Source organism: Vitis vinifera, chromosome 7 (genome assembly GCF_030704535.1).
Source record: "Vitis vinifera cultivar Pinot Noir 40024 chromosome 7, ASM3070453v1".
NCBI lineage: Eukaryota > Viridiplantae > Streptophyta > Magnoliopsida > Vitales > Vitaceae > Vitis > Vitis vinifera.
In genome coordinates, this window is record NC_081811.1 from 25,145,052 (window position 1) to 25,211,101 (window position 66,050).

The following is a 66,050-nucleotide window of genomic DNA, read 5'->3' on the forward strand; positions in this document are numbered from 1 at the left end:
AAGCAACAGAGAAAATGCGTCCCGTGTAATTTAAGTTAGTCTAAGAATAATTATTATTCATTAGTGATACAAGGTATATGGATTAGACTGTGGTTGATTACTGCGGCGACTAATTAATGGTGCGCGAATCACTGAATTGAGATGAAAATGGTAAAAAAAAAAAAAAACAAAAAAAAACGATGGGATTTGTAGTTGTGTTGTGGTGGGGGGTGCCCATTGATTTGATAGTGGTACTGGAGAATTCGTGTTTGTACCTAATTAATTGGACTTTTAGGAGTGGGTCACCAAATGTAAGCAAAGGATAAAGTTTTGTGGGAGACATGGCTAGTGGCTGAGTGCTACACTCATGTTCCCTAACACCGCCGGAGTCGTATCTGGGGAAATGGGAGCTGTTTTACTATTACTATATATGCTTTTATTGACTCGGAAGCTAGTGGGTCAGAGTGAAGCTAAATCTATTTATGAACACCCGAATCATTACGTAATCTTTGTTTGTAAGATTTGTAGAATGCTTCATGATCTATATCAAGATCTCCATCACCCCACATGAAATGAAACCCCTCTGAACAGCCCCTAACTGTACTGGCCACTGGCCACCACGTTTGATCCCCTTAGATCTCTCTGTTTCTTCATGTGAAAAATATGTTATTTTTGGGATCAAATGCTTTTATGAGATTCTAAGTTTAGTTTTTTGTAAGTTGTGTTTTACTTTTTATGTGTGGATATTATCCATTTTGGGCCTGAAAAAAAAACCGTTATTAAACATTTTGGACCCGAAACCAAAATTATAGAACTTGTGAATGTAATAATATTTGGAAAATACCAAAATGGTAAGGAGTGATGAAAATCAAAGCCCGTTGGGTTAAACCCAACTGAGAATTGGCATCACTCTCTCACACCTACATGATTTATGGTTCTCTGATCCAATCTAAAGGCCCCATTGGGAGGCCCTGGGTGCAAATGGGCTTCACTTAGTGGTTAACCCTTGGCCCAAACTCTCATGAGGCTAGGAAAATTATCACACCAGGCTTGGGCCAAGATTTTACTGTATGGGTCTTCCAGTAAAAGCCTTCCTCGATTTCGAAACATACCTCCCTGAATGCTTTTCGAAAAATACCTTCTACCTTAAAACAGTCCGATAATTATCCAACATTTGTCTTTCCTTTTTAATGATCGTAGATATTTTTGCAATGTTGGTCCTTGTTAACCACTGCCGGGTTGGACTCCATCACCACCAGCTGGAAGGTACAAATATCCATTTTAAGGGCTTGGGCTGGCCCAGCTTTACTGGCACCCAACTATTTAGATGCGTGGGTCCACCTGTACTTAATTTTTTTTTCTTTATAATAAAAAACTGTAATATAACATAAAATAAATTAATTTTTAAAATTTTCAAAACATTGAAAAAAATTTAACTAAAAATAATTTGTTTCAAAATAAATTATCGTTTAAAAAAATTTTTTGAAGTGTGTTCATATGTTTCTTATTCAACAATTAAAAATAGGAAGAATATTTTTAAAAAAAATTATATTTTATATAAGTATACAATATGTAGAATAAGTTGAAAATTTTATTTTTCATATTTGAATTTTTAAATAAAATTTTATTCTTAAAAATAATTTAGAATTGATTTAAGAACCCGCTTAAAAGTTTCTTTTATCATATTTGAGTTCTCGAATAAAATTTCATAATTTTTATTTTTTAAAAGAAATTAAAGTATCTATATAATCTCCCAAAAATTATAGATATTAAAAAAGTATAATCTAAATGACCATAAGAATAAATTATATGATTAGGTTACAACCAAAGGTTTTATATGGGATAGTGCCTACATTTTCCCTTTTTGTCCTTGATGTAACACTTTGTATTTTTTAATGAATTATTCAACACTATGTCAAGATTACGTAGTCGATATAGCTTATCTTTTTGTCAAAATAACTATCGATTCATACGCATTATTTTTAATTTAGAAAATTAGGTTTTTATATCAAAACCTACACGGGTGTTTGGAGTATGATTTTTAAAATTAAACTTGTTAATGAGTCCAACAAATAAAAGATACTTAAAAAAACGAAGGAGACACTAGCGTCCAAGCATCCTCCAATGAGCATTGGAACATTAATCATACATTTGAAAGACATTTGAATATACGTCTAATGCATACGTTGCTTCGGATTTAAATCAAATCTAAAACAACTAGAAAAATAAGTATAATTAGTAAAACCCTTTGAAACATATGACGTGTCAAATTTGATCCAATGATGAAACAAAATTGTCAACTTTAACCTAACACATCAACATCCATGCCATAGCCATTACTTTTAAAATTCCTTCTAGAATGACACACTTAGTTTATAATACCCAATCTCATTTCCTAAATGCATCCATTTTCATTTTTTTTTTCTTTTTCATTTTTTTTCCTTCCATAAAAAGCTTTTCAAACAGTCAAATTTCTAAATGAAAAAATAAAATTATATTTTTTGATAAAAAATAAATAATAATATTTTAAAATTTTTAAGAATGAATTATAATATTTTAAAATTTCAAATTTTAATTTAAATTTAAAATGAATATTAAATTATAAAAAAAAATACTAAGAGAATGAATAATAATTTCTTAAATGTATAAGGTGATGATAAATTTCATAAATGGTGATATTTATAATAAAAACATAAATCATGTATTTTTTTTAAGGAATAATAATATTTTATAAAATATGGATATTAATAATTAATAAAGCCATAAATTATATTTTTTTTAAATAAATAATAATATTTTGAAATTGATAGTTGTTAATAGAATAATAATATTTCATAGAAACTAAAAATATGAATATTAATATTTTAATAAATCTATAAATTAAAATAAATAATAATACTTTAAAATATAGTAGTTAATAATATTTTATTAAATAAATTATATACATGAGTATAATTTAATTTTTTAAAATATAAAATGAATCATTTTTTTTTTATAAAGTACACATTTACTCTCTAATAACTAAAAGGGTATCTTCAATTACTCTCGTATAGCAAATTATAGTATTAACTTATTCAATTTTGAAAACCGCATTATTTTAAAAATCATTTGATTTTAAAGGATCCACATGTCAAAATTTATTTGATTTAGAGTTTGTTTGCCTGGAAAAAAAAAACAAAAAACAAAAAAAAAAACATTTGTTTAAGAAGGAGAAATTAACAAAGTGATTTTAGATTAGCCTTAGTTAAGAAAAGTTTATATTTTAATTTCAAACTATTTTTAAAAATTATTAAGCTTATTAATGAATCTAACTCATTAAATTTTATTTCATTTAGATTCCATTTACCTAATATTTGGAAAAATATTGTCGAAGCTATCACTTTGGACTAATTTTGGTTAAAAAAAATTATGGTATTAATTTATTTAAATTTTTTTATTCTAACATATTTTTAAAAAATTATTGAACTTATTATTGAAATCAATACATTGAGTATCGTTTTATTTGGAGTTCAGTTGCCTAACAAACATATTTGAGAAAAGTAGTAAATGAATCAAGGGAGCTATAATTCATTTCTCAATGATCGAGATAATGCATGTGTAAACATGAGATAATGTACATTTAAACAAAAGGGTAGATATGCAAGGATAAATAGTAATATACACTTATTAGTATTTATTGGTATTTAAATTGAAATAAGTTTCGTTTAACTTTGTTGATTCACTAAGCAAACAAACTCTAAATGGAGCAAAACTTAATAAATTATATTTATTAATAGATTTAATAATTTTAAAAAATAGTTTAGACTTTGAAAGTCAATTAAATTAATAATAGAATTTATCATACTAAAATTAATTTGGAATGATTAGTCTCTTCTCTTCACACAAGTATAATTTTATGAATTTCCTCGTTTAATAGATGGACTTTTTTTTTTATGTATTGTTCGAACTTATATTATTTCATGTTCATGGACTTTTTTACACCACTTTGAATCATTGAACAAAGACTTGTAACTTTCTTTATGGTTTTCCAATTGTTCCAAATTTTACTGGTTAGATAAACTCTAAATTAAACCATTATAATTCTTTGAATTTGTTAATTGTTGAACAGCAAAACTAGTTGTACCAATTTATGTTATTAGCTGGTTGTTAAGCTGATTAGTTTGGTTGTTAGTTATATTGTTATCTTTTGTATATTATATATACCATTCATAATTAATAGAAAGATTCAAAGATATCTCTTCAGCTCAAATATACAAAGCTATTATTCTGTTATGTTCGTATCATAGCGCATAACGGTTCTTGCTTCCATGGATGCTTCTTCTTCTGCTCCGTTCAATACTGGCGCTAATTTTCAGATCCCGACAACGCTTCTTCCATTGCATATTCGACTCAGCCGCACCAATTATTCATTTTGGAAATCACAAATTCTTCCTGCAGTCCGAGCGTATGGTCTTGAAGGATTTTAAACTGGTGATCGTGTCCGTCCACCTGCCATGGTAGCTGATGTAAAGGATCCTCAAGTGTTTGTTGAAAATCTTGATTTCCTCTACTAGACTCGTATGGATCAATTTCTTGTTAGTTGGTTAATTGGATCCATTTATGTGGCAATGCTTGGACCTGTTATACGGTGCACTTCCACAGCAGAGATTTGGAGCACAGTTGATGAAGTATTTAGAATTCAATCTAAGGCAAGAATTCTTCAGTTGCGTCAACAATTACAACTTAAGCAAGGTGCTACACCTGTTAATGAATATGTCTTAAAAAAACGTACATTATCAGATTGTTTAATTGCTGCTAATCAACAATATTTGATTATGAGGTTATTCTTTACATTATCTGGTCTTGGTCCAGAATATGAGTGTGGACCAGCATTTTTCACATGCGCCCCCACTCGATCGGCGAGACTCGCTTTTTATTTGTGAAAATTTAATTTTTGGAAAAAAGTTGGAGCCGCCACTTATTTTATTTTTATTTTAAAGGGAAAATAAAACAAGAAAGAAAAACCCTAAAATGTGACTCCATAATTTTTGGAAAAAACATGTCTTTGAAAAACCCGAGTCTAAGTCCGGGGATCAGGTTACTTATTGGGAAGGTACCTTTAAAAGGTAGCACCCCTTTAAGCCCTATAAAGGTCTCTACTAACAAAGTTAAGGGAAGTGTGGCCGTTACTTAGTTAATTATGGATACCTAAGTAGGCTAGGTGATTTTAAATATTGCATGTCTAACAAGAAAACAAACCATAAGAGAGAGTCGAAGTGCGTACTTGAACGACTTCTCAAAGCGTTATCATAAAACATGAAAGTTAGTGTAGGAATCTATCACACAACATATGTCTTATCCGGGCAAATCTAATATATATTTAAACACCCAAGAATCACATCATGCATGGATGTAGTCACCAATAGTGTACGTGTCTATAGAATTCTCGAAAAAAAAAAATGAGAAGGAGTATACCTGGATAGCAAGCTAAAGCGCCTTTATGGGAAACAAGGTTAGCCCAATAACAAATATAAAACAAATTCAAGCATATCTCCAAGAGGAATCAAGATCAATTAAATACCAAACAATCATCTTTAAAATCAATATTAGTGAAGATATCAAGAATGTAGGACCCCCCACCAAAGTCCATATTACTTTTGCACGAATTGATTCAATGAATTCCATTGTTTGGAATCATGAAGTTTGTTCATGCTTGTTGAAAATTGAGAAAAATCAAGAAAATCGGTTGAAAATCAAATAAAATAGTGAAAATGCATGCTAGAAAGAAAATGGCAGTAAGAGTGTGTTAGAATATGGATTTTATACCTAGAAATGACCTAAGATGAATTTTTCAAAGCCAGGAATGTTTAGTTGAACAATGGTTCAAAAATTCAATTTAAAACAATAAGTTCTCAATCAAAGAAGCAAACAGAGGAGAAGGTGTGTATAGCAAGGTTGCTGTCAGCCCCTTAGCCACTTGATTCAGACCCGGAGAAATAGGCCTCATGGGTAGGCCTTGCACCCATGAGAGCCTAGGCGGAAAGCAAGGAAGCCTGGAGGTTTGGTGGTTCAAACCCCAGGAGCTAAGTGTGGGGATCGTGGACAAGTCAAGTGCGCACTCCGGATAGGCGTTACCAAAGGATCCGAACATATCTACCCGGGGAAGTTGAATCGTCCTCCTTTCCCATCCGGCAACAGGGTTCCGGATGTGAGATATCCGGGTGGATGGAATGTCAGCGGACAGGATTCCGGATGTGAGATATCCGAGTGGATGGAATGTCGACAGACAGGATTCCGGATGTGAGATATCCGGGTGGATGAATGTCAGCGGACAGAATTCCGGATGTGAGATATCCGGGTGGATGGAATGTCGGCGGACAAGATTCCGAATGTGAGATATCCAGGTTGATGGAATGTCGGCGGACAGGATTCCGGATGTGAGATATCCGGGTGGATGGAATGTTGGTGGATAGGATTCCAGATGTGATATATCCGGGTGGAATGAGGGAGAGTTTCCGTCCGGGTGGAATGAGGGAGAATTTCCGTCCAGGTGGAGTGAGCGATGCCACAAACTAAGAACCCTCAAGAACTACGGTAACCTTTGCATCTGTTTAAACCCAAGAAAACTCGTTTTACACAGCCTTTATCAAGTTCCCAACTTTCTCGGAATGCTCATGGTCTCCATATCCGAGAATACCAAGGTAAAGAAAGGGAAAAAACGTAGATACAGAAGTACGTAAAAAGACGAAGAAAGAAAAGAAAAGAAAACAGGGGAAAAGAAAACAGTCGGTGGGTATTTTAAAGCCAGATTGGGACATAAATGGGGGCAAGACCCATAACATCAAATTCAAAGGTAAACTTATATTCAGATTGCTTTCAGATGGAACCAAAGACATTAAAAGGAATATTAGAATAGCATAAACATGTAAGCAAATCAATCTCAACTAATCAAATTGTGGCCCTTGCGTCCACACCAAACGACAAGAATGAATCTTCAAAAAACTAAGAAGTCAGGAAAGATTGAAACTAAATGGTGATATAGCAAAAATCTGGAAACATACCTGCACGTTCTCTTCTCCAATTGCTTGGTTCCAGGTTGCTGCACTTTTTCCCGACTAAGAAATCTGCTCCCCAAACCCTTTTCCGTCCACCAATCTTTTCCCTCTTTATACGTATTCCAAGTCCCTCTCTTCTATGCCTCCTTTCAAACGATCCTCCAATAATGCGTCCGCCCTTGTTCTTTTCATTTTCTCCTTATATTCGTATCAGCCTCTCAAACTCAATCTGCTCAAGAGAATCCACTTTCCTTTCTTCTATTTCCCTTCCTTTTTCAAAAATCAGAATGCTCCTCTCTTCTCATGCAGGATCTTCTCTTTCCATATGTATGCAACCACATTAATTCCTTTTTTCACACAAAATATTTCTCTTACCTTTTTGAGTGCACATACCTTAGTGAGAGTTGAATAGTTCTCTTATCAAACAATAAAAAAAACGAAAATAGAGAGAATAAAAACAAAAAGAGTTAGCAATCTTGCAACCTATCAAAGATTAAAATAAAATAAAAATAAATAAAGTAAAACAAAATAATTGAATAAAATAGTCAATCCTATGCGGGCCATGCAAGTCATACAAAAAGTGAGTCTAAAAGTGCCTATTGGGCCAAGTGTGTCTAAATGGGCTTAGAGCGGTGCCTAATGGGCCAAGTGTACCTAAAAGCTATCCTAAAAATGAACGAAAAAAGCCTAAGTCTAAATTAGGGCTGTCAAGGGTCACAATAAGGGGTCAGATAATCCCTCGACCAAAATCTCCGAGGTGACTCAAAAAAAGGTAAGTAGTATGAGTAGCAATGGGCCACCAAGGAACTATTGTGGAGCATTGAAAACGAATTTAAAGACATGTGCTAAAGGGACAAAATTGAGGGTCTACAATGAGTCTGTTGTGGTGAATATAACCTCTAAAGATCATATAACACTTCAATGTGTCATGTTCATGTTGCAAAATCATGAACAAAGAATTGAAAGTTGTGAATCTACTACACAAGTGGATGTTAATGGCGCTAGTGCTCACTATGCTGCCAAAGAGAACTCCTTCAACTTTGGTTATAACAGAGGTAATGGCAATTACCATGGACGACCTTGTGGTTCACAAGGTGGAGGAGGATGATGAAATCAGTCCAAGAACAAACCGATCTATCAGGTCTACAGGAAACCTGGACACGTAGCATTAAAATGTTATCATCAGTTTGACCTTAGTTATCAAGGTCAATAAGCTGCTACCAATGCTAATTCAGCTAATACTTCATTTAAAACATATACCAATCCTCAAGCTTACATGGCTGCACCAAGTTCTAGTGATCCAAACAACAATTCTTAGTTTTAGACAGTGGAGCTACGCATCATATTACAGCTGACAGCTCTAATTTGGCCAGCAAGAATGATTACAAGGGCAAAGAGAAATTGGTTATTGGTAATGGTTCTAAACTTCATATTAGTCATATTGGCAATTCCAAAAACATTTTACGTCTTAATAACATTTTACATGTTCCTCATATTACCAAAAACCTTGTTAGTATTTCCAAGTTTACCACCGACAACTCTGTTTCTGTTGAATTTACACATTTTTGCCATTATGATAAGGATCTGATCACGAGGGCCATTTTACTGAAGGGAGTACATGATCCTGGACTTTATCATCTTGAGTTGTCTCCTACTCGTACTACACAAGCGTTCCTTGCTCATTCTAGTCAACCTAAATCTTGTTCTTCATGTTTTTACAATAAAACTGCTTCTTGTCACTCTTTTGTGACTTGTATTGTTTCCTTTCCAAATAAATCACATGACAGTTGTAATACTTCTGTTGTTCAAGATTCTCCTGTAAAATCTCTATGGCATAATAGATTGGGGCATCCATCTGTTTCTATTCTCAATAAAATCTTACATTCTATGTCAATCTCACCATCTTCTCATCATATGTTTTGTGATGCTTGTAAACTAGGCAAACTTCATCAAGAATCTTTTCCTTCTGTTGCTGTCAAAACTAATAAACCTCTTCAATTGATACACTCAGATGTGTGGGGTCCTTCTTCTAATATTTCCATTGAAAGTTATCGATTTTACTTACTATTTATAGATGATTTTAGTCAATTTTTTTTATATATCCTATGAAACACAAGTCTAAGGTACCTTCTATATTTCTTGAATTCCAAGTTTTTGTTGAAAAACAACTTTCTTCTAAAATTTTAGCCTTGCAAACAGATTGGGAAGGGGAATTTCGGCCCTTATTACCTATTCTTGAAAATTTTGGTATTCTTTTTCGACACCCTTGTCTCTACACCTATCAACAACAAGGAAGAGTTGAGTGAAAGCATCGTCATATCATTGATCTTAGCCTCACACTTCTTGCCCAAGCTGTTATGCCCTTGACATTTTGGTGGGATGCCTATGTGTCTTCTGTTTCCATCATCATCCGATTACCTACAAAAGTTCCAACAAATTTCCAGTCTCCTTTTGAAACTCTTTTTGGTTCTAAACCTGATTACTCATTTTTCAAAGTTTTTTGTTGTTCTTGTTATCCTTACTTACGTCCTTACAATTCTCACAAGTTTTCTTTCAGGTCCACCAAGTGTCTTTTTCTTGGTTATAGCCCTGCTCATAAAGGGTGTAGATGTCTTAGTCCTTCTGGTCGGACTTATATTGCTAAGTCAGTCACATTCAATGAAAATGACTTTCTTTACTCTGCGTTGTTTACTCAACCCAATACTTCACATGAGTCTTTTATCCACAAGTTTAGTTGTCCATCATATGTGTTGCATTATTGTCCTCCAGTTTCTCCACCTTCTACTCATCTACCTACTTCATCTTCTCAACGTCATATTTCTTCTTTTGCCAATATGTCTAATACTTTTACTGTAGTTGTTACCGATACTCCAATGGCTCTTACCCTATCTGTCTCTAATGCTTTATCTGACAATGCATGCTCTAGTTTTTCTAATTCTACAACAGGTTTTGCTTCACTACCCTCCTATCCTGCTACTGGCACTACAGTTCCTATTATTGACAACATGGTTTCCACACCTTGCATGCATGTTGTTTAGCCTATTACTGCTACTATGTCTCAGCCTCTCCTCCACACTTCTACCAATATTCATTCTATGTAGACAATGTCTAAAAGTGGCATCTACAAACCTAAGGTTTACTCAACTGCTGTTGTTTTGCCAAATCACTTCCAAGAGCCCTCTAGTGTTCGACAAGCTTTACAATTACCTCACTGGAAAACGGAAATGGAGGCTAAATATTCTGCATTTGTTCACAATGGTACTTGGTGGTTGGTTCCTAAAACTGAAGAAATGCATATTGTCCAGAACAAATGAATCTTTAAATCCAAGTTGAAGGCTGATGGTTCTTTGGATAAATTCGAAGCCAGATTGATTGTTAAGGGATTTCAACAACATGTTGGTGTAGATTTCTCATACACATTTAGTCCAGTTGTCAAAGCCTCTCCTATTCGAATAATTTTTACTCTTGTTGTCGCTTAAAATTGGGACATACAACAAATCGATATGAATAATGTCTTTCTAAATGGCATTCTTCATGAAGATGTCTATACGTGTCAAATTGAAGGGTTTGTTAGTTCTACTCATCTTACTTATGTCAGCAAGCTGATTAAGTCACTCTATGGGCTTAAACAAGCTCCTCAAGCTTGGTTTGTTCAGCTCGTAGTGCTCTAGTCTCATGGGAATTTCAGTCTTCCATTTTTTATAATTCCTTATTTCACTCTCGGAAGAATGGTCATTTGGTTTTGGTATTAGTATATGTTGATGATATCCTAATAACTAGCGACTGTTTTGCACTCATTCATTTTGTGATTCAGGCTCTCATTTCTCGGTTTGCTTTGAAAACTCTTAGTTCTATTAGTTACTTTCTTGGATTTGAAGCATTTATAGATAGCTCCGGTTTATATCTCAATCAGGCCAAATATATTTTTGATTTACTTATCAAGACAAACATGGTTCGTGCTAAACCATCCTCTACACCAATGGTTCTTGGTCAGAAACTTGCTCTTGAATACAGTGCTCATTTTCCTGATGTCACCTTGTATCGCAGCACCATCGGTGTTCTCCAATACTTAACTTTAACTCGGCCTGACATATCTTTCTCGGTTAATAAGTTGAGTCAATTTCTTTAAGGCTTCTACACAACATCATTAGAGTGCTTGTAAACGTCTCTTGCACTATGTTAGTGGTACCTGCACTCTTGATTTATTTTTTCGACCTACTGCTTGATTTACACTTGAAGACTTCTCGAATGCGGATTGGGCGTGTTATGTTGATGGCAGAAGATCTACGACCAGTTATTGTGTTTTTCTTGGTGGCAATTTAGTAACTTGGAGTTCTCGCAAACAACGGGTCGTTGTAAGGTCTAGTACTAAATCCGAGTATCAGGTGCTAGCTAGTGTTACTATGGAATTAATTTGGATAAAATCTTTACTGGATGAACTTCAACTTCCATTGCAACATCGTCCCATAGCTTGGTGTGATAACCCGGGTGTGCATGCTCTTGCCCACAATCCTATTTATCATTCACGCACTAAACATGTTGAGGTGGATGTCCATTTCATCTGAGAAAATATTCTCCACCATGCTCTTGAAGTTCACTATATACCCTATCAAGAACAACCAGCAGACTTGTTTACTAAGTCTTTGTTTCTTTCTCAGTTTCAGTTTCTGTGTTCCAAGCTTTCACTTTTCTATCCGCCGTTCATCTTGCGGGGGATGTTGAATAGCAAAACTAGTTGTACTAGTTTCTGTTATTAGCCGATTGTTAAGTTGATTAGTTTGGTTGTTAGTTATATTGTTATTCTTTGTATATTATATATACTATTCATAATGAATAGAAAGATATCTCTTTAACTCAAATATACAAAGTTGTTATTCTGTTAAGTTTAATGAATCAAATATATTTTTTTAAATGTCTAAATTAAAAAATTAAATGATAAATATAAAATTTCTTGAACCAAAAATGATCCAAAATGACAATATTAATTCAGATCACAAGTGAAATATCTTGATTGAGTTGACCATGCCAAATCACAAGCAAATAGAAAATAAAAAATGTCAATAGTCGTTGGTGTTCCCATTGAAATATTTGGAATAATATTTTTTTTCTCAATATAACTATAATTTTTTAAATTTTCTTACTAGACAATTATACTTAAAACTAAATAAAACTTAATGAGTTAGATTCATTAACGAGATTTTTAATTTTTTAAAATAATTTGAAACCAAAAAATTGAGTAAATTAATAGCATAAATTTATGTACCAAAATGAGTCACTAAGCCGATTCATCCTCTATTGTAATCATAGTTTTTAAAATTTTTATAGAGTCAAATAAACTTCAAATTAAATGGAACTTAAAGTTTATTTCATTAGATGATTAAAAATTATAAAATTCATAACACTATTTGGTTATTGTTCTCTATTTTTAGTTTTTAAAAACAAAGTGTAATAAATAATAATTTTTAGAGAACAAAAAAAAATTATTTTATCAGTTTTTAAAAAATAGAAGGAAAACATATATAAATTATAAAAAAAACCATAAAAAACAAATAAAATCAAACATGATATCTTTTTTTTTTTTTTTTTTTATTGTTCTATGATCTAATACCAATACCAAAATCCTTCAATTATTTTTTAAAATTCATTTAAATTACACTTTTTTTTAACTTCTCTAATATTTTTCATTAAGCAAAATAAACTTTAAAGCAAACTATATATGACACATAAAATTTATTAATTTTTAAAAATAATTTGAAACTGAAATAATGATTTAATTATTACTAAGAAGTCATGGGGCTTAATAATATTAACGAATCTAGTAATTTTAATTTAAAACTCAAAAAATGACCCAATTAATACCAAAAATTTATAAATAAAAATTGATCTAAAATAACTCTATTGTTCCCCTTTAAGTAAAATTATTATTTTTCGATTTCTTTTTTCATTATGCAAATAAACTCCAAATGAAACAATACTTAATGCATTGAATTCATTAACTAGTAGAGTAATTTTTTCAAAATATCTTCAAACTCAAATACTAAATCAATTAATAAAAGATATTTATGAATAAAAATTGGTTTGCAATGACTATTTTTTTTTACATAGTTATATTTTTATAGTTTTTCTCACTAAAAAATGAACATCAAATCAAGTGATACTTTGTATCAAATTTATTAACGAGTTTAACAATTTTTAATAATAATTTGAAACTCAAAAAATGATATATCAAAATTGATATATGAGTCATGACTTTACTATTTCTCGTATTCATACAACTATATACTTTTTAAATTTTCTCACTAGATAAATAAATTATAAATCAAGTAAGACAAAATTAATAATTTAAATTCTTAAATGAGTTTTTAAAATTTTAAGAATAATTTAGAATTCAAAACAACAATCAAATTAATTGCAGATTAAATCAAAATATTTTAGAATATCATGTTTATAATTGAATACTAAATGTGTACATATAATAAAAAATTTGACTCATTTACATGTTAATTAAGTTAAACTTTATTAGTTCTTGTTATTTATTTCAAATATGTTAATATCTTTATGTTTCTAATATTTTTTTTAAAATAGTATATATATTTTTTTTATAAAAATACAATTTATGATTTTATTATAATATTACCATTCATGTTTTAATAAAAAAACTATTTATTTTTTAATTTAATTTTAATTATAAAACTATTTTTAATTTCAGTAAAACTTGAATTAAATCTAATTAATGATATATGAATTGAATTTACAATGTTTTCAAAAAATGAAAAAAATTATTTTTAAAAACAATGAGTTTTTTATTTTTATTTTAAAAAAAATCTGCCACTCTTTTTTTATAAAACATTAAAAAAAATAATTTAATGTTTACTTAAAAATATTTTTAAAAATAATATTTACATATATTATAATATTATTATTTATTTTTTATCAAATAATATAATTTTTAATATTCATTTAAGAATTTGACTATTTGAGAAACTTTTCATGAAAGGGAAAATTTTTAAAATAATAATAATAATAATAAAAGAAATGAGAACATGTACATTAAACAAAGTAAATAATTTCAAAAAGTGAAAATATGAAAAATATTCAACTTATAAATAAAGATGGTCAGAAAATATTATTATGAGATTAATGAAAAAAAAAAGAGAAAAAAAAAAGATCTTCGGATTCTTTTTTTCTTAAGATTAAAATTTATGAAGCGGCATCGACAACAAGATCACTGGCAAGGGGTCAGGTGTTGCCGTGTTGGTTACAGTGTTCAACAAAATTAAGACAAGATTTTTCACTGTGTGATTTACAGTTGATCCCTTTTTTTTAAAACATCTTTAACTCCATTCCTCCTCCTTTTCCTCGTAAAGTCAATGAGGTAAAAAACAAAAACCCCCGTACTATAATAATATCAAATTAAATAGAAAAAGAATTCATTCCACGTACCTCTCACACGTGAGGCCTGAGGCAGAAGCGTGCTGGAGCCCGGGCCCCACACCTTTCAAAAAGGCATTGACTCTCGCAATGTCTAGCCTCTATGCGTGTCAGGCAAGCCACGTGCCTCACCTTCTGCCAACAAGTTTCCAATGACTCCTACGTGGCCTTTCCTCATTGGCCCACAACAACCGTGCTGCGTCCATTCCGGGCTTAGCCGTGGTTAAGATTTCACCCAACCAGGGTTAAACTAAAGTTTACCGGCAAAAGCGGAGGTTCACCAGCATTGGGTCCCTTTGTCGTGGCACAGCCCCGCAAAATCTGTGGCCATAAAAGCCAGGATCCCAAAAATAATGAATATTTAAGTAAATATTAAATGAAGTAATCTGTTATGGAAGCCGTTGATCCGAGATCGGAGGGTGGGTATGGGATTAGGTGTGGGTCACGTGCGGGAGGTGTGGTTGGAGGAGGCAAGCGTGCGAAGTATGAGTGGCAGTTAATGATGGTGGCGAGAGCAAGTCGATTAAAAAATGTGTACAAATTAATAATAAAGAATTAAGTAGAGAGAAGGGTAATGATGGAAAGAAAAGGGTGGAACAGGAGAGAGAGGGGTTAGATGTCGCCTTCAAGAGCCGGCAAAACAAATTGAAATGCCGCTTTCTTGTCTCCCCGCATCAAAGTTATTGGGGCTGTTTTCCTCTGTCCCCCCTTCTTAATAATAATCCACTCTCCAATCAATGCTCCTTACCTGATCTACACCCACTTCCCCTCCACTCCTTTCCCTTTTTACCCTTCCGTCTTCCATCTATTCTCTTTCGCCTCCCTCCCCTTTTTTTCATTTTCTTTCTTCTATTTAGACTTTATTACATCAAATTAATTTTTTTTTATAATATTCTTTTCGGATGTAATGTGACACAACTAGGATTGGATGGGCTGATGTTGGACCATAAGGGTAGTTAGGCCACATAGGTGGTGATGATGGAACATGGATGGGAGGTTGAATTTTTGATATTTCTGCCCAAAGAAATATCTGCTCTCCCTCCATTCACAATTATGGTTTCCGTAAATTCCACCTTGCCTCTATTTCAATGTGTTCCCACCACCCCTTTCACATTTGCCTTTATCACCCTACCCAAATGATCTATTCCCCAACCCTTACTCCACGTTTTTTAACTTCTAATTATTAGCTCCAGCGTTAAATGCGTGCCCCCCATTTTGAAAACAGCCCCTTTCTCTTTCTCATCCATACTCAGATATCCTCAATGACTCAATTTGCAAATGGTCTTTTGATCCTCGCCCGACCCAACTGACCCGTATCCTACAACTTCTATTTCTTTAAATGAACTCAAATTGAGAGTAAATATCACCAATTCACCAGTAACCAACACAACAACCCGCTCCGACTTGGGTCCGGGAACACAGATCGTCCGTTTCCAGCCAACCGTGGTCTGACAGGTGTCAATATGTCATTCAAAAAAAGCGCTGACAAGAAAACAAACCCAGAGTTACAGAGAACTGAAACGAGGCAAATGACGTACCATAACCCAAAAAGTAATAAAGCGAGGGCACCATCGTCAATTCATTGAAGCAAGGGTAGTTTCGTCGTTTCAGATCAAAATCAAGCGCATTTTGGCTACAAGCCCGAAAGCATGAACCAGAGAAACCTCTTTCCAATAACTTTTTCCCAAAATAAAATTCCATCATACCACCTGTAACAGCGACATCAGACGGCCCAGATTGTCCTTTCCCCATTCAGCCACAGCCATCGATTCCATTCCACTTCCCAGTATAAATCTCAGCGGTCCCGACTCCCAACTTCGAAGATTTTTAAAATGTGAAAATAAATAAAGAAATAAAGAAATAAAAGATTTCCAATTTTTTTTGTGCTTTCGCTTTTATTTTCCGCTTCGAGTTTTTCGGGGAAAAGCTTTTGTTGCTTTGTGCTTAATGGAGGGACCTTAAGCTCGCTCTCTCTGCTTTTCTCGCTCTGCGTTTCGTGCAATTCTTGTGAAGTTCAAAGCGCAAATCGATCTTCGGTTCTTTCTCTGGTTCATTCGCTAAGCCTTTTCAGGTAAGCTTTGTTTTTTAGCTTGTTTTGTTTGAAACGCGAGTTTGATTTTGACTTTCCGTTTGGTTCCTGAGAAAGCTGAAGAAAGAAAAGAGAAAGAAATTTGATTTTTTAGCATCCTGTGTGTGGTTCAGCTGCGAAATTATACTTTCTGAGCTGGCAGATGATTGAAAAGTGTAATTGCCGAAATTTATTTTCTGTTATTCTATTGTATTTTTTCCTGCATCCTAGCTTCGTGAATGCCTCAGTTTTTCTTTTTCTTTTTTTTTTTTCCCCTCCCTTTTTGTGATTTTTTTCTTGCACTATTTTGAGTTGAGATCTTCATTTCTGTGATCTAGATCGCTTTAGCTACGGAAAATTTTTTTTCGGCGTTATTTTTTCCTGTAACTATATTTGGTTGGTGTTACAGACTTACAGGAGCATTTTCTTCTTAGACAATAGAACCTTGATTTTATTTATTTATTTATTTTTTCAAGTTTTGGAGATAAACTGAGGACAGGAAAAGGACCAGATTTTCAAGTCTCAACTCAAGGAAATAATTGCCCAAGACTTCGTAGGCTTGAGCATTTCAGTCTTTACGGAACGGAAACGAAAAAAATGTTTTACTCTTGTTCTCTCTTTATTTTTCAGCTGGCAATTTGATCACAATTTTGGAACACTTAATAAAGGGCATGCTCTAAGCCGTGGGAAAACCCCGGGCCCTTAAATTAGGCATGCTTGGTTAGTATATTTAAGCGCATGCGTCTAAAGCTTCAATTGTGCCTAGCAAACAGTGCTGAAGGGTTCTGCAACTTGATTTCGAAGTTGACCTGATATTTCTGTTTAATCTTTTTTTTTTGTTTTTTTTTGTTTTTTTTTCTCCTTTTTTGTTTTTTTAAATTTCCTTATTGAAAGCTTTTGGAGTCTACTCTGTGATCTTAGTTGAAAACTTCATATTTGGGGTCAATTTGAACTAGCTTACTTGAAACTTTCATATTTGGGTGTCTATTTGAATCTTTACCGTTTGTTTTATGTTCGAGTTTCCCAAAGTTTCCTGAAGTTAAAAAGTGGCTCTTTGTTTGTTGATGTGTTTGTTTTTCTCTGCTATCTTAGGTTTGATTGGACTGTTCCCATGCAGTATCTGTCATGTGTTTGGTTTACCAAGTTGATTGATTATCTTGTTTAGCTAATGTTAGCAGAAGTTTTGACGTGTTAGAAGTGAATGCTGTCTGTAACAAATTAAGAAGTTTCATTTTTTCCCCTTTCTTTTTTCTTTGTTAGCAACTGCGGGTTTTATAAAGCAGATTGACAATGAAAGATAATTGATTGATCATTTTTTCTTCTAGCACAATTGAAGAGGGAATTCTGAAAATTTTGAAGTCTGATGTCTCCACCACTATTGGGTGTGGAGGAGGAAGGGCAGAGCAATGCCTCTTTAGTGGCTTCTTCAGGCTCTATGGATTGTCTCTCACAGAGTGGCTCAGGATTAAAGGAACGTAATTATCTGGGATTATCAGATTGTTCTTCAGTGGACAGCTCCACAATTACTAGCTTGTCCAAGGAGAATAAGAACAATCTGAATCTGAGAGCCACCGAGTTGAGGCTTGGTCTTCCTGGATCACAATCTCCTGAAAGAGAGCCAGACCTTTCTTTGCTGAAATCAGGAAAACTTGATGAGAAGCTGCTGTTTCCCTTGCTTCCTTCAAAGGATGGAATTTGTGCATCATCTCAAAAAACTGTTGTTTCAGGCAACAAAAGAGGGTTCTCTGACACCATGAATGGGTTCCCTGAGATGAAAAGTTCTGGTTACACTGAAGGAAATTGGATATTTCATGCATCTGGGTCCGAATCTGAATCTCCACAATCTGTAGGACAAGGAAAGTTTCCTGCAAATTCCACAATAAATGTAATGCTATCATCCAGGTCTTCTGGGGCACAGCCAGCAGCTGTAAACAAAGAGGCGCCACCAAAGGCATCGCAGGAGCGTCCTCGTGCTACCAATGGAAGTAATCATAACCAGATCACGACTAATAACAGTAGCAGTGCACCTGCTGCCAAGTAAGAGGAAACTACTAGAAAGAGGGTTTTCAAGCTTTTAGAAAAAAGAATGAGAGAAAGAATAAAGATGTTTTAATTTTCTAACATCATCATGACTATGCTACCAATTTCCATCCGTGACAGGGCACAGGTTGTTGGTTGGCCCCCAATAAGATCATTTAGGAAGAATACACTGGCGACCACTTCAAAGAATAATGATGAACTTGATGGGAAACCGGGTCCTGGTGCTCTTTTTATCAAAGTCAGCATGGATGGTGCTCCTTACCTCAGGAAGGTAGACCTGAGAACATACTCAACATATCAGGAGCTCTCTTCTGCACTTGAGAAGATGTTCAGCTGTTTTACAATAGGTGAGCCATATTTAGACTTTAAATTTCATGACCTCATGGTTAATGCTTTCAATGCATGGATGTAACTTACTCTAATGTGTTCAACTTGGATAAAAACTACATGGTTGTCAGGAATGGTGACTGCAGTTTTCTTATGATTTCAGGCCAATGTGGATCCCATGGAACTCCAGGAAGAGAAATGCTAAGTGAGAGCAAATTGAGGGATCTTCTACATGGATCAGAGTATGTGCTTACTTATGAGGATAAGGATGGTGATTGGATGCTTGTGGGAGATGTTCCATGGGAGTAAGATTCAATTTACACCTACTTTGTTTGCCTTAATGTTTCCTTCTTGGTAATTTAAAAAGACGTAGATCTAAAACTCTTGTGGAAATAGCTGTTGTTTGTTATTAAGTTACATATATATATATATGCTGTGGTACTTTTTGTAATGATAGAATGAATTTTTTTTTATCAAAGACAAACTTTGGTACACAAGTACTCTTCAGCTTAATAGCAATGTCAATTTTTTTTGGAATTAATAAAAGATAAAAACATAAAATTAATCCTTGATGTTTCTGCCCCATAAATTTATCATTCTCTTCCACAAGATTTAATATTTAAAAAGCCTCATTATCAATGTAATTGATCTTTATTTGATTGCATAGTATTTTGAAGAAATTTTATAATTAACTTAGGAAATTTTAGTATTAAATTAAAAAATTTATCATATAAAATGCTGAGTAAGAAAAAACAAAATACAAATGATAACAAGGAACTACTGTGTTATGGAATGCTTGTTTAAGTAGAAAATTTCATTTCATAGCTTTTTATACATGTTCAAACAACAACAAAATAAAATTTAAAATGTAACTCCATTTAAAATAATGCAATTTTGTAAGAGGTTCATATAATTTTTCCCACCTTCTTTTCCCCTGAGAGAGGGGACTCAGAGGGGCAGGGGGCATGTGGCCCCTTGCACCATTGTAGCTCCACCATTGCATATTTATTGTATCCTGTATAGCTGATGGGAATCTGAACTTCCTCTTCTCATCAATAGCAGTGTTTCTATCACATGCATGTTTCTATCACATGCATGTTGAATAGGTGGAATTTAAGTATGTAGTGATGTGAGTGTAAACTCTAGATGACAGCATGCCTCCCTCAATTCACCTGAAAGACCAGCGTATGGTAGTGTGATTTCATTATTTTATTTTGTTTTTCTGGTTATGTTAGGCTGGAATTGGTTCATTGCTTTATTGTTTCCTCTATATGCCTTGCAAAAAAATATTCTGATTTAATGCATTAGTCATATAATCTCAATTAAATCCATGAACAATATGCAATCCATTGAAAATGACTAGAAAAAATATTTACCTTAACAAAGGGATTATTTAAAACTTGAAGTAAGTCTCTTTCTTCATTCAGCCTATTTAGGGTCCTGTTATCTTTTAAAACATAAGCCATGTCTCCTCAGTGTCACTGCCCCTTTTGTTTGTGTTGCTTCTTGTTCCTTTTCTTTTCAACTTGAATTAATCATTGCTTATCAGCAGTTATTTGACTCTTGAGTTAAGTTGAGCCGACTCAAACTATTCATAAAAAATATGTTGAATGAAAGCTTACATTACTTTTGGCAGACATTGATACAACTAGAAGTGTCAGTGAATGAAATTCCATGCTCATTAATATCTGAAAGTGATTTGTGCAATTATTGGATCATTGTCTAAAGTCGCGGTATTGGTGGTAGAGATGGGATGTCACGAGATGGATTGGTCTCTACTACATTTGTATTGATATTGGCTATATGCTTAGTATGCTAGTTAAAGCTTCAAAATATTCTAAAAAATCGATGAAAATTTTTAGAAGAAAGAATACAATTAGATGCACTCATCAAACGAGGAAGAAAAATATTTGCCTTGTTTGACATTACTTAAAGGGAAAAGTGGTATTTGATTCATTAATATGAAAATATATGGAAAAAAAAACCTCAAAAATTTTAAATTAGTATTATCTTCATCTATTCAAAAATAATTTCAAATACATGCACTTTTTAACAAGTCATCCAATTATTCCCAAAAATGCCCATTTGCTTGCCATGTCATCCAAAGACATGATTTTGCAGTAAATTCCATATCAAATGATGCAAAGCTAATAAAGCCATGGAGCTTGTATGGGCTTGATGCCATGATGCAGCCTTGACTTGGCTGTACCTACTGATTCATTGTTGCGATTGGAAAATCTTGTATCAGGTCTTGAAATCATTTCAATATAGCCGTGTTGGATACAACTCAGCTGAGTTATATCAGTTGGTTGCTACTTTGAACCTTTTATTAGACACATACTTGTGAACTGGTAAATATACCTATAAAAAATACTTGTAAACTGGTAAAACTTAAAGAAAGGAAAATAAAAAACAGAAAAGAAAGAAGCTAGTTTATGATTTTCAGGTTGGTTGATGCTGAATTTATATGATATTAGCCAACTTGTAAAATTTGAAATATTTTTTATGAGATTATATGAAAAAAAAAAAAAAAAAACAAAACTAAAATGTTTCTAAACTGGTAAAACTTGTGATATTTCATCATTGCTGGGCTCGAATTTGTTTTGTTAGCATGTGTTGGGCAGTCATTCTAACTTACTTGGTTCAACTGCAGGTTGTTTATCAATTCATGCAAGAGACTTAAGATTATGAAGAGTTCTGATGCCATTGGCTTAGGTATGTGTAGTTTTGATTAATGATTCACCTTATTTAATCATTGGATTGTTGATATCACATGGTTTAGTTGTAAAGCATATTTGTTCCATTAGTGAGGAATGTACATAATAGAAGAAATTGTTCCACCTGTCTTACATGGTTCGTTAGGCTGCACTCACAACATATTAACATTCTGGATGGATGGGATCCTGACCATTCAACTGATTGTCTTATTATTGAAGCTAGTAAAGAGAAAATAGAGATTGAAAAAATTGAGTGGCTGATTGGAGTAACTATGCTGTTTTGTATCAAGTAAAAATGGTGAAATAACTTTAATACTTGGGATGGAAAATCTTAGGTATTGTGATGTTTGTAAACATTCTCCATTTGATTTGACCATAATTTCTGACTTGAGGATGGGTCCTTCCTGCACAATAATGCTTAACTGCTTGGATGATCAAATACTAACTTGACTACTCATATTTAACAGTGGAGAAGAAAAAAATTGGAAGATTCCTATGAATCTTGAGATCAGAGTGATAAAAATGTGGATTTTCAGTAATTTTTAACACTGGCAGCTTCATATGACGGTCATTCACCACAAGAGGTTGAATACACACTGTTATGAAGGTCTTGTTAGACTTTGTTGCAAGACCATACATGAGTTGATTTGGGGTATACCTTTTCAAAGCTCAGCAGTTGCACTTGCATCTGGTACTAGGAGTGGTTGGATGTTTGGTATCTGATTATTGTTTTGTTGATGATGAATCTTGACCTGAAACTTCTCAACATGGCAAATTCTGCTGAATGTTCACAATGCCAGTGAAAAATAGCTAGGATCCCTTCTCAACGGCTTTCTGCTTTATATTGCACAAACGGCTTTACTCTTTTATGCATATTATGTTCTATTTATCTGCAGTTTCATTTTTTTACCTTGCTGATTGAACCTGGCAATCAGCACTTTAAGAGTTGAGATGGATTCCTGAATCATGATTTTGTTTGTCTTTTCAACTTGGACCATGATTTTATTAGTGTTTTTAACTTTTATTTGGGTATCCTGTTCACAGCTCCCAGGGTGATGGAGAAATCCAAAAATCGAAACTAGGTGGTGCTGGGGGCCTTCCTGAGTAGTAGGAAAGCGGAGAAAGTTGCAATAGAGGAAGGAGCAAAGTGACAGGATGGCTCAGCTGAACAGCTGATCATGGTTAGCTGCTTTTCTTTGTCTTACCTATGTTTGGATTTGCAAGGAGAAGTCCACAGTGGTATGTGTGTGTCTTAAGTTTACAACATAGAACCTGATTAAAGTTTTATTAAGAAAATTAGTGTTTGGTGAGTCAATATTTCTTTATAGGAACCTTTAGTTGTTAACATGCTTTGTATTTGATGAATGTGTGTTTGATCAAAAACCAGTTGGAAATGATGTTTCAACCACTACTTTATGGACTGCTATGTGATGTGATGGATTATGTTATTATTTCTTACTTGAAATGTATCTGCAAGTGTTCATACTTCATCTCACATTTGTGTAAACATCTTCTAAATTGTGGTTCAACTCTATGTGCAGTGACAAGACAAAAGTGGAAGCTTTTCAAATTGAAATTGTAATGATTAAATGCCTGCCTGAAATGGTTGTGGAAACTCCTATAGGGTGGCAGCTGGTGCCTTCTCCTAAAGTTTGGAGAGCCTCTCTCCAAACACTTTTGTTAACCCAGGGGAAGGGTTTCCAGTGTATTGGTTTGTTGAGCTAAGTCGCCGATAATGAAAAACTAGGCTTTGAATCATCTTATCTTGCACCATTTTATCAGGCAGTTATGTTGTGAAGTATGGGCATGACCTGAATATCAAATGGTCGTAAATCATCTTAACAGACTATTGCTATGAATCTGGCATAGCAATCCTCCAATGGGGAACCTCCCGATTGTATCGAGGGTCATGGTGTGAAAAACTAGGACAAAGAATAATAACATGGAGAAACAAATAAGATAACTAAAATAGAGAACACATAAAGCATACAGTGATTGACGTTCGGCCTACTCTTACACATGGAAGAAAATATCGGTAATCACGGATATATCGGTACTTCGATTTTACGGATATATCGAATATATCGGAGATATATCGGCGGATATTTTGGAAAAAAATATCGATAGGCTTAAAATTGTTAAAAACTCATGGAAATGTAAAGAAAACTTCATAATAATATAATTAGAAGTATAATAGACATTTTAAAGATGTTTTGTAAAAAAAATTGATATACATATGATATAATTTGCGATATTAAATGTAATTATATCATGTCGATCTATAAGAAATGTTAATTTTGTAATTGTTCTCATTATAAAGTCACATAAAATACTTCATTTCATTAAATAACAATAATTTGTACACATTACATTACAATGTCCCTTTAATACCAAAATGAGGATCGATGTGGTTCAATGGGATTGATAGATGAAGGAACGCCGTCTTGCTGTTGGAGACAATATTGGTACCAACTCAATGAGCCTCGATAATATTGGTTAAAAATTCTAACATGCCATGCATATATCTCTTGAGTCCTGCCCACTGCCTCTACATGGATAGGATACTCAAAGTTCACCCATGTGTTAATGCCCAATCCTCCTTCCATCTGATATGGAACTTGGTAAGACATTTGTCTAGAAGGTGAATAACGCGACATACCATACTCTTCATCTGTTGAACTTGAAGGTTGACCATAACTCATCACATGAGGAGGGTAGACATTAGTCTCATTCGAAGAGTCACTAAATTGAGTTCCTATACTCATAGATTCAAAACTCCCTGAAAGTAACTCCTCATTATATGGTTCCATCATTCGTTCTCTTCCTCTATAAGGCTTCCCAATAGCTCCTATGCTTGGACCAACTCTTCTAGAGCCATGGTCTTCATCCTGTGTGCAGTGTGTGAAAGTATTTTCACAGGTGAATTGGCTGACTGGATATTGACTATGTTGACGTTCATTAATATCTCCTCCCGCATTATCACCTCCATCATCAGTTCCACCTCTTGAACCATCGTAACCAGAAGCAGAAGTACTTGCAGCACTAGGTCTACTACTATGGCCAGCACTTGTGGAGTCAATCTCTTGGTGGGAATCATCAGTATCTTTGCTAAAACTTTCAGAGTGAACTTCTTCAGACAACACACGTTCAACATTAACTCCAAATTCTCGAGCATGAGCAGCAATTCGTGGATCGGGATTTCCAACTTCGTCATCCAAATGTATAGGCCTCACCCATTGGAACAACTGATTATCTTCTTCTTCACCCACCTCGGCTGAAATGTCAAGAAGATCAAGATAATATTTTTCAGCAACTCGATCATTTTCTGCCTCCATATCGCGTAACTTTAGCCTCATATTATAGTAACAAAAAACTAATTGCTCCAATCAAGAGTAAGCCAAACGATTTCGTTGCTTTGTGTGGATGAGAGCAAACGTGCTCCAATTTCTCTCACAGGCAGTAGATGACGCAGTTTGTGAGAGAACTTTGATGGCTAGCTTTCTCAATGTAGGTGTTTGATTCCCATACATAGACCACCATTCAGCTGCAACCAATTTGATAATCATATAAATACTTATGTGGTGAATTTACAATAATGATAATCAATTTTTTCCTACAAAGACTCACCGGGCACCATGGTTGACCTTGCTGCAATTGCCGCTCGATCACCGAATCCTCTTTTTGCATCTCGAAAAAGCACAAGCTATGTATTCAACATTTAATTTGTTAATATCATATTTGTTAGTAAACGTTCAAATAAATTGATGAATGAAATTATTGTTTTATAGACAAATAACAGTTTTTTATTTACCTCATTTCCAAATTGACCAAGTGATTCAGTAGTTGGATCTAATTTTGCAAAAACATCATGGACCGCTTGAAGTAGTTCTGGATCACTACCAACTCCACGCCTATATTGAAATCTTGGATTCAAGAAGTATGCTACAATAAAATTAAGTAGAGTTAGTATTTTTTAAAACAAAATTAAATACAGAGTAAAAACTTATAAAGATATATAGTACTTAAGTACCTGCTGCATGAAGTGGATGTTTTAGTGTTTTCTCCCAACGATCTTGTATTATTTTGAACATCCAATCTCCAGCTCCTTGACGTGTAAGGTTCGTTTTCATCACGTGCATAAGCTCATACACAAATGGCATTGTGGGAACAACTTCAGAATCCATAAGTCGAAGCACCACGTATAATGGCTCATATAATGAAACTATATTTGTCATTCTGTCCCAATACGCATGGTCAAACAATAATTGCTCCAACTCTCGTCCATGTTTTGTTCGACTCAGCTTGTGTTGTGCCCAATCATCACTCATAAACAATTTTTTCAAATCGACCCTTTTTTTAAGAAGACTGTCAAGAGCAATATAATTGGTAGCAAACCTTGTAGCTCCTGGTCGAACAATGTCTCCACCACAATACAGTCTCATTTGTGCTAGTAACCAACCATGATTGTAAATGAAGTTAGTTATCTTGCGAGCATTGTTTATCACCTCGATAACACTGGGTCTTTTACCAATGTCTTCAAAGATTAAGTCGATGCAGTGCGCCGCACACGGAGTCCAGTATAAGTTATACTTCTTCATCAATTGTTTCCCTGCTTTCATGAACGCCGACCCATTATCTGTGACAATTTGGACCACATTTTCTTTACCGACTTCTTTGATAACAGTCTTCAATAGGTCGTATATATACTTGTGGTCTTTGATATAGTTCGATGCATCAACTGACTTAAGGAAGACCGTGCTCCCTTTAGAATAAACCATGAAATTAATAATACTTAATTTCGTGGGCCCTATCCATCCATCTGACATTATTGTGCACCCATATGTCTTCCATTTTTCTCTTTGTTGGTTCACATAAGCTTCCATTTCTCTGTACTCCATTTCCAAGTACTTGTTCTTTATGTCAAATGGAGATGGAGGTTCGATTCCCATTCCTGCACTTCATATAAAAAAAAAATGTAAAACATGTCACAAAAGACTATACTTACTAAAAGTATAACACAATATAACATTTAAAAAATTAGTAATTACCAGCTTGTTGTGCACCAATAATCATATTCTTGAAGTGATGAGACTTTGCTTTTGCGGGTGCGACGCTCTCATAAATGAAGAATTTGCTAATTAAGCGTCCCATCGTTTCTTTAATTGCACCACCCTTGAATATATCTTTGATATTTTTTTGTTTTGCTGCAGAAGACTTGTAAAGTGAAGGGGCAAGAGGGGGTGATTGTTGCGAATGTCGCATACTATGTGATTTTCGCATCATCGACGGTAATCCAGGAGACTGTGAAGACTCCCCTGTTTTGCGTTTGCTTCCTACAATATTCTCATATTGTTCACGTTCCCATTCTGATGCTTTCGAGGCACGAACTGCAGATCGATATGCATCCCGCTCATCTGGGTGCATATCTGCCGGATACATATACACATCTTCATTCTCAACATCTTCATCATCATCATCTTCGTCAACCAAATGTGTATGATGAGTCCCCATTGTGCCACGTAATTGAGCACGAATTTCTTCAATATCTGCATTTTTCTTTGCTTTTGCTTTTGTTTTGTCATGCACTAGGAATCGTATCTCTTCTTTCACTTCGGGCGGCACTCTCAGACACTTTTTGGTGTTGTTATGCGGGTCTTTTTGCATTAAATGAAACTTGAATCGCGTGATGCCTCCACTTTTCATCACCAACCCACAGAAATTACAAATTGTTCCATTTCGGTTACCCTCAATCGGTAAACAATACTTCTAAGCCGGATCTCGCCCTGGCAGGGCAGAACCACCTTCACTAGCCATGCTAAATCTATTGCAATAAAAATACACTTGAATGTGATTTCAATGTAAACAAAAATCAAGTCAATATTTAAATTTAAATATATGAGAAATGTACAAAATAATGATAAAGAATGACCATTGTTGATATTCCATATATTTAATTAAACTAATTAAATAATTTAGCTAAGTTAATTTTTTGAATCTAAATCTAATTCTATGAAAAATTTACTAAATTAAAAATTAATCATAATTGGATATGAAACTAAATCATGATAATCATAAAAATTGAACATATTTAATATTCCATATATAGTAGTTCATGTTAATTAAACTAATTAAATAATTTAGCTAAGTTAATTTTTTGAATCTAAATCTAATTTTATGAAAAAATTACTAAATTAAAAATTAATCATAATTGGATATGAAACTAAATCATGATAATTATAAAAATGGAGCATATTTAATATTCCATATATAGTAGTTCATATTAATTAAACTAATTAAATAATTTTGCTAAGTTAATTTTTTAAATCTAGATCTAATTCTATGATAAATTTACTAAATTAAAAACTAATCATAATTGCATATGAAAAAAAATCCCAATAATTATAAAAATGAACATATTTCATATTCAAAATATACTAGTTCATGTTAATTAAACTAATTAAATAATTTAGCTAAGTTAATTTTTTGAATCTAAATATAATTTTATGAAAAATTTACTAAATTAAAAATTAATCATAATTGGATATAAAACTAAATCATGATAATCATAAAAATTGAACATATTTAATATTTCATATATAGTAGTTCATGTTAATTAAAAAGTTAATTTTTTAAATCTAGATCTAATTCTATGATAAATTTACTAAATTAAAAATTAATCATAATTGCATATGAAAAAAAATCCCAATAATCATAAAAATAAACATATTTCATATTCAAAATATACTAGTTCATGTTAATTAAATTAATTAAATAATTTAGCATATTAATTAAATTAATTAAATGTGAAACTAAATCACAAATAATCATCTAAAATAAACATATCAATTTATAATTAAATAATCAAATTAACCTAAGTCAATTCAATAAAAATATACAAATTAATTACTATTGAATATAAAAATAACATTAAATCATCCATATTAATTATAATTGCAAACAAAATTAATTACAATTTAAAATAAACATACCTTAAAATTGGAATAATGAGAGAGCAAATGAAGAATGAAAGCAACAATGGGTGAAATTGATGGAAAAATGGCAATTTATAGAAGAAATTTGGGCCAAAATAGCCGTTGGAACACCAATTTACCGTTGAAATTCAAATCTGGCCGTTGGATCACAATCTGGGACAAATCTGGCCGTTGGATCACATTATTACCGTTGGAATCGCATCTGGGCCATTGGATCAACGCGGGGGAAATCTAAGCCGTCAGATCGCGCTGGAGAGAGGAGCAAAAAATCGGCGATTTATCGCCGATTTATCGGCGATTTCCCGCGGCCACAGGCGATTTAATGAAAAAATCGCCGATTTATCGAGATTCGGCGATATATCGCCGATTTATCGCCGATTAATTGGCGATTTTTGGCGAAATTTCCTCCTTCGATTTTTCTCCTCCATATGCCGTGTCGCCGCCGTCCGATACAAGATATATCGGCGATATTTCGCGATTTTTTCCTCCATGCTCCTACATTTACCATCCGTGGGCAAAGGTGAAGAAGAGAGAAATTTTTTACAAACGCTGAAGCTCTAGAACCCCAAAGTTCCAATTACGCTAAAAAAACACTCTCAAAATCTCTTCCTATGTATATTCCTAATCACATAGTAATATTTCACATAGGAAAATAATTGTATGGTTGTCAAAGATATCCATTCCTAAAAGAAGATTTAATGATATTTCCTTTATGGTCATCGTTATGTTTTTTTTTTAAAAAAAAAAAAATATTCTGTTCTTTTGTTTTTCCTTTTCAGTCATTTTATTTCCTCTTCAAGCTTGACACCAATGGACGAAAGTGTTTCCACACTTCAAAATGGGAAAAAACCGATTGGACCTAATCCAGTGGGCCTTGAATGGATTCAACCCACTGTTAATCCCCTCTCTTTTGGTGGCACCTGTCCTCTATGCCTTCGGCCCAAGACCCAACCAGCCCTCCAAAAATAAGCCGCATGGGGTCTCGGATCCAGTGGGTTGATGAATGACTGGATCCAAGTACAGGCCCATATAACATCTAAAGCTTCTCGCTTGCCTGCTACTTAAGACCCACAAACTCTCAGCCAAAAAGCAGGCGGACTGTGCCTGGACACTGAAAAATTACATTTTTAGAGTAATACTTCCCTTTGCAAAACAATGCAAAATTAACTAATCCCGAATCTCATGAAAAGCACATTCGGTATCCAAAAAAAGTGTGGATGATGACTTTTTCACACTTGGATGAACCCTCGGCCTATTGCAGAAATATTTAAGGAATTTAATCCGAAGTGGGGGTCTTTGTTAGTGGAAGCAATCATTCTTGGCTTATTGCTTTGCCTGCCTACTGTCACTATGCATTAACAATTGCTGCATCACTCAATTCTTTCCTTCACGTTATTCTTTTTATTTTCCAATGTCTGACTGTGACACTTAAATCGACTTGATTATATCACCTTTTGACATTTGGTTTCGCCAGGTTGACCTTTTCATTTGAAAACACTAACACTATTAGCCCTGTGACATGTATATAATATTGTGTGTTTTGTTGGCTTTTGCCTCAATAGCAATCCATGTTGGTAGATTGGTTGCTACTTCTAATTATTGTGGGTGAATTAGTGCCTGCTTAATCATGATCAACACTAGCTATTAAAGTAAATTGCAAAATGGATCTCTTCATTGGACTTCCTCTCTTATTGTGGGATTCCATGGATTGTCATGTTTCCTCAGATTCAATCATGCTAAATTGAATGGCTTTTGTCTTTGTCTTAGGAACCACTGTTTCGTTTTCCTTTTAGGAAAACAGCAGCTTTATTTGTTATCTTTGGCAGAACATGGGGGAATTGATGATAGATATATTCTTTCAACTGTGCCTACCCATTTCAGAACTTGGCATTATATGACTTGGATAAAATTGATTTCTGGGTTTCTCGGGATGGAAATGCTGGAAATTCTTAAATTTTCTTGTATGAATGGGGTTGCTTTCCGAGGAGAATAAAGAAGATGAGGTTGTTCTTGTTTGTTGGGGTTGGTTTATTTGATGTTGATGGATTTGTTTAAGGTTGGAAAAGTATATTCTTTGTGGAAGTCGGAATCACTGAATGTCAAAAAGTTCTTTTTTTTGGTAAGCAGAAAGGTAAAAATACTTTCAAAAGATGAAAAAAAAAAAATTGCAAGTTGGGGTGGTTGGTGAGGTTAGCTTTTGTGTATTCAGAGGAATATTTGCTTAGACTTGGAGCTCATAGCTGGTCATCCCCTTTACTTGTCTATTGGGATATCAAAGCTAGTAGAGAAGTTATGTAACACAAAGAAAAAATACCCCACCAGACCTTGTCTCTGTGACAAAGATTGGTAGCAACCCTTCCCCCTTCCCTCCACAACAATAATTACTCTAAAAGATAGCGATGAATGTAGTAAGGCTTCACATATGTGCCTGAAGCGGCCACATCGCCTGCTTCATAATTCAAGGACAGGAATTGCTGCACGACAAAAACAGAGTACAGCCTTTAAATCTCTTCTGGCTGCGAATCCTTGCTGTAACTGTCTCGTGTTCTTGATCAGCAACTCCACGCGTTTCTTTCACCACCCCCCAAAGGTCAGTGTCAGTGACACCTTGCAAAGGGTCATTATTGACAGGTTTGAGGAGTCCCACAATCAACTTTGGATTTGGATGATCTCAAACCATTTTTTTCCCACCCAGTTCGCTAAGTAGAAGTTCATTCAATTTGTTTCGCTGCCTGCTAAGCCATAGGTGGTGGTCCGCGCTAGCTCATCTTGCAATGCTGTCGTATCAATTGAGGCAGTTGTATAATAGAATGCCAGTCCGCACAGTCTTTGAGAATGATGGGTGCGGTGCTTATGATAGAGAGAGAGACCCTGATAGAGATGGGTGAGACAGCTACCTACTTACTGCCTTCCTGACCACCACTATTCAGTAGTCACGCACATCCTCTGCCCCTCTGCACTTAACACTCATTTAAAACGGAATCATTCTTTTGATTCCCAAAAACAATTTACAGCAACCCATTCAATAGAATTAGCCTCTTCCCTTAATCCCTTGAGGCAAGTTTTGACGTTGTACAACTCTCCTCCAAAGCCCAAACAAGTATGCTTTGCTTCCCTCGCATTACTTCTCAGCGGAATTAAAGCTGCACCGATTTGGGGGTTGAACTTTTGAGGTCATTTGAATTAGGGTGCACGTTTCACATGAATGGAGTTGGTTGGAGGTGCCCACCAAGCAATAATTGCTTCAGCTTTCGCCTCCACAACTCATCCAATGAAAATAACCGCAAGGGTCCCGCTCTAAGTAACGAATTGATAAATACCATCTGATGAACGGCATCAATTATAATGTATCATATGCGTGATTAAGTTTCATTACTTTGTACCCAAATTCGTCCCATAGTTTAGATTTTAGTCTTTTTTTTTTCTAAGACCAGACAAGTTGCTCCCTTGCCTAGCAGCGGCTGCATCTGTCCTTTAAGTTAAGTAATTTCCTAAGACGGCTCCTCTTATTCTATGATAATCCAAGCAGCAGTTCCACGAGTCCGCTCGGAACAGCCATTCGTTCTCCCCTCGCGATTGGCGTTTGTCAGCCACTAGAGTAAGTAAGAGAACCTACAGTGAATGAACTTAAAGAACAGTAGATTTTGACAGGATTTTACACCTTTGTGTCTGGCTATATCTGCGGATGCGCATAAAGATGGGACGGGATAGGTAGTCACTCAGTTTTCTAGCTAGGTAATTTAATTATGATTTCTACTGTTGTGTTTCCAAGTTTTACGGAGCATATCATTCATGAAACTATTGGACCCAAGAATTACTCCCAATCACAAACATAGGGTCTGATATTTTTGGTGGTTGTATGTATGAGTCTATGACAGGGCACCTACTTAGTCTACATCTCTAGCAATGACTTGAATTTTAGAGATGCATCCCAGCTTGTGATAATATAAGATTATGCTCCATAGATGCAGCCGTCCACACGGAGATTCACATTAATATTACAAAAAGATACATATATGGAAGGCAAAGCTGGTTGGTGGGGATTCTAGCAGTTAATGGGCTCATGACATGTGCCCCAATAATGGCAACATTTCAACCACCAAGCAGCTTCGCCTTTTGTTTTCATCACATTATGTGATTATTAGTCCTCCACATTCTATATTTTATTGAACAACCTATGCTCTCCTCCTCCTTCTTTGCTGCCTTATCCATGTGACTCTCAACTTATTCTAATGGTAGTTTGATCGAATATCCATATTTATTAACATAAACTACTAGCCATCTACCCAGGGCTTTTAAAATATGGATGATAAATTTATGAGTGTAATTAGTTATACCATTGTGATTAAGCAGTTCGGTTAATCCTTGTGCCAAGGAAGAATTATAGAATGTTCATAAGCCATAATCTTTTACATTTAATCATCCAACATCGTTTGGAAAAGTTTATGGTATGTTTAATAACTATTTTGTAATGCAAAAAAATACATTCGTAAATTTATGACAAAAAAACTATTTTTTTGAATGAAAGATACTTTTCTTTATAATTAAGTTCTTAATCGGAATTTTATTCCTAAAACTAAACCTAAATGACTCAATTCATGATAAGATTAAAAATCATAATTTATTAGTTCATGGATGGTATAGCCCAAAGGGTCTTAGGGATATGTCATCCTCATCACATAATTTCATTTTTGAACAAAAATCTATTTTTTCTTTTTATTTCATCTATTCCATGATTGGAGCAAGGAAATACACGTTACACCATGATTTTAAATCAAAAGGGAGATTTCAAGAAATGGCATATCGATTCATTAGGGGTAGGTGTTGTAAAGGCTTCAAATTTAGGCCAGGGAGTCCAACCCATGCCCTTTCCTCAACTTGGTCTTTGAAAAATCTTGGTGGGATATATCATGTGGGGTGTTCCAATTATTTTCATGTGCAAACCGTTATTTATACTTATTCTTTATATTCTTTTTTAGGAGGACAGTGATATGGGGTTTGAAATTTGAGTGACCAATTATTTCAACTAATGAGAAGAATTATTGCTCACATCCAACTTCCATGCATCCATGTTTCAACCAGTCTCAACAGACTTGATGAATCCAATGCTTGGAAACCTAACATCCATCTATTCTCTCATAAAAAACCATAATTAAATCTAAAATTAGGTGCATTGGGAATAAAATTATTAAAATAAAAGCCACCTGACCCAATCATCCTAGCACAGACCATGAAAATTTTCTATTCCCCCTCAAGTCAAAAGGAAGATGGGAGCAGGTCTTGTGGCCACATTACAACCTTTATTATAATACATGGGAGAGATATAATCCAAGCAAATTTTTTTTCTTTATTTAAAATATCAAATCCTTGTTGATATACATATATGTGGAGTGTGACCAGAGGGAGGTGCACCTGCCCCTTTAGACAATGCATAAATGCATTATGTGCCAAAAGGTCCCCCTAATTGTGAGCCGTAGGGTCTACTTTGGGAAACGTGTACCTTTGAAAAAATTTATAAAAATGAAACCAAAGTTTATAACATTCAAACAGATATTATTTTTTACTTAGCAAATGTATGAAATTTGAATTATCTTAAAACAAATATATATATATATATATATATATATATTTTGTAATTTTTTAAATGCTTGTCAAAACAGACTACTTGTAAATGTGGCACATTTTGTAATGGTTTTCCCACAATTAAATGGGTATTGTAATGCCTTATGAGAAAGATCATTTATTGAAAATGTATAATTTTCATAAATAATTTTTTGACATTAAGAGTTTGTTTGATAGTGATTTTAGAAAACGTTATTAATGTTTTTAACACTTTAAATTTTTTGTTATTTAAGTATTAAAAATATTATAAATGTTTTTTAAAATCATTCTCAAATGTACTCTAAGAATCTGTTTATGAAGTATTTTTAACCTAAAAAATGTTTTTGAAAAAAAAAGTAGATGTTTAATGGAATTTTAAAAAATTGAAAAATAATTTTTAGTACTGTAAATTAGTGTGTTTATTTATTTATAAATACTTGAATTTATATGATTAAGTGCGAGTCATTACAAATGGTATCTGAATTTTAACCTTGGTGTGAGAGTTTGTTTGGTTCTGTAAGAATTGTTTGTTTATTTGACTCTATAATCCTATGAGATATAATGAATATATTGTATTTGCATGAAAGATATTTATGATATTCTACATAAGATATAAAAGAAAGTAGTTGACAGTATAAACTCCTTTTAATTATATAAATGTGTTTTAAAGAGTCATGAAAACGCATTGACTTTAACGACATTAATGCGTTATATGAGGTATTATTATAACGAATATTTTTAAGATTAGAAAACACAAATATAGTGATTTTTCTCACCATAAATTACTATTAGGGGCATTGGGTTTTGCACCATTCCACTGGTAAACCTATTAAATTACTCTCTCCTTTTTTTTTTTCTCCAAAAAAGGGAATTACCACAAAATATAATGATTTTGTTGGCCGAAAATCACTACCGTAATCTCAAATTTTCATTATGGCCATTGGATTTTGAGCCATTTAATTGAAAAACTTATCAAACAAACCCCCCTTTGAGTAAAAAATGTACGAAATATAATGATTTCATTTATTATTTTAATTATAATATAATTAAAAGAAATTTACTTATGATATAGCATCATGGAGGGTCCCCCTGCATTTAAAAATATCCATTTTCAATGACGATGCCTTAAATATAAATTCTGAATGTATATATATGTGTATGGTAGGGCTTAAACATTTGTCTCGAGATTGTAGACAATGGATGAGGAGGCTCACTGCTCACACCCCACCACATAATATCCATTCTCAATGACATCATCAACTTGGTCCCAACCATAAATAATGACAACCTAACTCATAATGATCTAATTCTTTACCATTTATGCTACTTAGAGGTATTTTTAATAGTTTCTAGGCTGCTACTACAATATCCAAAGACACTTTTTTTTTTTCTTCTTTTTAAATATGAAAAAAATATTATCATCCACACAATATGTATGTATATAGAAATTTATTTGAAAATTTGAAATGTTTTTAATCTATTATTAATATTTTAAAAATTAATTTTATATTTAGTATTTTATTTTTAATCATTATTGATGTTTGTATGATTATTTTTTAAATAATTTTAAAAAAAATGAAAATATTTTAAAATATTATTTGAAAACATTATAATTTTTATTTTTAAGAGTATAAAACAAAAAATAATTTTTTGGTTTTCAGATGTCTTTTCTTAATTTTTTTTATTTTGAAGAACATAAAATTGTTTTCAAAAATAATTATGAAATATACAGATCCAATTATTTGTACACATGGACAACACAATTGTGTAAATTAGATGAATTATTCCAAATGTGGAGGGAGTTCTCCTCAAGTGGAGTGGTTTACAATATAATAAGTGCTTAATAATTAAAAATGAGTAAAGATAAAGTATGACATAATTTTGTCATATTCCATTTCATGAAACAAGGCAAAGAGAATAGGAAAAAGGAAAGCTTAAGTTCATGCACAAGGGAGACCAAAATTTTAGGTTGAATGTATACACTTGATGGTGAGTGATGAATTGGATTTGGACTGAAAATGTCTGAAGCTCATTCCACATAAAATCAACACAATTATGATACATTTGAATTTGTTACTCAAACCAAGAAAATAAAAAAACCCAACTTGATGATTCAAAGGCCAAAAAGAAAAAAGAGCAAAAAAAAAAAAAAAAAAGGAAAAAAAAAAAATAAATAAAAGGAAAAAAGTGGTACATGTGGCCACCACTGTTATAAGTTGATGAGTAGACTGAGGACCATTTGCAGCTATGATGATGGCCACCCCTAACCACTGTTTATATTCCAACAACCATTGCAACTATTACTATGAATTTTATTTTTATAATTAAAATTTTAAAATCACATTGTGTATCATATTTTTCATTTTTGTGTTCAAAATTTGATAGTAAAAAGCTAAAATATAAATATATTACATTTTTTTTATCTATAGTATTTTTTAATAAAGAATTAATATTTGTATTTACTTACTATTTACTTTTCTTTAAATAATTAATGTTATTATTATTTGACAGGTAAATATTCTTTCATGTTGTAAATGCTATAAATGAAATGATAGACAACCATTGGAATAAGATTGTATTAAGATATTAAGATAATTTTAAGTTTTTTCATTTACTTATCTTTAAGACAGTTTGTTACAAATCTTTAGTTGTATGATATAAGTACCAATTACACCCATATAATGCACCAAAATGGGCCCTCAACTAAGATTTAAAATTTATGTAGGTTTTGATTCTTCACCTATCATGTAATATCTTGAACGCATAATAGTCAATATTTCTATGACGCTTTCAAATTATTGAGACTGTTTTCCAGCTAGTAGAGGGATAAAAAATTAAATCTAAAATAATGTATCAACTTTGTCTTATTGTAATCCTCGTATATATATTAATGTAAATGAGGAATTCAAATGATTATTTACTTATAAAGTTTAAAAATTAATTATGAAATGTATTTATTGTTACAAAGAAAGTAATAAAGTCACATATTTAAGCTACAAATATTTCGATATGGTTGATATTTATGCAAAACAATAACAAATGAATTTAAGATACGCTTGAAGTGTGACAAACTTGTTATCTCAAAAGATATAATTCCATCAAAGAGGAAAACATAGAAAAAAACATATGAAAAATGTTAAAATCTTGAAGAATTTAGAATTACAAATGGTGAATCAAAATAACTAATCGGTCTTAAATTTAGAATATCGCCGCTAAAGAAGCAAAAAAATACATAACACCAAAAAAACCATATTATAAATGTTTACCCTAGAATAGTTATTAGTAGTTGAAAATAAAGACATCTCAATAAGTTATGTGTATGAAGAAAAAAAAGATGAGATAAAAAAAATAAAAAAACTATCGAGATAGAACTAAACTCGTACTTATGCACGTGAATTCTAGAAAAGTAATAAGATTGATATTCAATAAATGGATCTAAGTAATAATCTGATAGATCTATTTATAAAGGGATTATCGATTATAATGTTCAATAAGTTAATATATAAGATTGTAATGTATTAACTCAAAGATCTTTTATGATAAATTATTTAAAAAAACTTTTACTTATATTAGCAAGAGCAAGAAACAAGTTTATAAAAGGATACTAGCTCATTGTATTTAAAAAAATTTTCATCCAGTTTTTACGCAATTCAACTTTTTTATTGGGGACTTTTTTAACAAGTGCTTAATTAGACATGCTCCTAAATGTAATTGACATCCATAAAAAAAGTATTATAAATGCTATAAATAAAATGGTGGGTGAGCATCTCATTAATATCACTTTATGGTATTCTTCTATTCACTCATCTTAAACATGAGTTTTAAATGAAGGAATTTCGTAGGCTTATTAAAGGCCTTCCCGTCCATTGCAACGGGACACCCCAAACTATGAGAGAAGCTCTTCCACGTCTCTTCATTCTATCCTCCACTACTTTATTTATTTATTTATTTAATTTTTATATCACTTTTCAAAGCCCCTTCTATTTCGATTAGATAATCATCAAATATATATATTTATTTGTTCAAAAACACCATTAGAATTATTAAAAATACATAATATTTACAAAGATTAAAATGGTTGGAGTTGGGTGTGTGCCAACTCGGGAGTAGTTTCTAAGAGTTGAAATTATCCAAAATTACCCATAAACCACCCTAATAATAATAAATAAATAAAAACTCTCATTTTAACTTTTCTCTACGAAAAAAAAGTGATTCTCCATTTTAATACGATTTTATTTATGACTGAAAGCAAAAAATTAAATAATAAAACAACTATTTTTAAAATATTAGAGAAGGTAATCCAAACTCTTTCTACAAAATCTATAACTAAAAAATGTGGATAATAAAAACAAAATGAGTATTAAAATTGTACTTTGTGTTTTAAAGTGGAGGTTTTAGTACTAATACTTTTCCAGAGTGTGTAGAAAAGGGGGCATAAAATATATTATTGAGAAATACAAGAAATATTTCAAAAAAAAGAACAAAAAGTAATTGAAGCGGTGACCGGCTAAGGTCAAATTCCCAAGAATGAAGAAGAAAAACATAGTTAAACCCGGAGAGAGAAAAGAAAATAACAAAGAGAGAAAGTTATGATTCAAAGACGCAAGTTACGAGGCCTAAAACCATAATTATTTCACACTAATTAGTAATTACCTTTCAAAAATATATTTACATGTTTTTAGCAAAACTTTGCGTGACGACTTTGATGACCGTACGGGGGAATTCCGAGAGGGAGGGTGGTGGTGGAGGTGGAGGGTGGTGCTGGAGTTGACTGACGACGCCGTCCCATCAAGAGAGAGGTATCTCGTATCCCCATGGAGGACCAAACCGTCAGGCGGAGCTAACGGCGTCAAAACTCATGAAAGGGGGAGGCGGGCACGTGAGTCCCCCTACTGTTCATTACTGCAAAAGCGTCAAATCGAAGGGTCCGTGATGATTTTTGGGGAAATGAAACTGCCATGCATGCATGCATGCATGCATGTTATGGTCATCTGGCATGAATCATGCTGGTATGATGGTGATCATCATCATGCCTTGTCTAATCCTTATGAGCAAACAAAATTTCATATCCCCTCGTCTGATGTGACGTTTGGAATTTCTGGTAGTACCCTGCAACCAATCTTCCATTGCTATCTTCCCAAATGGGTGGCCACTCCCCAATCATTCCTCCATTTTTTTTTGGGTTCATTCCTGTTGATTCACTTTATATATATATATATTTATTGAATAATATTTTTATTTTAAATAAATAAATTTCCTCTTTGTTTTGAAGTGCAAAAAGAAGCGATTGACCACAACTCTTTCAACCATAGGATATGTGATGGTCCCTTGAAAATAGGGCATCTGATTCAACCTATGATATTCATGGGAATCTAGATCGGAAATTGGATTACGTACAGTGAGTTGCAATCACCCGAATGAAGAAGTTGGTTTTGGGCTGGCAACCAAATCTCTCGACTTGAAACACACTTTAATTATTATCTCTTGAAGAAATCATAGTGGAACTTTTAATTATAAAACACATCTCCATGATATTTTAGTATTTTTAATCCGTACAGAATTATGGGGTTGGGTTCAACTTTTTCAACCCAATCATAATGGGTCCAACCCTACATCTCAAATTCAAATCGCCTCCATTTCCATTCTATTAATCAACATCCTTCACCAAAAATACATGTTCACATTTGAGATAGAGATAGAGACCGAGAGTTGATAAATTTCATTCAATCAAACAACATATGCATCTGTGGCTAGGCTTTGTCCTCAAATCCAAAAATTCATCCTTCAATAGATTATTTTTTTAGCTTTAATTGACTAAAGATTCCTAGCAGAGGTCTACATCTTGAATTGCAACCAAACCCTTATCTTTGATAAGGGTATTGGCATTTTTGGGTTTTTTTGTCAAGGATGCAATTATGATGGTGGACTGATGGGAACGTCCCCATCACTAAATTAAGCCAAAATAAAATTGTCATGTTTCAAACAATTGACCATTCTAAATGAATATGATTTTCTTAATAAATGGTAAAAATTTATGGTGAAGGTACCACCAAACATTACCAAATACATAAAGCAGTTAGTCATCACAAGTATTGGAAGAAGCACCACAAAAGGTTCAATTAATTAATTAACAGACACGGATAATGCAATTAGGCTCAATCATTTGTGTGGGTTTCTGGGTTTCTTTCACATCAATGTATGAGTTTGTTTTTGTATACCAAATACATAAAGCAGTTAGAACTTAGTCATCGCAAGTATTGGAAGAAGCACCACAAAAGGTTCAATTAAATTAATTAACAGAATATGCATACCTACGGATTTTGAATGCCTACGCATTGCATGTATATAAAATCGGAAGCTTCACACCCGTCAAAGGGAAGAAAATAAGAAATAAATGAGGAAACTGACCTTCTGTGTGAATCTGCCTCCACAACAAGCCTTTGGATTTTAGCTGGCTGTGCATTCAAGGAAATCCCAGTTCTTGATTTCTCCAAATCTTTCTGACATGGCTCCTTGCTCTAACATTTATAGATGCAGCCATACCCAAATTTGAAAACTCAATCTTCTCCTGATATGCATGCTTATCAGTTACCACACATAAACAATATCAGTTGGTATCAGAAAAAAGGGACACCTCTCATCTGAATTTCCAGCTAATATAATAGCTGTTTTGTTTGATTCCAAGATTCAAGATTTTTTTTTTTGTATCATTGTAAAAAATTTGTGCACGGGACCAGAGTTCAATCAATCTACTCGTAATAATTTAACAAAATAAAAAAAAAAATTAAAATAATTCTATTATAATAAATAGTTATAAAGAGAATCACAACTACTATAATTTAATTCAGTTGATTCGCATACCAAATTATTGAAAAACAATCGGATTAGGACCAAGTCAGCCTATTTATTAGGAGTGGGCAGCCAATTACTTTCCTTTTCTGTAAGGATTTTGTTTATATACATCAGGATAGCTGTCCATTTGGTCCAAGAAGTCCTAAAATTCTGACCAAAGAAAATTAGAGGCCTCAGCATTGCATTGAGTAGCCACAGCTAGCCCATAAATGCTGGATTTAATGGCCGTTATTCTACTCCAGTATACGTATATGTTTTTTTTTTTTTTTTTTCTCACCATTAATAATCAAACAGGCAATCACCATTCACCACAGAATAAGCAGTATCTTGAAGATCTCACCTCATTGAATTGCTACCAACGGAATGGACCCAAAGGGCCTGGCAGGGCCCAGAGGGATCACAACAGTTCAGAAACCCTAAAATTAAAAAGACAGCCTCCGTAGCCCTGCAACGTGAGGGGGGTGTTAGTAAAAATGTGAGAAAAGGGAAGAGTGTTGGGTGTGAACGGGGTAATATAGCAAAACTTGAGGCGAAAGAGTGTAGGATGGTGGGCTTTTAGTAGGAATGGGAATGGGAATGGGAAATCTGTTTGTTTTTGGGAGGGGTGGGTGTGAGAATAAGCCAAGGCATTGGGATGGTGAATGCGGGCAGAGCGTTGACTTGTTACAGTCGGTAAACAAACCTCCAGTTGCCGGTCACGTTCTTTTGTATATTTTGCATTTAGTATTCATGCCGCTGTGCCTGGAGAGTGGAGAGAGTAGTTCAAATATTTTGGCAGCTTACAGCCAACAGCGTGAGCTTTTGTGTTGCAGTGATCTTCAGAGAAAGGCAAGAGCACAGACTCTGACTGCAGAGAGAGGAGACCCCGTTCTTCTCTTTTTCATAAATCATATCCTTCATCCATGCTTCTTCTCGCTATACCCAAACCTTAGATAGAGATACAGGATCACTCCATTCAACTGTGTTCAGGGTGTTTTGAGAATGGTGACTGGGTGGCGAAAAGCTTTTTGCACCACCGTTCCTAAAGATGGTGAAATCAGAGAAGCAAGAGAGAAGCAAAAGCACAGCAATGACCCTAATCCAAACCCCAGTCCAAGATTTGGTGCCAAATTCAGCTTCTTCTCCACTGGAAGCAACCCCTCTACCCCTCGCTTACAGTCTCACTCTGGTCTCCGATGCCGGACTACTACTACTCCGGCGACATCCGCCCAGAATAGTCCTAGGATCCAATGCAAGACCGCCAAGAGCCCTGGATTGTTCCAGTGCTCCAATCCATCATCTCCTAAATCGCCCTCCAGCTTCTCCCTTCTCAAGGCCAGCTTGAAGCTTTCCAAGGTTTGAATTTCCGTACAGTTCTGGATCAAATGATGCTTTCCTTTTCCCTCTCTCCCTTTCATCATATGGGCACTGACAGTTGAATTTTTGGTTATGGTTATGGTTTTGCAGAGTAGGTGTGGAATTTGTATACAGAGCGTGAAGACTGGTCAAGGTACGGCCATTTTCACGGCGGAATGCTCCCACGCTTTTCACTTCCCGTGTATAGCCGCGCACGTTAGGAAACATGGAAGTCTCGTGTGTCCAGTGTGCTGTTCCAACTGGAAAGAAGTGCCCTTGCTAGCTGTTCACGAGGATCAGAAACCAGAAATCGTTGAAGAGAAGAAGAAAGAATCGCTGATCAAAGATATAAACATCAAGAATGAACGGAGGCAATTTGCGCCTTCTGATTTGAAGGCTTATGATGATGACGAGCCTTTGATGTCGCCGACCACCGGAGCTCGGTTCATTCCGATTCCGGAATCCGATGAAAATGAGGAAGAAGAAGCTAACGTTGAGTTTCAAGGATTTTTTGTGAATAATAGTACACCACCATCAACCAAGGTGATCAAAGAGACGGAGATTCAGTTGAGAAATGTTGATGTGAGATTGTTGCCAGAGGCCGCCGTGGTGTCAGTCGGCCGCAGTTACGAGACCTATGTAGCAGTACTGAAGGTAAAGGCTCCGCCGGTTCCGGCGACGATTAACACAACGACATCATCGCTGCTGAATCCAGCGCGTCGTGCTCCCATTGATTTGGTGACGGTGCTTGATGTGGGCGGAGGCATGACCGGGGCGAAGTTGCAGATGATGAAACGCGCCATGAGATTGGTTATATCTTCTCTCAGCTCCACCGATCGTCTCTCCATTGTAGCTTTCTCAGCAAGCTCCAAAAGGTTAATGCCGTTGAAAAGAATGACAACGACCGGGCGGCGTTCGGCGCGTCGAATCATCGAAAGCCTCATCGCCGGCCAAGGCACCAGCGCAGGCGAAGCCCTGAAGAAAGCCTCCAAGGTGCTCGAAGATCGACGAGAGAGAAACCCCGTCGCAAGCATCATGCTTCTATCGGACGGTCAGAATGAGCGAGTGTCCAGTAAATCAACCAATCCTAACCGTCCATCTAATGTTGTTTCATCTACACGCTACGCTCATTTAGAGATTCCAGTCCACGCGTTTGGCTTCGGCGAGAACGGCGCCTATGGGGCTGAGCCAGCCGAAGATGCATTTGCCAAGTGCGTCGGTGGTTTGTTGAGCGTAGTGGTTCAGGATCTCCGGGTTCAGTTAGGGTTTGCTTCCGGTTCAGCTCCGGCTGAGATTGCAGCCGTGTATTGCTGTACCGGTCGGCCAAATCTTATGGGATCCGGTTCGGTACGGCTGGGTGATCTGTACGCTGAGGATGAGAGAGAACTACTGGTAGAATTGAAAGTACCAACGTCCGCTATCGGGGCCCACCACGTATTATCCGTTAGATGCTCTTATAAAGACCCATCATCGCAGCAACTCATCTACGGTAAGGAGCAAGCACTTCTAGTACCCCGCCCCCACGCCGTTCGATCAGCTGGACCCCACATCGAACGGTTAAGAAATCTCTACATCACCACCCGCGCCGTAGCCGAGTCTAGGCGATTAGTTGAGCACAACGACATTTCAGCTGCGCATCACTTGCTCTCATCGGCTCGAGCCCTTCTAATCCAGCAGAATTCGAAACTGGCCCAGGATTTTCTCCGCGGCTTAGAAGCTGAACTAACGAACCTACATTGGCGCAGACAGCATCAACTGCAGATCCAGCGGCCGAGAGCTACTGGAAGGGAAGCCGCTTCCTTGGACGAAAAGGGTGAGCCGCTTACGCCAACTTCGGCTTGGAGAGCCGCGGAGCGACTGGCTAAGGTAGCCATTATGAGGAAGTCATTGAATAGAGTCAGCGACTTGCACGGGTTCGAAAATGCCAGATTCTAATTTTTCCTATTTTCTAATACAAAAGAAAATTAAAAAAAAAAAAAGGAGAGGGAAGAGAGAGGGCCCTGGGGCCATGGCCCACGGCCCAGAGCTATAATAGCGACAAGCAGCATAGGACGGGCCGGCCCTTTCTGCAGAGGAAAGGAACCGATACTGATGAGGAAAGAGGCGGAACCCCACATGAATCCATTCATTGATTCACTAGTGTGGTTCTCTGCTTTGTCTCTTACTCCCTCCTTATCCATTATTAGTCATCATAAAAAACATCTACTCGAAATAGAGCCAATAAAAAAAACAAAGGGAATGGTGGGAGGGAGAGAGAGGTAGGTATCTCTGTTTCATGTTTTTAGATTAATTTACTTTTGTCTTTGTTTGGTGTTGATTCTGTAAATGGATGTAGCATGCAGTTTCAGAATATCTTCTTTCTTTCTCTGTATGTTTAATGGATGGTTTTGGTAAAAGCCAAAGTGGGCCGTGGTTGAATTGATGAATGAGTGAGTGTATATATACAAAGACATTATGATGCCAAAATGTTTTGGGTCTTGAAAGGAAAGACATAAGAATGCCATGTTATATATGTCTCAACTTTCAAAAGCATAGTTTTGTTCTTACCAGACTGACTTTGCATTTTCTGGGATTTAAGCCCATGCCAATATGAGCTTCACTCTTCTGCCCATTTTGTGTTGTTTCGTCTTGGCTTTGGCTTTGTCCTTATCTCAATTTGATAGTGGTAACCAAATGTATTGCTTTCCACCTTTATTCATGTGCACAGCTGACTTGGTCAGTGACTGATATGAACATATTTAATAAAATCTTCATGTCCTCTGCAGTGTCTGGGAGTGGCCTTTTGTTTTTGTATGACACGTTTCTAGACTTATCTGTTCAAGTGTTGCTAATGGGGTTGTGTCAGATGTTGATAGAGAGAGAGTGGTTACAAATTGACAAATTCCAAATAGGAAATAGGAGAAAGTCCAGACCATGAAGAAAAAAGCATGTATTAATTTTGCATTGTTATACTTCCAATCATGGTGTCACTACCAAAAGGTGACTATCCGATCCCCACTTCCAAGCCCCACATATCCAAGCAATTTACTGTCATTTAGCCCATTGGCCCCCACTGGCCCTATTAATATTATTCATTGTTTAGAAATTTGGCATCTAATATCTGAGTTGATTGGATACAAGTTCAGATAACCTTGACTTTCTTTTTTCCCTTCATTTTTATATTTTTCCTTAAAGTTGGAAGCATGTGGGCTGAAACCCAAGCACCAAATTTCAATCGATGTTCCCAATAATTAATTCAACAACACAGTTGAAATTCGTAGCTTTACAAACTGACTGTAACTTTTAAATTTTCCACGGTAAGAAAAGTATTTAAAACAATTTATTTCAATATTCTTTTTTCTTTTTTTTTTGCTCTTAAGCTGAAATTTGTAACATGGAGATGCGGACAGTGCTGTGAAATTCACATGGCCGCAGAATTGGACCGTCCAAAAAAACTAGGATCCATCCAGGAAAGCAATATGAACTCTTTAATCATAATGCTTCCCCAAATTTTCTTGATAAAGAAGTGAGTCCTCACATGGGTAGGAGTATTTGAACATGAAAACAATATATACATGTGGACCACATGTTCATGATTCCTGAGTCAATATATATTATCCATGACCAAGAAAATTTCGATACATCATGGACCATGTAAAAACATTTAATATGGTATGGATCATGTCATCATGAAATAACCTTTCATTTCATTTTCATTTGATGTTTGTATAGAAGCTGCATGTTATCATAACTTTAGCAACACGTTTGGGGAGAATAAGGGTAAAAAGTGTGGAAGCTTTTCAAGCCTTGGATGGATAAAAAGGGTGACATGAAACTTAAGCTAGAAAAAGGTATAGCAGAGACTCTTTTTTAATGTTTTGGCTGGTGAGGAGGTCTTTAGTTCTACTTCACTTTTGGGGTATTGATGATTTCCGGAAATTGCGCACATTTGAACCCTCTTTTTGAGTGGTGTCCATGAGTAGGTTGCCTTTATTTGCTTCGTTCTCAATGTGAATCTCCCAAAAACAGAACCTGTTTATATCCTCTTATTCTCCACAGAACCTTTCCAAATCCCAAGACACTCAAACCCACACCCGTCTTTCTTTTCACCATCATCATACTCAATGCCCATGCATATATATGTTCAGTTAGCACAGGAATGCTAGTGCCGGCTTCCACGGTCATCTTTCAGTCCAACAAAGCCTTGCCATACAGACCCAGGCCCAATAAAATTACATTTGTATCAGGCCCATGGGCTGTCTCTGAGGCCGGAAGGTAGTCCACAGACAACATGAAGTACAAGGTTATGCCACCATCACCAAGGAATCATCATACATGGCTATGAAACACTACTTGCCCTGCACAACTTGATCCAATCTACGCAGGAGGAGAGTTATTTTGATACCACCCAACCAACTTAGGTAGCCACTGATCAGAAATATAGCTGCTTACATATCGGGCTGCATCAACATCAGTAAGGCAGTATGGACACTTGAAAATCTAGTGCAGCTCTTTGACAGCTTCATGATAGACTGCTTGCAGAGAACATGTCCGCACAACATCAATGTTGGCGGGTTCTCTTCAGTTGCTTGCTCCCGAGTCACTGAACATACAAAGAAGGAATGAAACTGGAACTCTCTGTCCAAGTCAACTGGCACTGGCAACTGCTTCATAGATATCCACTCCTGCTTCTTCCCTGCCATCACATTCACCATCTTCAGAAGCACTGGCAATGCCTAGACCCCAGCTGCTATTTTCAAACTCAATGAACTCCCGTGAGATCGCCCCAGAAGATTGAAGAACTGTCTGGTTAGCTTCTCAGTCAGTTCGACCCAATGGGTTTGGGAGACTACTTATAGCAATCAACACTTCCAATCCATAGCAGACAGGCCATTAGCTTTTGACTTTCAGCCATATGGTCACAAGCAAAAGGGGCAAGGTAAGTTCTGGCATACTTGAGGGCTTTATCCCTGCTTTCCTTTTGCAGAATCTCCAAGAACTGCAAGCGGTGAAGCTTCAGCTCAAGGTCTGATCCATTTTGTTCGAGTTTGTCACCATTAGTGGAAGCCCAATTCAGTGCTGGCTCTAGGTTCCGAGCTGTTATGGCTGCAAGTATCAGATGCATTTCCAGAAATGGAGGTTTTAGGGCAGCAGCTTCTGGTTCCCTGGCCTCACTAGTGAAGCAATCACAGTTATCAAACAAGCCCTGCTAATACAAATGGCCAGCAATTATTTTGTTGAGTGTGAATGTATCAAAGTCAACATTTCTGTTAGCCTTGGATATATCTGAATTGGAGGATTTCAGATTTCTCCAAGAGTTTCTGGAGGAACTCAAATGAAGCTGTAGTGGTGCGTCTGAAAAAAATGAAGGTTGTGTGATCAAGGAGTTGAAGCCACACCTTCCAATGAATCTCATCTAGGCAACATAAGTCATCACCAACAAACTAGCAAAGGATTGATCATGTATACAGTTTCCAGCTTCCCGCCTCATTTTGATACCAAAAATTGAGAGAGAGATGACGCACAACCAACCACAAAAGATGGTGCATGGTTTAGGAAAAAAAAAATTATGAGTTTCACCAAGAAGTTAATGGCAGAGGAAAATAGAGAGCATAATGAAGATAAATTTCGGTTTTCTTTTTCTTCTGTATAATAACCAGGTCAATAGAATTTTTAAATTCTTCTAATTTGGGTGCAACATGGTATGCTACTCAATAGAAGTTCATGCTTGTGTGGCTAGTGATGAGATTTGATATAATGAGGCTTTAAAGAGTGTTATAACACATAGGAATGTTATGAATCTAGGAGACTATTTCTTTGTAGCCATGACCATATGGGATGGGAAGGGACACAGTTTTTGAAGACTGGATGAAGCTTATATCTCAAATGGGTTGAGAGGACATTCCAGCAAACGTACTCCTATGTTTAAGAAGAGGAGTGCATATTTTTTAATCAAACCATAGATACACCAAAACTGATAAAGCTCAAACTATCTGCTGGCATCACTTCCTTTATTTCTTTGTTAATTGGAACCCTGCAGTCCAAACCTCTACACAATAGTTAAATGAATGCTAATCCGTATCAGTAATATTTGTACAGTTTAAGATCGAGTGGATAAACGAATCAGGATAACATGACAATTTTCATTATCTGATTTGTTTAGTGTTATAATTGGATAGCAGGAGAGGTAACTGGTACGATTTAGTATGGTTCATATGATGCAAATGAATGAATCAACTCAACTAGTACCATCTGATTTAAACCTTATTATATCACATGATAAATAATTCATATTATTCTCCCTGACACTAGGAGTATCCACTTAATGGATAAATCCTGAGCACAGGTTTCTCTGTTAGTCTCCTCTCTCACAAGCGTTTTTTGAAGTCCACGAATGAGTAATATATTATATTAAAGGTCATTCAAAGGGCAAAAAGTCCTATGATAAATTTGGTCCTTCATAGGCATTTATCTTTGGGGTCCTCATCAGGGCCAGGCCACCCTTTTTTATAATTTTCCCAAACAAATATACAATAGCACCTAAAGAGGTCTACAAGCTGCAAGGCCTCACCATTTGAGCCTTGATGAAAATTTTGGCTAGCTTTCCACAGAAAGAAATGAAAAGAGACTTTGGAAAAGCTTGTGAGCACACAAGCATGCATAAGATGGAAGATAACGGTTTGAAATATTCTCATAAAACAAACAGAAAATAAGAGAAAGAGGATGAGACACCGACGAAGAGAGTCATGGATGGAGAGAGATATTTTTCTCTTACCAGTCACCAGAGAAGAAGTAGGCAAATGCTTCAAGTCTTTCTATTTATTTATTTTGATAGATATTTCTATTAATTGAATCCATTAAGCTAACTGTCAAGTATGGTTTAATAAGTTAACTGACTTTAAATTAAATTATCAAAACAGCCGTAGATTTGGGATTGGATTTTTTTTTTAATGATATTTTAAGAAATGGCAGTGGGATATGACTTCACTTTTATAAGTATAACATCAACTGCATGAGGCCATACTGATAGCATTACCACTTTAGATTAGTCTGACTGCAAATCACTTGTTAAAATAATCAGTAATCAAAGTAACAGAAGACACACAGCACAGCGTGACGCATTAGGGTCGGGTTAGGTATGATCTGGGTTTTATTCTAATGTTATGGAGTCTCACTGTAATACAGATGAAGAGAGAACCCAGCCCTGTCTTCCAATGTGTATCATCCTTTACCCCATTTGCTTGCCGGGAAAAATTTGCGATTGGATGGGCTGGACCAGTCCAACCATCAGTATGGTGGCAGGTGGTTGTATATCCTTTTTGATCCAGGGCTCAGCCTGGGGCACAACCATTCACAAGGACAGCATTAAACCCAGTCAAAAACTGAAAACAGTTACAATCTGGGAAATAAAAATTGGCGATCACAAATTAAAGCAAAATTGTAGCAACAAACAGTCGGTGAATCTAAACAACTCAGAGTTGGTACAATTTGCTGGTCATCGTGCTTTTGACACTGTCAGGATCCTTTCACCCTGTTCTGGTGCTTCAAGTTCTCTGATAAATAAAAGAAGGCCCACCTTTAACGAATAGAGGTTAGTAGCTATCATGCTGATTGCTTCAGATTCGCAGCAATCAACCACCTTCTTCATATTTTTATTTTCGTACCCTTTCTTCACGGATCCAGGTTAGTCTGGGTGACAGGTAAGAAGATGGGTGCATGGAACAAAAATTTATAAGGCAAAATGTATTGAACAAACTCAATTGGTTTTCAGTTTGAGAGAAAAGCAAGGCTCCTGAAAGAAGCATCAGTCACCAACTTCCTTTGAGCAACAACCGGTTTCCTCTGACAAACTGATAGTACTTTTCTTCTCCATAAAGTTTCCTGAAAAAATAATAAACAGCATAAGCTCCAGCCAAAGCGCACAGAATTTCAAGCAAAGATCAGCTGCAAACCTAACAGCTTAGCTAAGACATGGATTTTTCCCTATGTATATTATAAAGACCGCCAATTAAAACAGTCAAATGGACATTTCAGGTTCTGCTGAAAATAATAAGAAATATATATGGATGAAAACAGTAACAGCCATCAAGCTAACTAGATAAACATAAAAATCTATTAAATCTTTCAATCCAGAGGAAGATAGGCATATTTAAAATCAAACTTACGCAAGATCTGCCAAGGTTTCTGATTTAATCACTGCTTTTCCCTCAGGGAGTTCAAGGCAAGAGTGGTGCATGATCATTTCTTTCAACGTGTGCTTCGTACTTTTGATATCATTATCCCATAAGATGCTCTGAAATCCAAAGTGCAGAAACTGGTAAATTAACCTATAACCCAATTCCAGCATGCTTTGTAAGCAACCTAATGCCAATGGCAGTAACCACTAACCATAGATACAACTATTTGACCAAATTGTAAATAAGCAAAGGCACAATAGAAACTGATTAGCATTAAGCTTCTTCTTGTCATGAAAATGGAAATGAGAAACAATTTCCAATTCCATTGGAGTACAAAGAAATCAAGTACATAACTTAAAAGCTACATTAAATCACAAGTGAGCTCTACCTTCCTAATATACTCTATTTTCACATCTTCCCAGGGTACTTTCCCTTCAGGAGAGAAAACTGATGCATTCCAAAGAGCTCCTCTAGCAACCATCACAGATGAAGCTCCTGACAAAAAATTATTATCCCTTAAAATTGTTAATATCTAAAATAAAAAGAAAAGTACTGAACACTAAAAGTATCCACTAGCGTAAGATATATATCAAACACTGGTTAAAAATGTGAAAAATAAAATAAGGCAAAGGATATCCAAAACTGGTTAACTCAATGAATACAAACTTATGGATTACATGCTTGCAGCATCAGATTATAGAAGTTACCAGACAACAGATTTCTTAACCATCAAGGTACCAAGTAACCCACAGCCATCAGTTCATAAGACAACAAACTGAATGTTAACATGGATAAGAAAATGTACAATAAGCAAAATATTGAGATATCTGAATAAACAAAAGGAGATAGAAAGGATCAGAAACATAGTGAGGGTGTGAAAACCAATCTCAGCATTTTAAGTTCACATGTAACTCTGACTTTCATCAAATTTAATGGTGACCAATATACCTTTGGAAAAATGGTCTATTGGAGACAGCAGAACAGATGATCTGCACTACCACATTCTTAATAAGTTACTAGGACTCAACAGAAACATTGACAGTTCACCAGGGTGGCAACTTCAAATTCCTTTCAGCAACTTGTTTGACTTGCTTTGGAGAAAGAAGTCTGCCCAAGGGCAAAAGAAGGCAGTTTCAGAAATTGAAATGAAAGGAAAAGGTATCTGTTTCTATGTTTGGGGCTCAATCAAATCTTAATTAGAATCAGGATAAACATTATAGAAAGAGGGAACTGCAGACAAGAGGCTGCAAAGGTCAAACATCAGATGGAACAGGAAGGAATTTTTCTTTAAAATTTCAGTGTTGATTGTACTAAAAGTAAGAAGTAACTACATACCTCTTCCCAATTTTCATGGGAAACAAACACTTTATTTCATAAAACTGAACAGTGTACAAGAAGACGGATGAGATATCATTCAAAGAGGTGCATAGACCCCAAAGAGCAACTCAAAGCTCTAGCCAAAAGTACAAGTCACAGTGACAGAAAATCCTCCAAAAACAAAACAAAGTGAGAGGCCTTGCTTACCAAATTATCTGCCATATTATTGGACGATCAAGCAAGCCAAGAAAAGGAGCAACTCAAAGCTCTAGCCAAGTCAATAGGTTAGGCACCAAAGAGAGAATTCCACCAAACCCAACCTATCACCATCGTCGAGTCTCCCTCAACTAAAATATTGTTGGGTCCCACCAAACCTGCAGAGGTTACACCTTTAAATTGAACAAGAATCTTGGCCTCAATAGCTAATCCCTCTCCTGCAGACTTGGAAAAGACCCCTAACCTATGGTCTCTGAAGACCCCTCTAGTCTCAAGATGTCATGGATTATATACAAAGAGCAGTCATCAAAATTTAACTTGAGGTAACCTGCCAGAGGAGGGTTCCACTTTGCATGAACCTCCAAGAGCCTCTTGCTAGAAGAACAAGCAGATCACCTATTCAAACAAAACGGACTCATCGAAATCTCCTAAAACATTGGAGAAGATGGGGTCCATGACTAGGAAAGAAAGAAGACTGAATCCTGTAGTGATCTCAAGGCTTTGTATCCATCCTTGAAGGCCCTAACATTTCTCTCCAGCCAAATCACCTAAAGAATAGCAAGTGTGGCCGTATGCTCAAGGACCCTACTCCTAACACTAACTCCAAAACCTGAAAAGGTGACGACCAACAAATTTGCCATGCTCCTAGGAAGGACCTAAGTGGTCAGCCTCAACTAAAATACTTCTCCCAAAGGATTAAAAAGCCACTGGGTCATGGAGAAATGAGTGGTATATCATTCTCCACAGCACAACACATAGTGTACCACTATGGTCTCAAGCTTTAAAAAGCCTCTTCAATTGTACTAAGTTGTTAGATTAACTTTTCTAAATGCCACTAGGCATGTAAAAGCTTTGATCTTAGGCGAGGCTTTGGATTTCGAAATAAAGTTGGCCTAAGAAAATAAATGTGGATACTCTAAACAAGATAAAACTGGAAAATGGAATGTAGAGAAAATAGAGGTGAAGGCATCAATGACGAAACTCTCTCATCGGATAAAGAAGGTGACAAGTATTGATGAAACAAAAAGGGACATCAAGGTCTCATCATCAAGGGACAGATCTAGTTTGCTTTCAAGAAACCAAGGTGAATCATCTGTCTACACAACTGATGAGGAGCCTGGGAGCAGGAAGATTGTTAGAGTGCAAAGCTATGGATGTCAGAGGTTTGTCAGGAGACAGTCTGGTCTCAGAGAAATCATAAAAAATTAGGCAAAGTGTAACTTTTATTTGAAAGTTAATGTTTCTGTTTGTGCCACTTAATAGAAAAAGACACAAAAATAATGAAGTCATAAAAAGAATTGAGCAAGGGAAGTGGTGAATATCAACGCTAGGAATGTTGTCCACAATGAAATAAGGTGGGTCAAGACTTCAATCCTTTAGGATTTAAGGGAGGGAATGATAACAGGAAAAAGTAAAAGAAAAGATAAAGAAGAAAGATAAAAGACATTAGAGTCTCACTAAAGCCTCCTGCAAATTTCACCTAGAAGAAAAGTAATAAAGTCTCACAAGATATTCAAAAACTTAATATTATTTATCATCAATCCCATTTTACAGCAGTTAACCATCTTTATAGACTTTGAAAACCTTAAAAACTGATAAAATCATGAAAATAGAACCTAACCTATGTGATAGCTAATTAGAATTCTTATTCCTTTCCTAAAACCATTAAACATTCTACAAAAATTAAAAGAAAGCATTAACTTTTTTTTTTTAAGAATTAGAAACTTGCTTTATGGAAATTTCTTTGTAATAAGAATTTCTGATAGAGAAGATTTTTAGATTTTAAGGACTAAAAAACTTAAATAATAATAAAAATAAATAAAAAATCTCACATAGAAACTTCAGAAAATAGATTATTATAAAAATAAAAGTTTAAGTGCATGTAGTGTCGAACTATTATTTTTCTCAGGATTTTTCTTTTATCAAAATATAAAATATGAAGGGGCTTGAAAATTTTTATTTAAATGAAAGAGGTCAATTTTCAACAGGACTTTTATTTGAGCTTTTGTGTTAAAAAAAAGTGAGGGATGAATTTAAGTGAAGCTTTTATTTTAAAAATTGAGTTTAAATAATTAAAAATTATTAAGAGAAAATGATTCAAATAGAACTTTCATTTTAACATTTATGTTTAAATAATTATAACATAAATAGTTTCTTGATGGATCAAGTATGGTCCTATACAGATCCAATCTGAATGTCTATACTTACATGCCTTGTAATGTAAATTCCTCCATCTCTCTTATCATAAAAGCATAAAATAAAAAGCTTCATGCTAATTGTTTAGGCATGAGATCAGTGTGGTTAATTTCTATATGGCAACTTTAGTGAATGAAAATAAGAAGCCTATTCAACAGAGAGAAGAAGCATGCCTCTAGATACTAGAGAACTTTTCAAGGTCTTAAACTTCCAAGGAGAGTGCAATAGTGCACTATGTAAGGAGGTAGTCTACCAACTAGGGACTAGGGAGACAGCAGTAATCTCCTTTGACAGGGAATGCACACATTGTGTTGCTTCATAGCTTCAGGCACTCAAAAGCCCTTTTGATTTTATTACAAGTTCACACATTGAAGAACAAACACTGGGGAATTACTGTAATGTTAATACATCTCTGTCAGATTTTCTCTGGACTATAGCTACCAGGTCTTCACTTCCAAAGCATTTCCACCATCTCCACCCCACCACCTCCTAGAGGTGTAACTGACTTAGAGGTGTGCCAAAATTCAATTCAATCAACAAAACCGATCTAATTGAACCAAACCAAGTTGTACCAATCAATTTAAAAAAAAATAAAAAATAAAAAATCTCGGTTTTCTATGAACTAGACCAGTTCAGTTCACAGTTTCCCATTTGAAAAATTAATAATAAATTGAACCAAACTGAAAGTTATAAATACTACCTATAATATACAACATCTATTATTTACATTATTACTTTGGTACACTACACATTTTTCACATTTGATAGGACCCCAAAACATGCCTACATAGTTTCTTCTATGATTAAGGTACTCAGTATGGCTGGCATGAGCTATCACAATAGCTATTTAGGTCATTAGATTACAATAATTGACACGAAATATGGGATGAAAAATAATAAGTTCTGTCTATTAGATTGACTATATACACAGTTAATATAGGAGATTACAAGAGAAGAAATGGGAAACAAGAGACATAATAGGGAACTAACTTATTCCTAAATCATAAAATTATCTATTTACAGAAATAGGAAACTAATAAAACTATCTATTTACAAAAATAGGAAACCAACATAATAGGAAAATAATTCTCCTATTCTATTTACAGCTCAACAATAATATGGTTTGAAATGAATTGAAATAATATAATTTGGTAGACCCTAAGGCAATTTGTTATAATAATATCATTAAGCTTTTCGGCACACAATATCCAATTATGAGCTTTTTGGTTTTGGCACAAATTAATAATAATAATAATAATCAATATTTATTGTTAAACCGAAACAAAGTAGATCGACTTAGATCAATTAGTGTTATTAAACCGAACCAAACCAAACATATTGGTTTCCTCCTGAAGTTCAGGTAGTTCAGTTTTTAATGCATGAAAGCTGATTAGATTGATTCAGCTTGATTTTAAAACTCAAAACTGAACTGTACAAACCCCTAAACTAACTTCCTCAAAAAGAAATTAGCAAAAATGTATACATAAATATCATGTACGCACACATACATAAAACACTATATACACATACATACATACATTTGGGTTTAAAAGATTATTGGATTCAATTGATAGTGCACTGGGAGCATAAACAGATTCTAGCATCAATCAGTTCATGATTATTGATCATTTGGTTCCTAATGCATAAGATTGCTTATTTAATAGACAAAAATTATGTAAATTATAAAAAATAAAGTTTGTGACAAATCCAATATATTATCTAAATACTTTTGAAAACAAACAACATACTTTAAAAAATCAATTAGAACCTTTTACCTACCAGTAGCCACTTTAATGCGTTGAAAATCATCATACCCAAAGACATCACCATTTGCTATAACCGGAATAGATAATGCCGCTACAACATCAGCAATCTCATTCCACTTAGCAGGATCCCTAGGCCTATCTGCAATTCTTCTGCAATTCATCCATCAGGAATGCATGTGACAACTAGTTATGCAGTTTAAAAGGAAATAATAAAATCAATTGTATAATTTTTTATTTTTTTAAAATAAAAAAAGGAAAGGAAAAAAAAAACCAAGTTGTGGAATGCTCTCATCTTAAAGAAATAAAAAGGCATGAAAACATGAGCATATACTCATGTACGATTAAAAAAAAACTCATTCTTTTTCAAAGTAACTTAATCGAACAATGGCTACATGATTCCAAAAATCCTCAGCCAGATTATAACCTATTCTTGAAAGGTTTTTCATCAATTAATCACTGGCGCTTAAACTCAATTAAGTTTCACATGGATTGCACAAGCAATCCAATTAAATAAACGGCAGTGATTATCCATTAGTATCAAGCACGTTCGGAGAGAGTTATGCGATAGCTGATGCTGTGAGTGGAATCTTCTGGAACTGGAACAATTAAATCTCTTCCTAAATAGATTGTGTGGATTAGAGTTAAGGTACCTTCCATGAACAGCCAGAGCAGCAACACCAGTTTTCTCAATTTGCTGTGCTAATTCTACCGTCTCTTGAGATGATTTTAAAAGTCGAATCTTACATGTGACTGGTATGTCCAAGTTCCTCTTTAATATTGTCAATATCTGGATTAAGCAATAATAGCAGAAATGGTGAACCATGAATTGCAAACATCTAATTATAAACAAAATAAGAAGGCAATTTCCAGACGATATGCATGACATACATCATGAATAAGCTCAGGTCTAGTCAATAATGCAGCTCCCATGCCTCCACTAATAGAGAATGACTTGGGGCAACCCATATTTATATCCACCGCTGCAACATCTTTACACCTGAAAGAAAAATACTGGGTCAGTAATTCAGTTAAGATTGCAGGTGGCAAAAATCAGGTTTTTCATCAGTCTGAGGGATAATAATCTATATGCCACTGTGAAGAGACACAACTCAAACCTGAACTTTGGACATTGAGTTCTGCGTCACACTCATTTTCAGATTGGATCCAGAAAAGCTTTGCAGAAAAAGTTTGGGCACAGTAACATGGCAGTTTCACCAGTTTCAAGTATATCAAACAACTTAGAGACCTGTTTGATCTACTCTTCATATCAAACACCAAATTTCATATTAAGGCAGTTCTAATCTTAAATTTTCATTACAAACCATGCATTTCCATCCATCATTTGTTCTTAACTGGGAGAAAATATAGATGAAACTTGAGAAATTGAAAATGTAAAAGGAAACATAAATCATTCTTGTTAATTATCTCAGGTTCATAATAAAAACCAAAGAAAAGGCCACAACTAGCTTACACTATCTGAGCAGCAGTGAGGGCCCTCTCAGCATTAGAAGTACCCATTTGAAACACTACACGATTTTTTTCTTCATGGCAAGTTCTAAACACAACATTATGTGTCCCTTTCTCCACAAAATCAATAGAGCCAATGTCCTCTGGGAAAGAAAAAGAAACATACAAGCAAATAATCATCATCTTGGTGTCTACAAATTACTTATTTCTACAACAAAATAAGTTCCCCAAGTCAGAAACAAGCAAGCTAGTAATGACCTATCTTAGCTCTCTCCACAAATTATTTACTTCTACAACATTATAAACAAAAAATTCAGAAAATTCAACCCTAGTGAGGTCCTAAGAACACCAAACCTATTAGAATTGATAACTAGGATTACTTTTTAAACTAGAATTTCAAAAAAGTAAATGATCACATCAATCTTGAACAGTATGGGTTACCATTTAATCTGCGCTCGCATTTAATCAGTTTGTGATCAATAATCTCCTCCCCGTAGGTAATATCCGCACCGTACTGTGCTGCTAGTAACCTAAAAGGTAGTGTCCCCTACAACAAAACCATACTAGAAAAAGTAAATTCAACCAAAATAATTCATAAAATAGATAAAAAAATCTGCTTGTTCAACGAGAAAATCACGAAAATAAAATGAATCAAAGTTCTCAGCCTTAGATTTTATATACATGAGCTCAGAAAACTAATACCTACTACTATTTGATTTACTCAAGGGAGTTTTTCATTCTTTCAAGACCGAAACTAAATGAAATGTAAGATGCAGAATTTAGATTCCTTTACTTTTCCACGGCTTTCTCGGCATCCAAATGGAGAATAGCAAAAAATTAAGAGTTCGGAACTCTCAATTAATGAAGTCAGTATATAATCAACTTTAATATGACTATAAATCTCTGAGAAAACAGAGACGACGATAATAAGAGGTTTAAGGGTTTCGCAACTCACGACTCGAACCATGGGAGCGAGGACTAGCCTGTTCCCGCACTCCATGTTCTTCCCACTCCCAGCGCCCAACCAATGATTGGGCCTCCTGGAATTCTACTATTCTGAGTCTGGTCCGCAGCACAAAATTTAAGGTGCATCAGTATATATAGTCCACGCTATGGGCCAATCTCAGCCCAACCCCGCTTCAACCCAATTTCTGCTCTTGTGGCCCGTCCAAATCCGACTTTGGTGCGTCCGATTTATATACATATACACATACACATACGTATGCATATACACATACATATACCTACACGTGAATATATATATATATATATATATATGTACATATAATCAAATTCATCTAATTTTAATAATTATAAGGGTCAATTTCTCTTGTGCCTTAGTGTGAATATATCCAACCACTATTTGGTTTCAAATTTTGCAAATTACTATCTTTATAAATTTATTTTATTTATAAAATTTAATTTAAAAAAAAAAAATACTAGGCAAAAAAAAAAGTTAGAAAGGTGTATTTAATAATTTTTTTTAAAATATATTTTACATATAAAATACATTTATCATTTGATAATTGACAAAATTTGAAACTAATAATAACACACTATATTTATACTAAATCTTAGATAGTGTAAATTAAATTAATATTAATCCTCAAAATCAATTTTGTTCAAAAATTTTAAAAACCAAATTTATTAAATTAGTTTTTAATTTCTTTGTCCCAATAAAAATTGTTGAGGCCTCGCGTCCCTGGTAATCCACGTAGTTACCAAATGGATGGACGCACGATCTCAACCAATATAGATTCTTGATTCAGTCGTTCTACCTGCAAAGACGTCTAGACGGGGTGTCCGGACGCACCCTCCGATGGTTTTGTCAGCCATGGTTAGAGAGAGATAAATCAGTTGGTCTTTTACTAGGTATAGCAAACTTACCTTCCTATTTGTGTGAAGGTTCGTATATATCGTATCAGGCTTTGTTCCCCTCTTTAATGGTGGAGAGATATTTTGTGTTGTCATGATGACACTAGGTGGTGGTAGGGGCATCATCACCCTACGGGCGGCTGACAGAGATCGTGGTAGGTGATGCGGCTGTCAGAGATTGTGGTAGGTGATCGTGGGAAGTGACTTGTTGTCACTTCATCTTGTCCTTTCACTCTGCAGGTGGCGGAACGTGGGTCATGGCAGGCTGTTGTGATAACGTGCAAGACTTGCTTACTTCAGTTAATAATCTGGACAAACGTATCCGGATGGCCTATGTTGGTCATCCGGATGCATTTGTGGAAGTCGTCCGGATGTTATGCTTATGTATGTCGTGTGTCTCTCCTTGAAGTAGTCCGGATAGGAGAAGCGCACCACGTGCACTCTTAGGGAAATTCGGATGAGAGTGATCCGAATGATAATGCGTGTCACGTGTCACCATGAGGTGTGTGGCAAGTGTTCTTAGGAGGAGGGGTCCCTACAATGCCCCCCTTTTTAACTTGCCCATTTTGCCCGAGCAAAATGGGCGGGTTAAAAATAATTGGTTTTTTTTTAAACTGAGTTTACTTTTTGTGCTCATTGAGCCACGTGGCGAGCGGGGGCGAAGAGAGAGAGAAACATTTATGATGAGCCGTCGTCTCTATGTATTCCCAGGCAGCATGTCGTTTCAATAATAGCGTAGCTGATCATTTGGTATACCGAGGGGCTGTCTCCCTATAAATAGCATACTGTGCCTTCTGTTGCACTTTTCCTACTGCGTTTTTTTTCTGTCAATGCTACTTCTCCTTCCTTCTGTGTTCTCTTTTGTTTTTTGAGTGAAGCCCTAGAGTTTCCTGCCGGTGATTTTTGCGTCTTGCTGGTGACTGTACTGCGGATTTCAACCCTATTCTTCCAGATTTACACTTGGTACGTGCATTGTTCTTGTCTTTTCCTTGTTGCGTTTTGTCTTTGTTGGTTTGTTTCTGGTTTGCTTGGGCAAGTTGCTTGCGACTGTGTGTGTGAATGTTGGTGTTTTTTGGTTTCTAGGGTTTTGTTGAGGGTGTTTTGACTATTGGTACCTCTTTCATGCAATTTTTACGAAGCTAAAAAATGTCTGCGAACCAGGAAGTGACCTCATCTGGTCCATGCGACGCTGCTCATGCCAAAAGGTCTGTGGACAAATTGAGTGTGAAGGAGTTCCGCGAGCGATTTTGCATTCTCAACGGTGTATTTGTTGAACTGACCGACGGGGAGGCTGTATCGACTGAAAACAATGAAGACCATGCTATATTCTTTAGCAAGGAGCATTTCAACGCTGGGCTCTGGTTCCCCCTTCCGTCGCTGTTCAAGGAATTCCTACACTTCAGCCAGATTCCCCCGGCGTATATTCATCCGAATATGGTCCGGGTGTTGATGGGGTGCAGCATCCTGAATATGCTGTTTAATTTGGACCTCTTTCTACTGGAGGTGCTGTTCATTTATTCGATCAAGAAGCTGAAAACTGATATCTTCAGCTTTGTCGCTTGCCTTCCGTCCATGCAGTTGGTGACCAGTCTGCCGGACACAACCAAGGGGGCTGCCAAGGGCATATGGGCGGGTTTAGGGACACATTCGGACAGGCCCTTCGCTCCCAACCGATTGTTGAAGGTCCCCGATATGGTTAGATTATCTTTTGTTTTTCCATGTTTTGCGAGTTTAGGTCAATATTGTTGGGTTGTTGACATACTTTTGCTTTCTTGGGTGCAGGCTAAAATAAAAGGGGAAAATTGGTGGAGTGGGTGGAGAAGGTCTCGTTCGACCGTTTGAACAGGCTCTTCGAGATTGCGGCGGCCGAGCGGAGTTGCGACATGCTGCTTTCTGCGCAGAACCTCCGCTCGGTCATGAAGGAGCCTCAGCCATACGTGCTGAACATACTCCCGAGGCGGTTGCCTGAAGAGGTTGTGGCTGGGGAGCACTTTGTCCTTCAAGATCTGCCTTTCTATGCGGCGGTGCAGAAGGTAGACACTCGGACACGCAAAGCCCGCCTAACTGACCAGGAGCTAAAAAGGAAAGAAAGGCTCTTGCGGAAGGCTCCGGGCGGCAAACGGTCCGTGCCTTCTCCTGCTGGCACTCCAGCAAAGAAGAAGAAGAAGGTTTCCACGAAGGGTAAAGAAGTAAAACTGCCAACTCCCCTGAAGGAGTTTGTAATCCCTTCTGTTACCTATGAGAAGGAGGTAACAATACAAAAGCCCGAAAATCCTCTTCCGCCCTCTATTTCAAGTGGCCCCGGACATGTCGCGGGTTTGAACTACTCGGGGCCCTCCTTGTCAGCGGCTGCCCGCTTGGCTCTTTTGGCCGAAGAAGCTGCGTCAATAAATTAACCCGGCTCTCCCCTCCCAGATGTGGACGCAGCCGAGGTCATTTGTGCGGAAGTATCGCCTCTTATGGCGACCCCAATGGAGGAAATGGGGGCAGAAAGCCAAAGTCTACCTTTAGGAGGGCCAAGCCTTCCTGCCGTTGTACCGGTGAAGGGGCCAGCTTCAAGGAGGTCGAGTTCGGTGCGCAATTTAAAGTCCGGCCTCATCGGGCGGCTTCAAGATCGATTACAGGAAACCATCGAAGTCAGTTGCTCGTCCGTCCAGGATGACCATCCGGAGGGGAGCGAGACGGAGATGGAAACTGAGACCCCAGCCATCCCGGTGGTGGTCCCGGATGAGAGTACACCCGGAGAGACCCAGCCGGCTGAAAATGAAGGGGCCCCGGACTTGGAGGAGGAGTCACCCTCCAACGCCTCATCAGGGGGGAGTCCTGTTGATGATGCAGCTTGCATCTCTACTGGCTCTTTTAGCTATGCAAAGTTGGAAGAGAAGCTGAAACAGATTCCATCCGGCTCGACCGTTGCCATGTCTTCAGCAAGGATGTTTGAAGTGGTGGAAACGGTATAGTGTACTTCTTGATTTTCTTTGCCATGCTGATGTGTTTGTGGTATGATTTGTAATTTCGCTTCTCTTGCTTGTGTGTTTGTCTGCAGCTGGTGAGTGGTTTTCGCGGCATGGCCCAACAACACGATCTATTCACTGACCTGCTGCGGACCGCTGATTACATGAAGGCCTTCGCCTCTCAGCGCAAAAACAGTGAAAATAAGCTGCGCTTGAGACTGGAAGATGCCGAAGCCAGTTTATCCACTGTTTTGGGGGACAACGAGGCTCTCCGGGCGGATTTAGCTGAGGCAAGGAGCCGGGAGGAGTCGATGGATGCCCGCTTTCATGAGACGGAGGATGAGGTGACTCTCTTGAGGGGGGAGGTGAGGCAACTCCGGACGGAGGTATCCATTGAGAAGAAGCAGAAGGAAGATTTGCAGCTGCGCTTATCAGCGCAAAAAGAAGAGCTGGAGGGTGAGTTTGCTGCAAAGAGGGAGGAGCTTGAAGCGGACTACCAGAAGCAAGTAGATGATATGTTCTTCTTCGGCTATCGCTGTTGAATGAAGAAACATGGCATTAAACGGGATGTCCCTTCAATTCCTCCGGGTGAAGAGAAAAAGCTGCTTGACAAGCCTGCTCCCTGATAGCTTTTCTTTTTGTAATTTTTGCTGCTATCTTCTTTCTGTATTTTTGTAGTCCGGAAACCTCATTGTATATACCTTTGCAAATATTAATAAAACATTCTTTATTCTCATTTGTGTTTGTATTCTTTCTTTCATTGATAATACTGCTTTAAATTTGACACATTCCATGGTCTGGGTAATGGAGTTTCGTCTAGATTTTGTAGATGATAAGCTCCACTTTCACTTAACTTAGATACTATATAGGGTCCTTCCCAGTTGGCTTGAAATTTCCTTGCTCCCGTTTCGACAGTATTTTCAAAAACTTTTCTAAGGACCAACGTACCATTTTTGAAGCTTCTGGCCCTTACTTTGCGATTGTAATGAGTAGATGCCCTTTACTAATAGTCTGTCATCCGGATGGCTGCGCTTTCCCTTACTTCATCTGCCCAATCCAAGTTTCTTCCTAACTCCGTGTTTGCATCATCCTGCTTTGCTGCCTCAGTCCGGATAGTGGGTAACCCTATTTCGGTAGGAATGACTGCGTCCATACCGTATGCCAGGGAGAAGGGAGTGTTTCCCGTTGGCCGCCCGGGTGTGGTTCGATAGGCCCACAGGACGCCGGGTAACTCTTCCACCCATTTTCCTTTGGCTTGCTCTAGCCTTTTCTTTAAGGCAGTGATTAACGTTTTGTTTGTGGCTTCTGCTTTCCCGTTACTTTGAGGATAATGCGGTGTGGAGTATGAATTCCGGATGTTCAGTTCCGAACAGAAATTTCGGAATGCGATGCTATCAAATTGTGGACCGTTGTCGGCTATAATGGTTTGAGGGATTTCAAAGTGGCAGATGATGTTTTTCCATACGAATTTGGTGACATCTTTGTCTTTGATGCTTGTATATGTTTCAGCTTCCACCCATTTACTGAAGTAATCCGTGGCGACAAGTAGGAATTTCTTCTAGGCAGGTGCGGCCGGGAGGGGTCCCACTATGTCCATGCCCCATTGTGCGAAGGGCCATGGGCCTGAGATCGACTTCAATGTTTCTGACGGCATATGTGGAATGGGAGCGTGCCTTTGACATTTATCACATTTTTTGACATAGGCTGCCGCATCCTCCTTCATCGTGGGCCAATAATACCCTTGTGAATGGGCCCTATGTGCCAGAAAGCGTCCTCCTGAATGGTTTCCACATACTCCATCGTGTAACTTTGCTAACACATACTGGGCGTCTGAATGACTTAGGCACCGAAGGTAGGGTCCTGTGAAGGATCGCTTGTACAAGTGCCCCCCTATTAGGGTGAAACGGGCAGCTTGTACCCGGAACTTGTGTGCCTGTTTGGAATCTCCGGGCAGAGTGTCTGTCCAGAGGTATTCTATAATGTTGTTCGTCCAATCTCGATTGTCTGTTTGGTTTGCCTTAATGGTGTTGCAAGTGGAGGTTTTTGCTACAGAAGGATTGGTTTGCACATGTATAGGCAACAATATGGCTTCTTTGACGGGGAGAGAGGCAGCGATGCCTGCCAGGGCGTCGGCATGCCCATTTTCAGTTCTTCTGATTTTTTCGATTGTCCACTCGGTGAATCGTTGTAAGGTGTCCCTTACTTTTGTCAGATGTCGTGTCATGCGCGCATCTTTGGCTTCGTATTCCTTCTGGACGTGTCTTACTACGAGTTGCAAATCGTTATAGACCCGGATCTTAGAGACAGATAGAGCCAGAGCGAGGTCTAATTCGGATAAGATGACCTCATATTCTGCTTCATTGTTAGAGGTAGGGAATCCCAGCCAGATGGCTTGCTCCAGGTGTTCCCCTGTTGGGGACTGTAGCAGAAGCCCGACTCCGGACCCGGATGATTGTGAGGCTCCATCGACTCGCAAAGTCCACCACTCTTTTTCACTTGATTCCTAGCGTTGGCTAGGCTTTCGGGAATATTCCAGCACGAAGTCAGTCATTACTTGGCCTTTCATGGACAATTTGGGTTGGAATTCGATTCCAAACTCGCTCAATTTGATAGCCCATTGCAGCATTCTTCCGGTTAAGTCTGGTTTGTGCAGAATGTTACGAAGGGGTTGGTCGGTCAACACGACCACCGGGTGGGCTTGGAAATAGGGGCGGAGCTTTTAGGCAGCGCTTCGAAGGGCTAAGGTTGTTAGCTCCATTTTTTAATACCTGATTTCTACGTCCGCCAATGCTCTGCTGACGTAGTAGATAGGTTTCTGCACCTTGGGTGAGGGACAGCGGAATAGAACAGCGTTGATTGCCCACTCCGATACAACCAGATACATGTATAATTTTTCTTTTGGGATGGGGCTACTCAGGATGGGCGACTGCATAAGACAGTGTTTAATCTTTTCAAAAGCGTTTTGACAGTTGTCTGTCCATCCGTTTGTTCCAGCTTTTCGTATTTCCAAGAAGAAAGGTCGCAATTCATCAGTGAAGCGGGCTATAAAACGCCCTAGCGCGACGAGCTTGCCTGTGAGGCGCTGTAACTCCTTCTTGTTCCTGGGTGGTGGTGTTTCTATGACTGCCTTGGCTTGATCCGGACTGACCTCTATGCCCCTTTGGCTGACCATAAACCCCAAGAATTTGCCAACGCTTATGCCGAAGGCGCATTTAGAAGGATTCAACTTCATGTCATATTTCCTCAAGAGGTGAAAAACTTCTTGTAAGTGAAGAACATGCTCGTCTCGGGTTTTGCTTTTAACCACGATATCATCAATATATACCTCTATTGTGTGGCCTATCAGAGGTTTAAAGATTTTTGTCATCAGTCTTTGATAAGTGGCGTCAATGTTTTTGAGCCCGAATGGCATGACTTTGTAGCAATAAAGGTCGTGTGGCATTATGAATGTTGTTTTTTCCTCGTCAGCCGGGGACATGGGGATCTGATGATATCCGGAGAAGGCATCCAAGAAAGAGAGCATCCCTTGCCCAGCAGTAGAATCCACGATTTGATCTATTCGTGGCAAAGGGAAACTGTCAATCTCAATCCGGATGATTTTTTGTCTGTCCGGGTGGAAACGTCTAACCTTCTGCCGAATGGGTCTGGCTGTTTGCAAAACGTTAAGTTTATGGGAGGTAATTGAGGAATCAATTCTCTTCATATCAGAATGTGTCCATGCGAAGAT

At 36.1% G+C, this 66,050-nt stretch overlaps 4 protein-coding genes and 1 pseudogene across 8 annotated transcripts; 2 read left to right on the forward strand and 3 right to left on the reverse strand.

The window, feature by feature from the left end:
- Positions 1-16,105: 16,105 nt before the first annotated feature.
- On the forward strand, positions 16,106-23,354 carry LOC132254101 (uncharacterized LOC116803646). Of its 4 annotated transcripts, none has more exons than XR_009466233.1 (7): positions 16,268-16,515; positions 17,838-18,549; positions 18,673-18,899; positions 19,043-19,184; positions 21,533-21,594; positions 22,641-22,777; positions 23,138-23,354. XR_009466233.1 is itself a non-coding variant. In XM_059738597.1 (6 exons), the coding sequence occupies exons 2-6, from the start codon at positions 17,876-17,878 to the stop codon at positions 22,676-22,678; spliced, it is 1,143 nt and encodes a 380-aa protein (XP_059594580.1). In that variant the 5' UTR covers positions 16,106-16,515; positions 17,838-17,875; the 3' UTR covers positions 22,679-23,086. The 4 variants fall into 4 exon arrangements, 2 of the variants coding, with proteins under 2 accessions (XP_059594580.1, XP_059594581.1); XR_009466234.1 differs by having other exon boundaries at positions 16,271-16,688; XM_059738597.1 differs by lacking the exon at positions 23,138-23,354 and having other exon boundaries at positions 16,106-16,515; positions 22,641-23,086.
- A 1,799-nt stretch (positions 23,355-25,153) lies between these two features.
- Positions 25,154-27,299, reverse strand: LOC132254031 (uncharacterized). Its single transcript, XM_059737736.1, has 4 exons — positions 26,645-27,299; positions 25,627-26,547; positions 25,408-25,538; positions 25,154-25,299 (listed from the first exon to the last, which is right to left on the reverse strand). Exons 1-4 carry the CDS (start codon positions 27,297-27,299, stop codon positions 25,210-25,212), a joined length of 1,797 nt encoding a protein of 598 aa, XP_059593719.1. The 3' UTR covers positions 25,154-25,209.
- Positions 27,300-41,785: 14,486 nt separating this feature from the next.
- Positions 41,786-44,925, forward strand: LOC100245763 (E3 ubiquitin-protein ligase WAV3). Its single transcript, XM_002262569.5, has 2 exons — positions 41,786-42,376; positions 42,488-44,925. Exons 1-2 carry the CDS (start codon positions 42,023-42,025, stop codon positions 44,309-44,311), a joined length of 2,178 nt encoding a protein of 725 aa, XP_002262605.2. The 5' UTR covers positions 41,786-42,022; the 3' UTR covers positions 44,312-44,925.
- Positions 44,926-46,039: 1,114 nt separating this feature from the next.
- Positions 46,040-48,598, reverse strand: LOC104879908 (protein RMD5 homolog; annotated as a pseudogene).
- Positions 48,599-49,755: 1,157 nt separating this feature from the next.
- LOC100853975 (uncharacterized) lies at positions 49,756-58,569 on the reverse strand. 2 transcript variants are annotated; one of them, XM_059738600.1, is made up of 9 exons: positions 58,450-58,569; positions 57,936-58,041; positions 57,499-57,637; positions 56,916-57,024; positions 56,678-56,814; positions 56,041-56,177; positions 50,921-51,027; positions 50,521-50,648; positions 49,756-50,236 (listed from the first exon to the last, which is right to left on the reverse strand). In XM_059738600.1, the coding sequence occupies exons 1-9, from the start codon at positions 58,492-58,494 to the stop codon at positions 50,164-50,166; spliced, it is 981 nt and encodes a 326-aa protein (XP_059594583.1). In that variant the 5' UTR covers positions 58,495-58,569; the 3' UTR covers positions 49,756-50,163. The 2 variants fall into 2 exon arrangements, with proteins under 2 accessions (XP_059594583.1, XP_059594582.1); XM_059738599.1 differs by having other exon boundaries at positions 58,288-58,569.
- Positions 58,570-66,050: the final 7,481 nt, after the last annotated feature.

Excerpts from the sequence above, each read along its gene's own strand:
- LOC132254101 (XM_059738597.1), top strand. The coding sequence starts at position 17,876 with ATGTCTCCACCACTATTGGGTGTGGAGGAGGAAGGGCAGAGCAATGCC. Across the intron at positions 18,550-18,672 it reads AGCAGTGCACCTGCTGCCAA|GGCACAGGTTGTTGGTTGGC; the intron begins GTAAGAGGAAAC and ends CATCCGTGACAG. Across the intron at positions 18,900-19,042 it reads GTTCAGCTGTTTTACAATAG|GCCAATGTGGATCCCATGGA; the intron begins GTGAGCCATATT and ends TTATGATTTCAG.
- LOC132254031 (XM_059737736.1), bottom strand. The coding sequence starts at position 27,299 with ATGAAAAGTGGAGGCATCACGCGATTCAAGTTTCATTTAATGCAAAAA. Across the intron at positions 26,548-26,644 it reads TATTGGTGCACAACAAGCTG|GAATGGGAATCGAACCTCCA; the intron begins GTAATTACTAAT and ends TATGAAGTGCAG. Across the intron at positions 25,300-25,407 it reads TTGGTCAATTTGGAAATGAG|CTTGTGCTTTTTCGAGATGC; the intron begins GTAAATAAAAAA and ends TTGAATACATAG.
- LOC100245763 (XM_002262569.5), top strand. The coding sequence starts at position 42,023 with ATGGTGACTGGGTGGCGAAAAGCTTTTTGCACCACCGTTCCTAAAGAT. Across the intron at positions 42,377-42,487 it reads CCAGCTTGAAGCTTTCCAAG|AGTAGGTGTGGAATTTGTAT; the intron begins GTTTGAATTTCC and ends ATGGTTTTGCAG.
- LOC100853975 (XM_059738599.1), bottom strand. The coding sequence starts at position 58,494 with ATGGAGTGCGGGAACAGGCTAGTCCTCGCTCCCATGGTTCGAGTCGTG. Across the intron at positions 56,178-56,677 it reads GCTCTGGCTGTTCATGGAAG|AAGAATTGCAGATAGGCCTA; the intron begins GTACCTTAACTC and ends GATGAATTGCAG. Across the intron at positions 51,028-56,040 it reads ACGCATTAAAGTGGCTACTG|GAGCTTCATCTGTGATGGTT; the intron begins GTAGGTAAAAGG and ends ATTTTTTGTCAG.